Source organism: Elephas maximus, chromosome 25 (assembly GCF_024166365.1).
Source record: "Elephas maximus indicus isolate mEleMax1 chromosome 25, mEleMax1 primary haplotype, whole genome shotgun sequence".
NCBI classification, from domain to species: Eukaryota; Metazoa; Chordata; class Mammalia; order Proboscidea; family Elephantidae; genus Elephas; species Elephas maximus.
In genome coordinates this window covers 38,681,302-38,753,390 of record NC_064843.1, presented here as the reverse complement: position 1 = coordinate 38,753,390, position 72,089 = coordinate 38,681,302, and the positions used below count along the sequence as shown (strand labels likewise).

At 48.5% G+C, this 72,089-nt stretch overlaps 1 protein-coding gene across 1 annotated transcript; it reads left to right on the top strand.

Moving 5' to 3' along the window:
* Positions 1-41,992: 41,992 nt before the first annotated feature.
* SCRT2 (scratch family transcriptional repressor 2) lies at positions 41,993-55,143 on the top strand. The gene is made up of 2 exons (XM_049869738.1): positions 41,993-42,125; positions 54,353-55,143. Exons 1-2 carry the CDS (start codon positions 41,993-41,995, stop codon positions 55,141-55,143), a joined length of 924 nt encoding a protein of 307 aa, XP_049725695.1.
* Positions 55,144-72,089: the final 16,946 nt, after the last annotated feature.

Genomic DNA, 72,089 nt, shown 5'->3' with positions numbered 1-72,089 from the left:
GGAAGCCCTTCAGGCAGAAGGAAAATGATACCAGATGGAAATCTGGATCTATACAAATGAATGAAAAGCACCAGAACTGGTAACTACATGAGTAAGCATATAAATTTTTTTCTTATCACTTAAACACCTTGAAAAGATAATTTACAAGTTAAGAAAAAAATATTTTGTGGGTTTTATGACATATTTTGTGAGGTTTATGACATATAGGAGCCCTGGTGGCACAGTGGTTAAAGCACTTGGCTGCTAACCAAAAGGTTGGTGATTCAAATGCACCAGTGGCTCTGCAGGAGAAAGATGTGGCAGTCTGCTTCTGTAAAGATTTACAACCTTGGAAACCCTATGTGGCAGTTTTACTCTGTCCTGTAGGGTCGCTATGAGTTGGAATCAACTTGACAGCAGTGGGTTTGTTTTTTTAATGACATACACATAAGTAAAATGTATGACAACAAATAGCATAAAAGCCAGGAGGAAAGAAATGGAAATATACTACTGTAAGATTCTTACACTAAATGTGAAGGGATATAATATCCCTTGAAGGTAGACTGTGAGAGTTATTTATATATAGCATAAATCCTAATGCAACCACTAAAGTAACAAAACAAAGAATTATACCTAATGAACCAACAAAGGAAATAAAATGGAATAATAAAATACTAAATCCAAAAGACTGCAGAAAAAGGAAACAAAGAACAGATGGAACAAATTGAAAGCAAATAGCAAGAGGACAGACTTAAACTTAACCATATCAACAATCACACTAAATGTAAATGGTCTAAACATCCCCAATGAAAAAGCAGAGATCGTCAGATTGGAGATTATACAACAAAACTTGTGAGAGCCAGAATTCGACGGGACTGACTTGTTTTTCCAGGTCTCAAAAGTTTTCCACCTTTGACAGGGTGCAGTCTTACCACTTTTCTATCGCTCATTTTAGTGGAAAATATTTGAGTTTTCCTTCTGTGACAGGTTTCCACCTTACACAGGTTCCAGCTTTTACAGGTTTTAATATATACACAGGCAGTGCCCTGTATGTGTGACAACATACAACCCATAGTTACAAACCAACCCGCATAAAGCCTATTATATGAAAAATCTGAGATACATACAATGGTTCATAATAACAAAAGGATGCTATTTTGCTATGTGCATCAAAACATTATTATTATTACTGTATTATTATGTTAAAGATGTTTTAGTGCATCTGGCATTGTTTTTTTTACATTTTTTGTGTGCTGAAAAGTTAACTATATACTAAGACAAACATCTGACTAACTGATGTTAGATATGACTGTACCTAACTGTTCCAACTTACATACAAATTCGACTTAAAGACAAACTTAGAAACGGAACTCATTTGTAATCTGGGGACTGACTGTATATATATCCAACTACGTGCTGCCTAAAAAACAAACAAAACAAAACAAAATCTTTTTTAATTAAAAAAAAAAAAAAGTTGCCATTGAGTGGATTCTGACTCATGGCAACGCCACGTGTTTTAGAGTAGAACTGTGCTCCACAGGGTTTTCAGTGGCTGTAATCTTTTGGAGGTAGACCACCAGGCTTTTCTTCTGAGGTGCCTCTCAGTAAATTTAAAGCACCAATCTTTTGGTTCATAGCTAAGTGTTTAACCATTTGCACCACCAAGATACAAATACATTCAGAGTAAAAGGACTGAAAAAGATACACCATACTAACATTAATCAAAAGAACACTGGAATGGCCAGTTTAATATCAAAGTAGATTTCAGAGCAAAGACTATTACCAGGATAGATGAGTCCATTTCATAATAAAAGGGGTCAATTAATCAAGGGGATATAATAATTCTAAACATTTATCCTCCTAAGAGCAGAACTTCAAAGTACACAAAGCAAAAACTGATAGACCTGCAAGGAGAAATAAATTCACAATTACAGATGGAAATTTCAGAACATTTCTCTCAGTAATTGAAAGAACAAGTAGACAGAAAATCAAATGTCACCTTCTTAACTAGTCTTACCTTGGCCATCAATTTTAATTGATCTCCCCCCTCCCCCACCCACCTTGTTCCCTAGCCTTATTTCGTGCACACATCACCTTCTGACATTTTTTGTTTACATAATGCCTACAACAGTGTCTGGAACTTAGAAAACTCTCAAAAAATACTCAGTGACTAAAAACATGATTGAAGGAATGTTAGATGCTGTTACGATTACTAGCATTGAGATTCTGCACATAGCCTTTACTGTATTCAGAAGGGAAAAAAAAAAAAAGAAGGGAAGCCTCAATAAAACCAATATTGGAACTCCAGAATTCTAGCATGTAAGGGCAGAAATCATAGAACTCCAGAATGTTCATGTAAGAAAGACACATAGGATGTTAGAATTCTAGAAAATCAGAAGTTTACAGTGTTAGAATTCCAGGGTGTTTAGCGCCAGATCATCAGAATCAAGGACCAGGTCGATGAAAGAACTAAACCTGGTGTGTGTGCGTGCATGCATGTGTGCATGTGTGTGAGTGCGTGCGTGCGTGTGTGTGTTGGGGAGAAAGGTGTCAGAGCGAAGAGGCACTTTTTTTTTTACTCCACCTGCTGTGTTCTGGGTGTCCCCCAACTTTAGCACCCCTATTTTTTTTTTTTTTTTAAGGAGGTATCCACCCAACTTACCCAGCTCAGGAGTGCAAAAGGACTCAGAAACTATTTTCCAGTGTTCACAGGGATGGTGTGAATGAAGGGGGCTAGGAGGGGAAGAGAAGGGAGTGGGGAGGGGAGACGACATTTCTCCATTTTAATTTAGTTCCTGTTCACCAGGCCCCTTCTGGACTGTGGGCCCATGAGGCCTCCTGGTCATGCAAGACTGGAGGCTGTCATTACCAGAGGGGAAGCCAGCAGAGCCCCCACCACCACCACCACCATGGGGACAAGGGGGAGGGGCCACAGCAGGCTGCAGCCTGCCCATCATCCCAGGGACCCTGCCCCACTGCCACTGGGTCAGAGTGACCCTAGGTCTCTAGGTCCAGGGGTGTGGCCTTCTCTGCCTTGGCAATGTGTCCTGTATGCAAGGCTCACATACCTAATCAGTTGCCCTGCTTTGTTTTTATCTAAGCTCTTATCACGCGCTGACCTACCTCCCATCTTATGTGTTTATCTCATTCTCAATCATCTCCCAAACTAGACTGTGAGTCTGTGAGGGCGGTGACCACTTCTGTCTTGCTCGCAACTCTCCCTATCACCTAGCACAGGCCTTGGCACACAGTAAGTGTTCAATCAGTGCTGCTGTTGGACCAGCTAGATGGATCTTCTTTTCCAGTTCTGTACAGGAGGGCTCTTCACACACTGGGTCACACCCCTCTTGTCGGAACTAGGGAAAACTGTGCGCCCCCTACCCAAAACATTGCTCCCCTCACACACTGGTGCAGACACTTCCCAAGGAACACAGCTCTGAGCAGACTACAAGCTTTAAAGACCACAGCCTGGCACTACTCCCAGCCTCACTGGCCCAGGCCTGGTGATGAAGCTCAAGGCCTCTTTCCAGCACCATCTTTCACCCACTAGTTTTCAGCCCCTGCTTTGTGCCCAACCAGGGAAAATCACAGAGAAATACAAAGAGCCAAACACTTGTGAGCATTCGCTGTGTGCCCAGCGCTGCGTCCACGTGGTCTCAGCCCAGTCTCCACGAGAGCCGAGCCATGGACAGAGCAGGTATCTGAACTGCACAGCCTCACTCAGTGAGCACCCGGCAGTCACCGGGGTCCAAATGCAGAGCGCCTGTTTGAACCGCCTCTAAAATAGCTGCTAGTTTTTCCTTCCGTTTAGGACCCTGGTTCTCAACATGACCTGAATCACAGGCTGCCTTTTTGAGGCTGGGTCAGCTGCTGGCAAAACCCCAGAAAAATGCACAAAGAAGACAATTTATCAGGCAAATTCCCAGGGACTCTCCACCGTTCCTCCTCCTTCTGCCCGCTTTCCCACCTCCACCCCGCCCTCCACCACCCCAGCCATTGGAGCCCATAGACCCCCAAGCCAAGAACCAGGCTTTACATACCTAGAGTAGAAGATAGGTAGCAGGGTCCCCCTTTTCCCAGACACTGCTGGGAAGGCCCCTCAATTTCTCAAACTGCTGCTGTGCTTCCTGCCCCCCTACTTAATTACTACCGCGCTGCTTAATTGGGCGGCCCCGTGTTGTGTGTGTGTGTGTCTGGGGGCTGCGGGGGTCACCCCTCACACATGGGGCGGCCGGGTGGAGGGGGGTGCTGGCTCCCTGCCCAAGAGCGAGACCCCTCCCCCAGCCCCCGGCCGCTGGAGGATTGTGAAGCTCAAACAGATGGACCGAGCCGAAGGGGCGGGGGCGCGCTGACGGGGTGCGAGACGGCAGCGCAGCGGCCCGGCCTCCCCGCGTCCTGACAAAGACGGGGGCCGGGCGCGCGGGGTGCCTTATCAGCGCGAGCAGACCGGGCGGCCGGGGGAGCGCCCGCAGCCCGCTTCCAGGCGCACAAAGGCCGGGGTGCCGGCGGGGGCGGGGGGGGGGCGCGAAGATTAATTGCCCAATCAAGTTGTCGGCGCGGGGCGGGGGCGGGGGCCGTGGCCCCTGGGGACGCGGGGCGGCGCATAATGAAGTGTGCAAAAAGTTAATTTGCTCCGCGACTCGCTGCTCGCCGCTATCAAAGGCAGGAGGCGGGGAGGGGAGGGGTGAGGAGTGTGCCCCTCTTCCCAGCTTGCGATCCGGAGGCGAGGTGGGGGGAACAAGGGACATCTCAGTGCGGGGGCGGGGTCTCCAGAAGAGCGTGCTACCCCACTCGCTCCCGCTGTGTGTCTCCCGGCGGGTCCCGACCCATCTCTGGGCGCCGGTCTCCTGTTTCGTGCACAATATTTGACATATCTGGAGCGCTCACTCCTGCCAGGCACTGCGCCAAGTGTGTTTCCCTGGCGTTATCTCCTTTCCTCTCACAACCTGAGCAGGTAAAGCCTAGAAACATCCGGTTTTTAGACGAGGAATTGGAGCCACAGAGTGGCTCAGGACCTGCTCAGAGGTCACCCTGCCCTTAAGCGACAAGCCCTCCAGAAGTCTTTGATGGAAAATGGCACGGTGGAAAGTGTCAAAGACAAAACACACAGAACAATTAGGAAGATGGTTTTATTGAAGCTATTGCGATAGGGAGAGCAGCCCAGAAGTGGGGATCAGAGTATCTGTCTTAGGTGTTTATAGAGAGCAGTAGACAAGGTAGTTACAGGTGGGGTCATTTACAGGTGGGATTGATTTGCAAGTCAGTTAGCGAACAGGAAATGTTTGCCTCGGTGTCTAGCTAGTTTCCTAGGAAGGAAACACTTCTAATCTCAGCTAATCGACCATGAGACAAAGAATAGAAAGTTGAGCATCTTTGTCTGGCCTTGACAGCAGGTTCAGAAAAAAGAGGCAAGGTCACAGTCATGGCTGAGTTTTATGGGAGTCATAAGAAAGAGTGAACAATGAGTCTCATCTCATGGAAGGGTGGTTTATTGTGGTAAGGCATTTCCCTGAACACAAAAGGATGGAGGAGTTTGTTAACCATCACTATTTTCTGGGAGCACCCAACTCAGGTCAAGTTTAACGTCAAAATGTTGGCAGATAGCACAGGTAGAGGCCCTGGCACCTTGTAAACAGCAGCTTTGTGGAGTGGTATACAGCCACTGCCTGGTGAGGAACTCTCCCTCAATCCATATATAAATGCCCCCTTAGTAGTCCCCTGTGAGAATATGACCTGGAGCAGGGCATTTAATCTCTCCTCCTCCCACCTTATGTTGTTGTTGGGTGCCACCAGGTTGATTTTGACTTACAGCGACCCACGTAACAGAATAGACCTGCCCTATAGGGCTTTCTTGGCTGTAATCTTTACAGAAACAGGTGGACAGGTTTTCCTCCCGTGGAGCCACTGGGCAGGTTCAAACCACCAACCTTTCGGTTAGCAGCCAAGTACTTAACTGTTTGCATTGCCAGGGTTCTTTACCCACCTTATAAAGAAACTATTATTGGTGACAGCATAAATACTGTGCACGCAATAAAGCAGCTGGCACAGGGTAGGTGAACCATTAATGTTAGCTATGATTACTACTGGAGTCTCTGGGTGCTGCAAATGCTTAATGCACTTGGCTGTCACCCAAAAGGATGGAGGGTCAGTCTGCCCAAAGGCACCTCGGAAGAAAGGCCTGGCAATCTACTTCCCCCCTCCAAAAAAATCACCATTGAAAACCCTAATGGAGCACAGTTCTACTCTGATACACATGGGGTCACTCTGAGTTGGAATCAACTCCATGGCAACTATGTTTCTATTGTTATTATCATTACTGTTAGTTTCTTAAAGGCTCCTTCAGGCTCGATGCCAACACTTGCCATTCACAGAAGGGGAAATTTAAGCCCTCTGTGCCTGGTACAGAATCTAGAGAATCAGCTCATGTAAATAAGAGCCTACAGGCTGAAGAGCCCTGGCTCCCCATGTGACCTCAAGCAAACCACGCCCTAGTTTCCTCATCTGTAAAAGGGGGCTGTAGGAGCCAGGCTTCCTCCCCAGATCCTCTATGAGTAGGTGCCCTTGGCAGATCCAGGCAAACATGCTCCCTTCATTACTCTATCCCGTCCTCCCAACAGCGTTAGGATCCTCACTCACAGACAGGTAGGGGGCCTGCCCAAAGTTACACAGTCAGGAAGCAGTGGAGTCAATTCGAACTCAAGTTGTGTGGTTTCAGAGATGGTGGCCTTTCCACTGGGTATACTGCCAGCTCTCCATGCATTGATTCAGTCCTCAGATGCACCCGAACTCCTCTGTACACCAGGTACTGGGCACCCTGACAGGAAAAAGAGTGGGCCCTGCCTCCCTGAGTGGCTCACCTGGCAAGGCAGGCCAGACAATGGCACAGAGATGGCAGGGGCTGTAAGAGCTCAGGAGATGCCAAATGGAAACTTAGGTTAGGGATGGCTTCTGGGAGGCCTGGTGGTTGTGCCCCAGATGCCCACAGACTACTTCGCTGTGGCTGCCCCAGCCCCAGGCCCCATGGAACCCCAACCAAGGCCCCCTTGTCCAGAAGCAGCTTCTAGGCCAGAGCTGGCCAGGCTCATCCCACGGCTCTGTCTGACGGCTCCTTCGTCTGTCTGACCTACTGCCCAGCTGGACCAGGGGACTGGGAGGAAGCTAGGCATGCAGGTGCAAATGGGCAGGGTCACAGCCAAACCAAGATTTACAGGCCCAATCATAATAATGAAAGAAAGAAAAAAGGGACGCGTGTTCAGCAATGCCCAGGGACCAGGGCTGCTGCCCTATTACCAAAAATGTCGTTGCTCTCGACTCTGCAAATTAGCATAAAACATGCTGTTTTGCATCAATTTGCATGTTGTTTGCATGCTAATGACCTGACGCCACAATGCACCCAGTCCCCTAAGCAGCTCTGGTCCTCAATTTTCTCCCTGCCCCTGCCCCTTGTCCTACTGGGTTCTAGCCCAGGCTGGGCCACTGATTCCCTGTGGGGCTTGCACAGTCTCTGCCCCTCTCTGAGTCTCAGTTTGCCTGACTGTGAGACCAAGGGGAAAAACTGAGCAGGGATTTTCAAACCCCGCTCCAGCAGCCCCCTTGGGAGTCACAGACACAGAGACAGGGAGCAGCTGGGGCAGGCACCCGCCTTCCATCCCCTTCAAACAGCTGGCCTCTGAGTAAAATTTCTCTTGAGCAATACAGAGCTTCTCTGTTAAAAACAAAGACTGGAAAGTTTGCAAACAAATGGACTCCGTTACCTCCATGAGTCTTTCCAATGCAATGCTCTCGAAAGACTAGAATAATGATAACAATCATGATTTAGACACTTAGCACTTACCACAGGACAGGCACTCACGCCATCTTCATACAACCTTTGAAATAGGTGCTATTATTATACCCCAATTTAGTAGATGGTGAACTGAGCCATCAAAAGGTTGAGTAAGCTAAGCTCAAACAGCCGCTAAATGGTAGAGTGAAGATTCAAACCCAGGCAGTCTGGCTCCAGAACACACACTGTGGTTTTATTCAGATCAGCCCTCCCATTGTACAGATGAAGAAACTGACGCCAAAAGGGAGAGAGAATTTCTAACATAGCAGCTAAACCAGCACTTGAACTCTGCTTCCTGCCTGAGCCCCAGGCTCTCTGCCGCCCAGCGGGGAAGGATGGCCAGAGAAGGCAGGACAAAGATCCCGTGAAACTTCCTTCTTGGTCCAATAGGCAGCCAGGCCTGGGCCTGCCGGGCGAAAGAGTGCTTCTTCCTTGCACTGGCCACCACCAGGGCTGGCTTCTTCCTCCTCCGCCAGCCTAGTCCCAGCTGGTAGACTTTAGGGACGTTAGGGACCAGGCCTACATCAGGGCGGCCAGCAGGCTGGTGAGTACCAAGTGTACCCTCCAGAGCCGGCACACAATGCCCTTCCTGTGCAGGTGGAGGCACCCCCGAGGGGCCCCAGTGGGGGGTGCTTTGTCTCTGCAGAGGCAGGCAGTGCCAGGCCAGCAGGTGCTCGCCCTCCCCACGGGGTCTGGATGGGAAACCCCCAGGTGCAGGGATGACTGGCCTCCTGAGCAGTGCCCTCGTCGGGGGCTAGCCACCCTTCTCTCTAATCAACACCCCTCCCTGGCTTGTGGTCTTTCTCCAGCCCTCTCCCTCCTGCTCCAGCCACCCTGGCCTTCTCTCAGTCCCTCCCACACACGAAGCTCAGTCCGACCTCTGGGTCTTTGCACTTGCTGTCCCCTCCACCTGGAACACCCTTCTTGGCCCCCTCTCACCCTCAGGTTTCAGCTCCAGTTGCCTTCCGTCTAATTTGACTACGCCCACCCCAGCACTCTAATCTTCATTGTTTTCTTCTCCGTGCTTATCACAATCTGAACTTATTTATTTATGTCTCTTCATTTACGGCCTAAGGAGCCCTGGTGACACAGTGGCTAAGTGCTTGGCTGCTAACGGAAAGGTCAGCAGCTCAAACCCATCAGCTGCTCTGTGGGAGAAAGATGTGGCAGTCAGCTTCCATAAAGATTCGCAGCCAAGGGGGCAGTTCTACTCTGTCCTATAGGTTTGCTATGAGTCAGAATAGACTCCATATAGTAGATATGGTGGGGTTTTTTTGTTTTTTTTTTTGGTAATGAAGGGAGGGAGGGGGACAAAGGGAGACACAGGGTGAGGGTGGCATGTCCATGGTTTGAGTTTGGTGTTGGGCAGGGTATTGGGGAGGATGACGCTGAGGTGGGGAGATGAGGCTGGAGAGGTGGGCCAGGTGAGATCAGGCAGCCCCGAGGGCCAGACGAGAATTTAGTCTTCATCATGGGAACAGAGGGAGCCATGGGATAATTTTTAAGCAGGGAAGTAAAATATCTGATCCTTGTTTTAAAACTCTCACTCTGGCTGCCTTGTTGGCAGGTATGGCTGGCACTGCTGGTGGTTCCCCATGTCCATTACTCCCCTCTCCCTCTGTATTAGAATCCCCTGGTGTGGCTGGGCACCTGGACACCCAGAATAGAGACCACACTTCCCAGCCTCCCTTGCAACTTGGTGTGGCCACGTGTCTCTACATTCCGGCCAAGAGAAGGTGTGCAGAGTACCACATCCAATTACTGGAAGGCGTCCCTAAAGAGGGGAGCAGAATCCTTTGCCTCTTCCTCTTTCCCTCTGGCTAGAATGTAGACATGATGGCTGAAGGTCATGCAGCCATTTTGGACCATAAGGTGTTGAGGGTGGCAGAACAAGATAGAAGGAGCCTGGGTCCCTGGGAGCCATTATACTATCAAGGAGCCACCACACCAGCCTGGAACTGCCCACCTCCAGAATGTTTATAGGAAAGAGAAATCAGTGCTTGTCTCATTTAAGTCACTGTTCTTGTGGGTTCTCTGTCACTCACATCCAACTCCAAACCAAACAGATCCAGTTGGCACAGATGATCTTGGAGCTCTGTGGCCCGCCTTAAGGTGTATGGGGTAGGGGGCTCTCCAAGGTCTCTGATTTCCTGTCTACATTGGCCTTGAGGCTCCTGGCCCTAGCTGCCCAGCTCTGCTCATCTGAAGGCACAGCCCAAAGGAATAGGTGGGGTCCCTGGCTAGACCAACTCTGACAGGTGCAGGGCTCATGGGGCCTGTGACCAGGGCTTCTACTGCTGTCCTCACAGCTTTGAGGGGCAGGGCAAGAGAGGACGGTGGGCCATGGCAGGTTCACTGTTCATCCTCCTGGACTGCTTCCAGGCCCTTCTCACCCACACTCCACGCTGTACCCACGGGAGCTTCTCAGTGTCGTCTCCTGATCTCTCAATCCCACCGTTGGGCCCTCCGTAAGCCCCTACAGCCCTTGGGATGAAGTCCAGTCACTTCTCAGGCCCTATAGTAAGTGGCCCCTGCTTAAATTCTTCAAAGTCCACAGCTTTGACTCAGACTCATGGGCACAAATCCCAGCTCTGCCTCTTGAGCTCTGTGGCCTCAGGCAACTTGCTTAAGCATTTTGAGTCTTAATTTCTTTACCTATAAAATGGAGATGATAATAATAACTACTTCCTATTTTGGAGCCCTCGTGGTACAGTGGTTAGAGCTCGGCTGCTAAACAAAATGTCGGCAGTTTGAATTCACCAGCTGCTCCTTGGAAACCCTATAGGGCAGTTCCACTCTGTCCTACAGGGGTCGCTATGAGTCAGAATTGACTCGGAGGCCATGGGTTAGATTGTTGAAAAGATTAAATGAGTCAGCATGGGAGTTCCAGTTATTTGCCACTCCACAACAAACCCCAAAACTTAGTGTGGTTAAATAACCATTTTCTCATGCTCCAAGATTCTCTGGGTCAGGAATTTGAATAGCGCCTGGCAGGGATGGCCTCTGTTCTACAATATCCGGGACTTCAGCTGGGAAGAGCTGAAAACTGGGGGCTGGAATCACCTAGAGGTGTCTTCCCTCACATGTCTGACAGTTGATACTAGATGTTCCCGGTACCTCAGCTGACGCTGTTAACCAGAACACCTACCCACGGCCTCTCCTTGGGTCCCTGGCTTTCTCACAGCATGGCAGCTGGGTTCCAAGAGTGAGTGTTCCCTGACACCAAGCAGAGTGGCACAGCCATTTCTAAGGACTCCTCGGAAGTTATGCAGTATCCCTCCTGCCACATTTTATTTGCAGCAGCAATCACGGGGAGGGGATATAGACCCCCACCTTTTGATGGAAGGGTTGTTGAGGAATTTGCGCCATATTTTAAAACTGTTTCTGTGAACAGTGCCTGGCTTATCATACCAAAAAACTGTTGGTCAAGTCGACTTTGACTCATGGTGGCCCCATGTGTGTGTCAGGGTAGAAATGTGCTCCATGGAGTTTTCAATGGCTTTTTGGACACAGATTGCTAGGCCTTTCTTCTGAGTGCCTCTGGGTGGACTGGAACCTCTGACCTTTTGGTTAGTGGCCAATCATGTTAACCATTTGCACCACACAGGGACTCCTGGTTCATCATAAGCACTCGTTAAATATTATCTAGGAGAAGTAGCCATAGTAGTAACAGTAGCAGGGTTCAATCCTGCATGTCTGAAACAGTCATTTCCGGTAACACTAGGCATAAAGGGGTTAATGGAAGGGGCATGGGGACAGCTCTCTGGAACCTGACATCCCTACCCCCGGCCAGGACAGGCACTGAAAGGTAGGGTGATAAGAGCTAATGTGTTTTGAGTGCTTACTATATGCCAGGCACTGAGCCAAGCACTTTCCCTGCATGATCTCATAGAATTCAAGAGGCAGATCCTATGATTATGCCAATTTATTGATGAGGAGCCAGAGGCTCAGAGTAGCAAAGGGTCTTGCCCAAAGCCACAAAGCTAATAAGAGGCACAGTCAGGATTTGAACCCATGTAGTTGGTTGTCAGAGCTGGTGCCCACTTCCCCAGACTAAGCCGGGCAACAGTCCAGTCTGACAGGTGGAACAGACTGTCCTGACTGGTGACAGACAGGGAGGGCTTGTTCTGCTGGACAGAGAGCCAGGACCAGGAGGTTTGTCAGCTGCAGGCCCACACTCACAGGCTGGGGGAATGGGGCCAAGACCTCCGTCTGGAGGGGTGGGGGAAGGGAGTGAGTGGAGAGAACTCAAGGAGCAAGCCCTCCTCCAGCAAAGCACCAAGGAATGGAGGTAAAGCCCTGCTCCCCAGAGCTGAGCAAAGGCATCATGGTGGGGGCCCTGACCTCTGCTCCCTGGTGCCCCAATCAGGATGTCACTGGTCCCCCGCCTGGAACAGGGCTCAGCCAGCCACTGGAGGTCAGGGGCCACAGCTATAGGGCAAAGAACAGGGTGACGGCGGAGGGCAGAACCACTTATACAAAGCTGGGAAGGGTCACAGAAAGGAGAATCCCAACAACACTGGGTCCCTAAGGGCAACCAGCACACCTGAAGGGTAATAAAAGTGCTCTCCTTGGTACCCTTTTGTCTTGACTTTTATTCTCTTCCTTTCCCTTTCCCTTCCTCCCCCCTCCTTCCCTTCCTTCCTTCCCTCATTGAATCCAATCATCCCTTTTTCTTTTCATTTCTTCCATACTTCCTTCCCTTCTTCCTCCCTTCTTTCTTTCCTTCCTTCCTTCCCTCATTGAATCCAATCATCCCTTTTTCTTTTCATTTCTTCCATACTTCCTTCCCTTCTTCCTCCCTTCTTTCTTTCCTTCCTTCCTTCCATTCCCTCCCCATTATGGAACCTCACAGACTGTAGAAGTTGCCTTCCCCAAAGGCAGGAGGGAACCTGCTCATGACCATGGACTTCACCATAAAATGAAACCAGCACTTCAAATTCCTTCCTTGGGGTTAGAACCCCTACCGAGAATTTGCATTTCTAGCAAGTTCCCAGGCAATGCTAATGCTGCTGGTTAGGGACCAATTCTGAAAACCACTAGTACAGCAGTGGTTCTCAAAATTTATTATATATGAGAATCACCTGGGGATCCTGTTAAAATGTAGACTCTGATTCAGTATATCTGGAGTGGAAATGCAAATTCTCGGCAGGGATTCGAACCAGAACATTCATTCTGGTTCGCTCCAGTTCAAAGCCCTGAATGAAATATAATTCCTAAGTCATCATAAAATCAGTCCTAATGGTGCCATGAGCCCATGGTAACCTCCTTCGACTCTTCAGAAATCAGATATAACAGGGGTGTTCAAACTCCTCTGCCTCAAAGTACAGAGGCACCTCCCAGAGCCTATGAGTATCCTAGGTGGTCCTGGGAGGCAGCTTCATGAGCTGCTGGGTTAGGAGCTGGATCCCTTCAGACTAATTGCTTGGCCCCTCTGAGCCTCAGTGTTCTTGACTAAAAGTCCATGCAGTTGAGAGGAGGGTAAGACAGGACAACATGCAGTTGCTCTCAGTCGTGGGCGTGCTTCTGCCTGCCTGTCCCTTGCTGGCACAGGCCTCTGACCTTTCTCCCAGGCCTGTGAGGCCGAGCCAACTCCCAGCTGATGTTGGCGAGTGGCTGGGAGGGTGGACGGGCAGGCTGTCAGGGCCGGCCGTGTGCCCAGAGAACCTTCTGTGCCACTGTTCCCTGGGCCAGACAGACTCAGCCCACCGACCACTTCCCGCACCCTGGCAGGACAGGACTGCAGGCCCCTCCTCTCCCCATCCCTGCTCAGCTGACCGCGTCAGCCACCCCTCCTCCCTCCAGGTCTGGAAACAGAAGCCTCCAATATAAATGCAAATTCACTGAGGTCCCCAGTCTGGGCTGGCAGCTCCAGTCTGTGCTGTGGGCTGGGGACAGGAGCTGACACTGGCCCGGAGGAGATAAGGCGCTTCTGGGCCACCCCCGCCCCTGGCCCTGCCCACTCTTCAGCCAGTCAGCTCCACAAAGACCCCAGGGAGTCTAGCCATTCCTCTTCCTTCCTCTTCACCGCCCCCTAAGGCCTAAAAATGAGCCCGGGCTACAATCAAGGAGGGGTGTCAGTCTTCAAACAGTGCCAACGCTCCACCCACCTAGCCTCAGGGCTGGCAGGACAAAGGGGGTAAGCAGGCTAGAGAAAGCACAGGTGATCTGGTCTCATCTCTGCCACCACTCTCTGCCAGGCTCAGGACTGCCACTAGCCCATAGCATGTCTTTGTATACATTAGAAAGAGGCACCCTGTCTTCCTGGTACCCAGCCCCCAGTGGGGTGCAAAGCACCTCTCATCTGCCAGCTGGCCACCCTTGAACCCAGCACAACCTTTGCAACTGTAAGCCAAAGCCCTTTTCAGGGCCAATCTCCTCTTTGGGCCAGGGCAACCATCTAGAGAGACCTGCAAGTGCCGCACACCCCAGGAGCCCCACTGACCCTGCAGACCGAGTGTGTGGAACCCTGCGTTATGCAGGGCAGCACCTGGGAGGACCTCTTCCCGCTTGGACATTTTATCATCCTTCCATTCCTAGGTCCTGGACTCCAATATTTGTAGGAAAGGAGCAAGTCATCCCAGGCAGAAACATTCTGCGATCCACACGAGGCAGAGCAGGGGGGTAGGCTTGGGGTCACGAGCAAGGCTCTCAAATTCCAAGGCCCGGATTCAAATCCAGTACGGCACTGGCTCTAGCCCAAATGTTGCCTCTTCAAGAGGCCTTCCACGATGGCCTCATATGCAGCAGTCCCTTCCCTACCTCAGCGACAGTATCATATCGTCCTCTTCGTTTTCTTTGTGGCGTTTACCGTTATGTGACATTATCTCATTCGTTTCTGTCTTCACGTGGTTATTTTCTGCTTCCCCTCTCCCTCACTAGAATGCAAGTTTCTACAAGCCCAGACACTATGAATCAATAGCCTGTGCCCTCAACACTTCCTGGGAGACAATGACAGATCCTCTCCTGTAAGGTCAGTGTAAAGTGTTAGCCAGATAGCTAGCATACAGTAAGCACTCAATAAATGCTACCTGGTGGTCATTATGAAAGTGCTGTGAGAGTCCTGATCCCACAAATTCCAAACCAAATTCTGCATCTTCCCCACCATGCCAGTCCCACCCCCACCACTGGGGATGAGTCCTGCTCCTCCACTGACTCACCCCTTGACCCTTGGCAAATCGCTCCCCTTTCTGTGCCTCAGTTTCCCTTCATAAAATGATGGGGTGACCTCCTCATTGCCTGAAACTTCACAAAGTTGCTATGAGTGTCAAGTGACATGAGAGAAGTACACTTTTTTATATCTAAATATGATTTAAGTACGAAAAAGAACTCTGTGTGCCCCTCCTGATTGCGACCTCCAAATGTTACATCCACAACCTCTAGATGCTCCCAATGTCGGGGCCCAGAGCCCCAGGGCCCTGCTTCTCCCTGTCCCCACCCAGCCATGTCTTAGGCCTTCTTTAAAGCAAGGGGTCTCCATTCAGGCAGCATTTCTCAAAGTGTGGACATAATCACACCAACATCTTTCCTCCCTGTCTGCCTTCTGTCCTTCACAGAATTTACTTACTATTTTTCTTTAAGTTGACTTTTTTTTAATATAAAGCCAATTCATGGTAACAATTACTATAAAAAGAGGGTTGCCATGAGTCCGAGTCGACTCAAGGTCAACCGGTACTGGTTTATGTTGATGGCCACTAAAATTAATGCTTAAGTATTTACTCCTAGTAGGAGAGGAATCCTGAGCTAAGGTCCTTGGGTTCTTAAGCTGAGGAGTTCTCTGGAGGTCTTTCTTATTCCTTCAAGAGACAAGCATTTCTGGAGAACCTTCTGTGCCCAACCCAGGAGGCAGCAGCTGTAAGAGATACCATTCCACTGCCCTCAACCAGTAGAGGGTCTAATTGAGGACGCAGCTTACACCATCCAAAAATACAATTAGTTAGCAGAGAACCATCTCCCAAGCAGGCCTCACTTCTCTGCACTGGGCATGTCTTGGTCTTTTTCTCTCAACACTACCTAATAAAGGCTGCCTTCATGGGAGGGATGTGCTGGGAACAGTCTGTATTCACTAGGGTGACCGTCCCCATGCCTGCGATCTAACATGGCTGCTAAGTGTTCACATTCCAAATGCAGTCTCCAGGACCTCCCACCTAGCCTCACCTATCTACTTCTGCTGATTCCAGACTCTTAGGAACACAGTGGCATATTGCTTCTGGGAAAGGAACCAAAACCGGGACAAATTCGGTGAATTATATCAAAAACCTTAAACTGAGTGGGCAATTTCACCTCTAGGACTTTATTTAAAAGAAAATACTCATGAATGCAGACCACAACAGCTGTAAGATGTTCTTGGCAGCATTGTTGCTTACAGTGAAAAATCGAAAGCAACCTAAGTGCTCATCAGTAGGGGATTCAGTATATAAAAATGGCATCTTCCATACAGTGGAAAACCATTTACCAATGATTCTGTAGAATATTAGACAGGAAACATGTTCATGCTATATTGTTAAGGGGAAAAGTGGCTACAAAACAAAATGATCCTATTTCTTAGTCTATACATATGCATTGTAGAAAGACTGGAACGGCCTTGGGTTGGAAAGGATTCCATAAACAAGACACAAAAAGCCCAAACTATAAAGGCAAAGATTAATTTTACTCTACATTAAAATTAAGACTCTGTTCATAGAAGTTCACCATAAAGGAAGTGAAAAGATAAGCCACAAACTAGGAGATGTTTGTAACAAATTGACTTGCAAAGATTAGTATTCAGAATATATAAAGAACTCCTACAGATCAATAAAGCAAAGACAAAGAATCAAAAAGAAAAACAGCCAAAAGATTTGAACACACATAGAGAACAGAAAACATTAACAGTCAATACACATGAGAAGACATGGTCAAACTTTTAGTGATCAGAAAAATACAATTTAAAAGCTCAAGGTGATACCATTTCATGCCCACTAGATTGGCAAAAATTAAAAAGCTGGCTGAATCAAAGTGTGATCAGTTATGAACGACAAGAGCTCTTTGACACTGGTGGCAGGAATGTCGATTTGTACAACCACTTTGGAAAACAATTTGGTATTATTTGTTTAAATAATATTTTATTGTGCTTTTGGTGACAGTCTGCACAGCACATTAGGTTCCCATTTGACAATTTCTATACAAATTGTTCAGTGACATTAGTTACATTTTTTACAATGAGTCAACATACTCTTTCATTGCATTCTGGTTGTTCCATTTCCAGTGCTCTAGTTTCCCTGCCCCCTTACCGTCTCGTCTTTGCTTTAGAGTGATTTGTTGACCTTTTGGTCTCATATAGTTGGTTTTTTAGTGGAGCACCATACTCAGAGGTAATATCCTTTATTTTGTGTGCCAATCTGTTATTTCACTAAAAGGTGACCTTAGGGGATAGTTAGGGTTCAAGGTTTAAAGAGTATCTCAAGGCGATAGTCTCAGGGAGTCCTCTAGTCTCAACCAGTCCAGTAAGTCTGGACTTTTTAACAATTTGAGTTCTGCTCTGTGTTTTTCTTCCATTGTATCAGGGATCGTCTATTGTGACCCTGATCAGAACGGTCTGTAGTGGTAGATGGGCATCATCTAGTTCTCCTGGTCTCAGGGTAGATGAAGCCGTAGCTTGTGTAGGCTATTAGCCCTGTAGACTAGTTTTTTCTCTGAGACTTTCATTTCCTTCTTTCTCTTTTGCTCCTGATGAGTAGAGACCAATAGTTGTATCTCAGATGGCAGCTCACAAGCTTTTAAGACCCCAGATGCTACTTACCTCACCAGGATGCAGAACATGGACTTTGTGAACTACATTATGCCACTTGACTGGGTTGTCCCATAAGACTAAGGTCCTAAGCCTTCAAACCCAGAAAACTAATCTCACAAGGTGTTTGATTATGTCTGAGAAGTATCTGTAACTGTGTCCTCTGTGAATATATATGCGTGCACACACATATCTGTACATACACGTACATATAGATACCTCTATCTGTGCACACATATATACTCACCTGTACCTTCCCATACACATATATGCCTATACACCTACATAAGTGACTATACGCTTGTTTTTTAGTTACTGCTGGTGTTGCTGCCAAATTATATGTCATATTCTTTAGCACATTCTTTTCTCTTGTACGCTTCTTAGTGGCACCGTGTACTTTGGTCAAGCTGTGCTCATTATACCCACATTTGGTGCTATTTTTCCAGTCATCAAAATTAAAGAGTATCTACTATCCAGAGAGTGATTCCCTCTCCCCCAACCAACCCATCCGTGGTAACCACCAATGAGCATTGGTCTCTGTGTATATATCTGTTCTTGTCTTCTTATAAAAGTGAGATCATACGATATTTGTCCTTATGCAATTGACTTATCTCACTTAACATTATATCCTCCAGATTCACAATTTGATGTTATTTTGCACTTACTCTACAACCCAGCAATCCCATTCCTGGAGTCACTCTAGAGAAACTTGTATGTGTGCACCAGAAGGTGTGGGCAAGAACATTCAGACTGGCAGGACTGAGCCCTTCTCTCTCTGTCTTCCTGTCTCCACTTTGTACAATGTTTGCCCCAGGGGCAGGGGCTTTAATGCCTGTATACTTCAGGATGATGACCCAGCCCTGCTGGGCAGCCACTGGGGAAGCCATATCCACAGAGCCGGGCATCTGGGGCAACACCTGAGTAGAAGTAGTGGGATGAGCTGGAGCCTATGTGGCCCTCTCAGGGGCCAGGGAGAGGTGTTAGGAGAAGAGGTGACATAGTTGTGCCCAGGGCTAGTTAATAAATGATGGTTCATCCAAATAACAGGCTTCTCTGCTGCAGTACACTGGTGGCATAGTGGTTAAGAGCTACGGCTGCTAACCAAAGGGTCGGCAGTTCGAATCTACCAGGCACTCCTTGGAAACCATAAGGAGCAGTTCTACCCTGTCCTACAGGGTTGTTATGAGTTGGAAGCTACTTGATGGCAACGGGTTTGGTTTTGATTTTGGTTTCTGCTGCAGTACAAAAGAAAGGGCAGCTCCTTAAGAGCCAATTGAAAGCATCTCAAAGAGATACTGCCAAGGGAAAAAGCAGGTAGCGCTTGCTACCACTGTGAAAAGGCGAGGAATTTTATATATATATATACATACATACATATATCAGTCTTAGAAGAAATAAAACCAGAATGCTCCTTAGAAGTGAGGATGGCGAAACTTCGTCTTGCTTACTTTGGACATATCTAGCGATTAAGGACATCATGTTTGGTAAAGTAGAGGGTCAGCAAAAACCAGGGGAACCCTCAAAGAGACGGACTGACACAGTAGCCACAGCTACGGGCTTTGTTCCGCAGCAATAGCAACTAACACACACGCCAAAGATCACGAAGACGGCACAGGACTGGGCCACGTTCCCACTGCTATACATAAGGTCACCGTGAGTCGGAGCCGACTCCACAACAACGACGACAAGAAAGAATACATACACAAATTCAACTGCACGCGCATAAAATGCCTGTGAGCACAGGAGACTGGCCCCAGCGCGGAAGGGATAAGTGGCTGGGGATCCAGGTTGAGACAGAGATGCTCTTTACACTGCATCTCCTTTGTACCTTTTTATTTCGTACACTGCACATGCTACTAAGGAAAAAATAAGTACAATAATTTTAGAATGGAAATGAAATGCAGCCACATTACACACGATGCATGTATAGCTATCATGAGAGTTGAATTGAGCTGCTGATCACCAGTTGACATAATGCTACTTTGTAGAGACTTAATTCAACCTTATTACTTTCAATTTTGGGAAATCTGTAAATATTTTTCCAGCCAACTTTTTTTAGGTTTCAGACTTCCCCACGGACCCTTGAAGAGCCTGTGGTTTCCTGGCATGGTACCTACCGGGCCAAACGCATGGAGCAGACCCATTCCTTACCCGTGCCCAGTGGCCCACCGATTCCCCATGGTTCATTCTCAGATATGCGTTCCTTTGACTTCAAGTTTCCGTTGCGTGCTACCCCGGGGTTGCCCTTTAGCACAAGTGAGTCCATGGAGGAACTGGCATAATCCTCTCCTTCCTCAGAAGCCAAAATGGCACACAGTCTCACTTTCTGGACCTCAGTCTTCCCATGGGCTACATATATGTGTCTCTTTTTTTTCTACCTATGGTACTCTGCTCCCTCCTACAACTCACCCCCTTACTTTGGCTTCCTTATTCCTCAAACCTCCCCTGTGATAGGCAGAATTCTAAGATGGCCCCCCAAGAGTTCCTGCCCCCCCACACCAGTCTAATCCCCCAGAATGTGAAGATGATGGTGTTTACTTCCATGATTAGGTTATGTTCTATGACACAGGTGGCCTTAGACAGGAAAATTATCTGAGTATTCCTGACCTGATCACATGAATCCTTTAAAAGCAGAGAGTTTTCTCTGGCTGGCCACAGAAGAGGAAGTCAAAGAGTTGAAACACAAGAAGGATCCAACACTCCATTGCTGGCATGAAGATGGAGGGGTCATGTGTAAAGGAATGTGGGCAGCCTCTAAGAGCTGAGCGCAGACTCTAGCTGACAGCCAGGTAGGAAACGAGAACCTCAGTCCTACAACCACAAAGAACTGAATTGTGCCAACAAGAAAAATGAGCTTGGAAGTGGATTTTTCCTCAGAATTTCCAGATGAAAACTGAGCCTTGATTTCAGCCTGGTGATACCCTGAGCAGAGAACAGAGCCATGCTGTGCCAGACTTATGACCTACAGATCTGTGAGCTAAATGCGTGTTGTTTTAAGCCATTGTTTGTGGTAATTTGTTACACAGCAATAGAAACTAATACACACACCAAGCTGGCGCCACCTCTGGGTCTTTTCTTGGCTGGGTCTCTCAGCCCGGAATGCTGTCCCCACAGATATCCGCGGGGCTCACTCCGTCCCCTTACCCAGGTCTTTCTTTGCTCACAAGCCCCTCCCCAGAGAGGCCTTCTGTAGCCACACCATCTAGAATAGCACTGCCCCCTCATTTCTATTCCCCTGCCTACTTTATTTTCTATATATTGCTTATCACTACCTGACATTAGATGGTTCCATTTTCATCCAAATAACGTTTTTATTTTGAAATAATTTTAAACTCACAGAAAAGTTGCAAACATTGTACAAAGAGTTCCCATACATCCTTCACCCAGAATCCCCAAATGCTGACATTTAAACACATTTGCGTCATCGCTCTATTTGTTTATAGGGAGATTTTTTTCTGAACCATTTGAGAGTAAGTTCCCACCCTGATTCCCCATTACCTTCCCCTGCCCCCATTGAATAGTGTGTATTTCCTACAAAGACATTCTCTACATAGTCATCAAAAATAGCAAACTGACGTTGATACATTACTACCACCTAATCTTTGGACCCCATTCAAATATTGCCAGTTCCAATAGTGATGTCCTTTATAATAAGCACAAAGATCCATCCAGAAATACTTGTTGTATTTAGTTGTCTTGTCCCTTTGGTATTCTTTAATCTGGAACCATTCCTCAGTTTTTCCCTGTCTTTCATTGCCTTGACACTTACGGAGATTACAGGCCAGTTATTTTGTAGATTGCTCCTCAGTGTGGAGCAATCTGATGCTCCCTCATGATTGGATTTAGGTTTTGCATCTTTGGCAGGAACATCACAGAAGTGCTGCTGTGTCCTTCTCAGTGCCTCCTATGAGGAGGCACATGTCAGTTTGTCTCCTTACTGGTGATGTTACCTCTGAAGACTTGATTAAGTGAGTGTCTGCCATCTTTCTCCACTATGAGTCATTCTCTTTCCCTTTGTAATTAATAAGTATCTTGTGGGAAGATTTTTCCCCCCAACAATTTCTGTGTGTATAATTCAGTGACATTGATTACATTCTTCAAGTTGTGCAACCACTCTCAATATTCGTTTCCAAATTATTCCACCACCATTAATGTAAACTCAGTACCCGCTAAGCAAAACCTCCCTTTCCCCTCCCACCCCTGCTAATCACTAATAATCTTCAGTTTCTATACATTTGTTTATTTCACATAAATAAAATTATACAGTATTTGTCCTTCCGCAACTCACTTAAGTTGCTCAGCACAAGGTTTTCAAGGTTCATGCATGTTGTGGCATGCATCAGGACTTCATTTCTCTATGAGTAATACTCTATTGTATGTATATTCCGCACTTTGTTATCCATTCATCTGTTGATGGACATTTTGATTGTTTCCGCCTTTTGGCTACTGTGAAAAATGCTGCAATGAACATTGCTGTACAGGTTTCTGTTTGAGTTCCTGCTTTCACTTCTTTTGGGTATATACCTAGGATTGGGATTGCTGGGTCAAGTGGTCGTTCTGAGCTTTGGTGGCACTGTGGTTAAGCACCTCGCTGCTAACCTAAAGGTCAGTGGTACGAACCCACCAGCCGCTCCAAGTTAGAAAAACACGACAGTCTGCTTCTGTAAAGATTATAGCCTTGGCAACTTGATGGAGCAGTTCTACTCTGTACTATAGGGTTGTTATGAGTCAGCAACAGTTTGGGGTTTTTTTTGTTTGTTTGTTTGGGTTTTGGTTTATGGTAGTTCTATGTTAACCTTGTGAGGAAGCCCTAAACTGTTTTCCACTGTGGCTGTACCATTTTACCAGGAAGATATTTTAACACTATGTAAACATCCTGTCCCCAACAAACTTTCACAGGATGATTTTAGTTATAGCATCTGGTAATGACTCTTGCCTCAATCAATTATTACTGTAATATTTACATCCTTCCTTCTACATTTATGACTGGGCATTCTGCTGTAAGAACTATCTCCTCCATATCTATGTAGTATGTTTCGTGTATGTATGTATGTCAGTGTGGATTCATCAAATCCTATTTTTAGTCAATGGGATATAATCATTACTATCATTATTTACTTTGATTCTCGAATTACCAGATTTAGCCAGTGGGAGTCCCTTCAAGTTGGCTCCTGTGGTCTTTTGACATGTTCGTGTTAGATTCTTTGAGTACATCCTTACTTTATGGTGCAACTAGGTGTCCCAGGCTCACTGTGTACTGTCCCTGCCCCATCCCTCTAACCCGGTGATTTTCCCAAGGAGCCCTGGTTCCTTTCAGTGGAGGATGGTATTTAGAAACCAAGATTTGGGTGCCAGGTATGCTCATTGCTACACAGGTATTACAACTCTAAGGCTCTTTGTGATCACAGGTGGGATAGACATATATGTATATACACACACATGCACACACATGTGCATATGTACACACATTTGCATCTATGCTTATCTATCTATATATGTCAAAAAACATGAATTAATACTGATTTCTACAATTCCAATCCAACACCACAAGTTTCACTCCAGCCTTTCCCATTTCCATGTTTGTAACTTCCCTCTCTGACAGTGAGGACTATGGCTCTCGTTATCCTCAATGTATGGACTTATGTACTCAATTCCTCACCCCACTGGGCCACTGCCTCACTCAGCTGCCTTCCTTCCTTGGCCCCAAACCCTGCCAGCCACATCCAGAAGGTATCAGGGAAGGGAAGGAGGGAAGAGGAAGCTGAATTATTTTATTTGATATTTTGAACTAGTAATACATTCACTTGGTAAAAAAATAAAAACTATAGGAAAATACACAGTGAAAAAATTCTTTATTAGCCCTCTTATTCCAGCCCCACTCCCTTCTACAGGTAACAACTATTATTAGATTTTATATACACACGTTAATATCAATACTCGCCAGAGCCCTGCTGGCACAGTGGTTAAGAGCTAAGGCTGCTAACCAAAAGGTCAGCAGTTCAAATCTACCCAGTTGCTCCCTGGAAACCCTATGGTGCAGTTCTAGTCTGTTGCTGTGAGTCAGAATTGACTCTATGGCAATAGGTTTAATATAAACAGTTATTTCTCCCTCTTTTACACAAACTGTTCCTTGCCTTCTTTTCTTATTTGTCAATACATCTTGGAGACCTTTCCATATCAGTACATATAAAAAGTGGTTTTCTCTTTTTAATGACTGTATAGTATTCCATTTGGGATATCCCATAATTATTTAATCAGTTCATGTATGATGGGCATTTAGATCGTTCCTAATATTTGTCCAGGACAAACGAGACTACAATAAATAACCTTGAATGTATTCATCTCACACATATGCAAACACATCCATGGAATAAATTTTCAGAAGTAGAGTTGCGGGTGTGATCTTACATATTTATCTGTTTAACAATTAATAGTTTGTGTTCCCTATTAGAACATCAACTCCAAGAGGAAAGGAACTCTATTCTATTCACTATTTTTCCAGCATCAAGAACCAAGGGAACATGGTAGCCACTGAATACATTTTTATTCCTCAAATACATGAACGCATGAATGAATGAATGAACAAGGCTCTCTGACTCTAGACTTGAGCATTTATGAAGCACTCACTGTGTGTCAGGTGCTCTGCATCATCTTGTTATTTCTCCAACCACCCTGTTTGGACAGCCCCGTTTTACAGATGAGAGTACTGAGGCCCAGGGAAGGACCACAACTAGGCAGCCAGCCAACGGCCAATCTACAATTCCCACCCATGGGATTCAGACTCTGGAGCCACCTTCACTAACCACCTCGCCTCCTTCTTTCAATGCATCTCTACTCTCCCACACACAACTCGGCCTTCTAGCCCCACATGGAGCCCTAATCTCACCTCCCCAGCTTTCCTGGTCCCATCTACCTCTCCCCAGCTTTGCCCCCAGCCAAAGGCGCCTGCTCCCCACCCACAGCCAACACAGGCCAAAGGAGAGTAGCTGTCATTTCCATACAGCTGGCCCCAGGAGCTGGGCCCTGCCCGAGCCCCCCCATTTTCCCTGAAAATGCTGAATTGTTTGGGCTGTTTGGGGGGCACCTCTCGGCACAGGCTGGGCTGCTGGGCAGGGCCTGGCGGGGCTATTATCCTACATTATCTCACTCCCCTGCTCCTGAAAAGAACCAGTGACTGCTCACCCCCCTCGGCCCTCCCCTGCCGGCTCCTGTCTTTTACACTTAATTACCTCACTCATTACCCCGCAGCCTGCAGAGGCTGGACCACAACTGGGGCGTGAGTAATCCCCGCATCGCACACCCCGCCAGCCGGCCGGCAAGGAGCAAATTGCTCACACAGCCCATAAATAAAGGAACAGGCCCACTCAGCCCTTCTGAGCAGAAGGACCTTCCTGGTTGGTGGCTGTGATGACGGGCAAGCATTGGCCTAGCTTCTCAATTGGCCTTTGCCAGCTCCAGTAAGATGGTCTCCACTCCCCTACCCAGACGGTGACCTTGAACTTCCCCAGACCACTGAAGTCACAGCTCAGTGCCACTGAGACAGATGGGCAGCAGGGGCTCCTAGGGGGAGGGCTGCCCACACCCCTTCCTCACCACAGCCAAGCATGGCTTCCAGGGGCCTGTGTGACCTCTCCAACCATCCCCCGTCACCTCCACCCCCAGTGTCAAATGCTTTGCAAGTCTCCCAAGTCCTCTTTCTTCCCTAGCCCCTTTGCACATGCGGTTCCTGCTTCCTGGATACTTCCTAGCACTAAGGGGCCTGGTTTGTTCCTACTCATGTGAGAGGTCACCTCCTCTGGGGTTCCCTAATCCCATCAGGCTGGGATAGGGGCCTCCTGTACTTTCCCCCATCAAAGCATCAAGTCTTTATGTTGTCATTGTCTGTTTGCTTGTCTCTTTAGAGGATAAGGGGAGAAACTTGGAAAGGTGGCCGGAAAGGTGCTCCTAAGACCCGACAGGCCACAGTTCTTAATCTTTTGGGGGAGCGGTTCATAAAATCCTTTGATATATGGTGAAACCTATGGATTCCTTCTCAGAAGAATGTTTCTAAATTAATAAGGTAAAATAAGATATATAATACCACATAGCAAATCAATTATATTAAAACAGTTATCAAAATATTGAAAACAAATTTGCACTAAAGTAATACATGTTAAGGCACTCAAAATATGACTGAGGAAAATCTGCCTCCTCAAAGTAGAGTCAACCTTAATGATGTAGATGGAGTGAACCTTTTGTGGCCTTCATTTGCTGATGTGGCATGACTCAAAATGAGGAGAAACAGCTACAAATATCCATTAATAATTGGAATGTGGAATGTATCAAGTATGAATCTAGGAAAATTGGAAGTGGTCAAAAATGAAATGGAATGCATAAAGATCAATGTATTGGCCATTTTGAATTGGACAATCTTATGGTCTACTATGCCAGGAATGGCAAATTGAAGAGAAATGGCATCCCATTCACTGTCAAAAAGAACTTTTCAAGATCTATGCTGAAGTACAATGCAGTCAGTGATAGGATAATATCCACACACACACAAAAGATGACTGGTTAACACAACTGTTATTCAAATTTACATACCAACCACTAAGGCCAAAGATGAACAAATTGAAGTTTTTACCAACTTCTGCAGTCTGAAATTGATCAAACATGAAATCAGGATGCACTGATAATTACTAGCGATTGGAATGCAAAAGTTGGAAACAAAGAAGAAGGATCGGTAGTGGGAAAATATGGCCTTGGTGATAGAAATGATGCCAGAAATTGCATGATAGAATTTTACAAGACAAATGACTTATTCATTGCAAATACCTTTTTTCAACCACTTAAGTAGCAACTGTACATGTGGAGCTTGCTGATGAAATACACACGAATCAAATCAGCTACATCTGTGGAAAGAGACAATAAAGAAGCTCAATATCATCAGTCAGAACAAGGCCAGGGGCCGACTGCAGAACAGACCATCAATCGCTCATACGCAAGTTCGAACTGAAGCTGAAGAAAATTAAAACAAGTCCTCGAGAGCCAAAATACGACCTTGAGTATAAACCCCAAAAAAACTTGTTGCTGTCTCATAGCGATCCTATAGGACAAAGTAGAACTGCCGCATAGTTTTCAAGGAGCCCCTGGTGGATTCAAACTGCGGACGTTTTGGTTAGCAGCCATAGCTCTTAACCACTACGCCACCAGGGTTTCCACCTTGAGTATATTCCACCTGAATTTAGAGACCATCTCAGGAAAAGAGCTGATGCATTGAACACTAATGACTGAAGACCGAACAAGTCGTGAAATGACATCAAGAACATCATATACGGAGAAAGCAAGAGGTCATTAGAAAGACAGGAAAGAAAGAAAAGACCAAAACAGATGTCAGAAGAGACTCTGAAACTTACTGTTGAATGTAGCATAGCTAAAGTGAATGGAAGAAGTGATGAAGTAAAAGAGCTAAACAGGAGATTTCAAAGTGCAGCTTGAGAAGACAAAGTTCAGTATTCGTCTTAGTCATCTAGTGCTGCTATAACAGGAATACAAGTGGATGGCTTTAACAAAGAGAAATTTATTTTCTCACAGTCTAGCAGGCTAGAAGTCCCAATTCAGGGCATCAGCTCCAGGGGAAGGCTTTCTCTCTCCGTTGGCTCTCGGAGGTCTTTCTCATCAATCTTTCCCTGGACTAGGAGATTTCTGCACAGGAACCCCAGGTCCAAAGGATGTGCTCTGCTCACAGTGTTTCTTTCCTGGTGGTATGAGGTCCCAAGTCTGTGGATCAGGATAAAGGCCTCTCCCAATTCATGTAGCCGCAGAAACTGGCGGACCCAAGATTGGCAGGTCGGAGAGCAGGGTACCAGCTCACAGGCTGTGAAGGTCGAAGAATCCCAAGATCAGCAGGTAAGACCGCAAGGCTTCTCCTGATTCACGTAGCTGCAGAGGCTGGCAAACCCAAGATCAGCATGTTGGGGAGCAGGACTCTTGCTTGCAGGCTGCGAAGATCGATGAGTCCCAAGATCAGCAGGCAAGACAGCAGGTAAACTGCTAGCTCAAGTCCCAAGAACAGGAGGTCAGGTGACAAGAGACAGCTGCTGGATCCAGAACAAGTTAAAAGCCTTGGCAAGGTGGGCAGGCAGGAAGTAGGTGGCAGAGGGCAGAGAGATGAAGGCTGAGGGGGTAGTGAGCTGCCGCAGGCCCCACCCCTGCTGGTACCACTCAGCAGGTTTCATCATGGGGGTGATCACATATCAAAGTTCAACAGGGAAGTGATCACAACATTATACAACTGACAAAACACTAAGAACCGTGGCCCAGCCAAGTTGACACACAATCTTAACCATCACAATATTATATGAAATGTGCAAAGACCTAGAGTTAGAATACCAAAAGGGAAAAATATGCTCGGCATTTCTCAAACTGAAAGAACTAAAGAAAAAAATTCAAGCCTTGAGTTGCAATATTCAAGGATTCTATGGGCAAAATATTGAATGATGCAGGAAATATCAAAAGAAGATACAAGAAATACACAGAGTCACTGTATTAAAAAAAAAATTGGTTGATGTTCAACCGTTTCAGGAGGTAGCATATGGTCAAGAACTGATGGTATTGAAGGAAGAAGTTCAAGCTACATTGAAGGCATTGGCCAAAACCAGGGCTCCAGGGATTGATGGAATGTGAATTGAAATGTTTCGACAAACAGATGCAATGCTGGAAGTGCTCACTCCTCTAGGCCAAGAAATTTGGAAGACAGCTACCTGACCAACGGACTGGAAGAGATCTGTATTTATGCCCATTCCAAAGAGGGTGATCCAACAGAATGCAGAAATTTTCAAGCAATATCATTAATATCACATGCAAGTAAAATTTTGCTGCAAATAATTCAAAAACGGTTGCAGCAGTACATCCACAGAAACTTCCAGACATTCAAGCCAGATTCAGAAGAGGACACGGAACAAGGAATATCATTGTTGATGTGAGATGGATCTTGGCTGAAAGCGGAGACTAGCAGAAAGATGCTTACCTGTGTTTTACTGACTATCCAAAGGCATTTGACTGTATGGATCTTAACAAATTATGGATAACATTGCGAAGAATGGGAAGTCCAGAACACTTAATTGTGCTCATAAGGAACCTGTACATAGACCGAGAGGCAGTCATTCGAATAGGACAAGGGGGATACTGCGTGGTTTAAAATCAGGAAAGATGTGCATTAGGGCCGTATCCTTTCATCATAGTTATTCAATCTGTATGCTGAACAAATAATCCAGAAGCTGGACTATATGAAGAAAAACACAGCATCAGGATTGGAGGAAGACCCATTAACAACCTGAAATACGCAGATGACACAATCTTGCCTGCTGAAAGTGAAAAGGACTTGAAGCACTTACTGATGAAGATCAAAGACCACAACCTTCAGTATGAATTACACCTCAACATAAAGGAAACAGATATCTCACAAGTGGACTAACAAGCAACATCATGATAAACAGAAAAGACTGAAGTTGTCCAGGATTTCATTTCACTTGTATCCACAATCAATGCCCCTGGATCCAGCAGTCAGGAAATCAAATGACGTATTGCGCTGGGCAAATCTGCAGCAAGAGACTTCTTAAAAATGTTAAAAAGCAAAGATGTCACTTTGAAGACTAAGGTGAGCCTGACCCAAGCTATGGTATTTTCAATCACCTCATATGCATGAAAAGCTGGACAATGAATAAGGAAGACTGAAGAAGAATGAACAAATCTGTCTTGGAAGAAGTACATCCAGAATGCTCCTTGGAAGTGAGGATGGCAAGACTCTGTCTCACTTACTTTGGACATGTTATCAGGATGGACCAGCCCCTGGAGAAGGACATCAGGCTTAGTAAAGTAGAGGGTCTGCGAAAAAGAGGAAGATGCTCAACGAGATGAATTGATATAATGGCTCCAACAATGGCCTCAAACACGGCAACGGTTGTGAGGATGGCGCATGACCAAGCAGTGTTTTGTTCTGTTGTACATAGGGTAGCTATGAGTCTGAACTGGCTCGACTACACCTAACAACAAGAACATAAATAAATATATATATATATATGTAAAATATATACTATATAACAAGTTTAGCAAATATATTTGTATTTATTTACTGTTATAACTTCAAAATTATAATATTTAAGATACCTGAAAAAATCTATTGTGATAAGAAAACACTTGTAATTTCTATTGGTGACAAACTCACAAATCCTGCTAACACGACTGTGGTTTGTTTCCTGCATTCAAATAGCAGTTAGTGAAATGAAGATACAATATTTTTCCTACCCAAGTTAATGATGGCTCTCTTGAATTCTTTCTATTGACCCCAGGTCAGGAGCCCCTTAGAGAATGGCAAGTACATCACGTACTACCACTCTCCTTCTTGCATCTTGGCAGACATCATCAATCAATTACAGCAGTCTTTGCCACTAAGCCCAAACTCAGTTCCAGAATCTATCTCAACATCATGTTCCAGACAACTGCTATCAACCAGTCAGAGTGGGCTCTTGAGCTGTAATCGATTTGCCAGTCCTGGTGGGAGTCAGTCATCGAGACAATGAGAATAAGGAGAAGGGATGGTATAATGAAGCTCTGCAACAATATGTGGTTGGGGTGGGGCATAAAAACAAAACACAATTGATAGCCTGATGTATGTCATTAGGAGAAAGAGTCACCAAAAAAGCTTATGAAATGTCAGGCTTTGTCTTTATAAGCCTAATGTCTAGAATGAGGGAGGTGACTGTCCCTTTCTGCTCAGCTCTGTTCACTTATTTCTGGGAGTTCTGTGTTCAGTCCTAGGCTCTGCAGTTTCAGAAAAACATTGACAAATATGGAACATGGTTCAGAAAAGCAACCCCGACGGGCAGATGTGTGGACAACGTATCCTCTGTCACTTCATTGTTCATAAAGCGAACATGCATGGAGACTTTCCTCTGAGCTGTGCGGCGCTAGGAGATGGGAACACAAGTGTGAACAATCCCAGGCTCCTGGGTGTCTGCATATTCCTGATGGGCCATCCTGGGCCAGAGGAATGGAGTCTGGGGACAGAGCTCCAGCTCCACCTAAGGAAAATATGTCTACTGGAGCTTCAAGTATCTGTGGCAGCAAAAGTGCCCAAAGAATCTCCAAAAGGGTCTGAAACCAGGCTTGGAGGACTCATATTCAGAAAAACAAATGCCCCAAATCAGGCTGAAGCCCCATCCAGCCTGGGGAAGACTTTGCTGCTAACACCATGAGGCCCCAACTCCAGCACTCCTACTGCTGAGACTGACACAGGATGCTGACGCTAGGACCTTTGTCCCTGCTGCCTCTTGACACTCAACGTAGCAGCCGCTGCACTCTAGCCAGAATAGGGGCTAACCTGGGCCCCATGACTGCCCCCTGCTGCAGAGGAGGCTGGGAAGGCCAGTATTGACTCCACTACTGGGAGGTACGAACTCAGAAGGCAAAGGCGTTTGAAGGTGCTCAGCAGCCCGAAGGAAAGACACTGTCGACTCCGGCCACCATGTATTGAGGTTCTGGAAGCCCGGCTGTGCTTGGTGCTTTACAAGGATTATTAATCATCTCAGCTCTCCTGACTGCGTGCTGTGCCTCTCAATTCCCATCTTACAGATGAGAAAAGTGAAGCTCAGGGAATTCAGGTCATTTGCCCTGTTCTTTTAACTGCCCCGTGGAGGTGGACCAGCTGCAGTTGTTGTTGTTAGTTGCCAATGAGTTGGTTTCAACTCAGGGCAACCCCGTGTATAACAGAATAGCGCATTGCTTGGCCCTGCAGCATCTTCACAATCACTGGTATACTCAAGTCCACTGTCACAAACGTTGTGTATTTTCAGTGCCTTCCAACACTTCCAGCATGCTATTGGACAATACTCTGTTGTGATCCAAAGGATTTGCATTGGCTAATTTTTGGAAGTAGATCTCCAGGCCTTTCTTCCTAGTCTGTCTTAGTCTGGAAGTTCTGCAGAAACCCGTGCACCATGGGTGACCCTGCTGGTATGTGAAATACTGGTAGTACAGCTTCCAGCAACACAGCAACACACAAGCCACCATAGTATGACAGACAGATGGGCACGGAGCTAGGGTAGGGAGAATCATTCATTCACTCTGAAGCTGACCAAGGCAACTAAGCTCTAGGGCTACCAGCTGTAGGATCTCCCGGCTTCCAGATTGAACCTGCCACCGCAGTGCTAACCTGGATTCCCGCGTCTTGACCCAGCACTCGCTGCATTCTGGACTCTACATAAAAGTCACCGCCTCAGAGATGTCTTTCTTGATACCCCATCTAAAACAGCCCCTAACCCCTCTGTATCTTTGTTCCACATCACTTATCTTCCTAGTGCTTATTATAATGGGGGAGTTGGAATATATACCTATTACCTGTTGGCTATGCGAGGACACACCTTTGCCTTTTCTTGTCATGGATTGAATTATGTCCCCCCCAAAATTTATCAGTTGGGCTGGGCCATGATTCCTGGTATTATGTGATTTTCCTATATGTTGTAAATCCTGCCTCTATGATGTTAATAAGTGAGGATGCGCAGCAGCTGTGTTAGTGAGGCAGGACTCAACCTACAGGATTGGATTGTGTCTTGGAGCAATCTCTTGAGATATAAAAGATAGAAGCGAGCAGAGAGACAGGGGGACCTCATACCACCAAGAAAGCAGCACTAGGAGCAGAGCTACTCGACCAGGGGAAGATTGAGGACAAGGACCTTGTTCCAGAGCTGACAGAAAGAGAAAGCCTTCCCCCTGGAACTGACGCCTTGATTTTGGACTTGTAACCTACTAGACTGTAAGACAATAAATTTCTCTTCGTTAAAGCCATCCACTTGTGGTATTTCTGTTATAGCAGCAATAGATGACTAAGACAGTTGTCTCCACAGCCATGTCCCCAGCCTTTGCACCGTGCCTGGCACATAGAAGCTGCTCAGTAAAGATCTGGGAACTTACTGGCTGTAAGCTCTTGGGCAATTTCTTAACCTCTCTGTACCCAGTGCTCCCTCTATAAAATGGGCTAATCCTACTGTCTACCCACCAAAGTGGCTGTGAGGGTTCTGTAAGATTGTATGGTATCACAGTCAAGCAGACCTTTTAACGAGACCTACTGTGCGCCGGGCCTCCTTGGTGCCGCCTTTAAAGAGATCACAGTCTAGACAGAGCTCCAAAGAACTAACGTGCTGTTGCAGCACAGGAGTCAGACAGGAGAGGTTCCTGGGGGCTCCAAGGCCCAAGGGGTCAACGCGAAGAGGATGGGCTCAGAGTTAACGACAGCTGATAGTACTGAGCCCTGACTATGCACCAACAGGCGCGCTAAACATCCATCTCTCATCTGCCCTGTGAGGTGGGTACCACTGATATCAACAGCCCCCTTTAACAGGGGGTAAGGAAACTGAGGTACAAAGAGGATGGAGAAACTTGCTCAGAGTAGATAATTTGTCAGTAAGTGACCAAGGCGGGATTTGAACCCAGGCCACCCCTACTTTTAAAAATTATTATTAAAATATTTTATTGTGTTTTCAGTGGAAGTTTACACATATATTAGGTTCTCATTTAACAATTTCTACACAATTTGTTCAGTGACATTGGTTACATCTTCCAGTGTATCAACTTTCTCATTATTTCCGTTCTGGTTATTCCGTTTCCAGTAATCTAGTTTCCCTGCCTCCTTCCCTTCTTGTCTTTGCTTTTGAGTAAATGTTGACAATTTGGTCTCATATAGACGATTTTTTTTTAAAGGAGCACAGTACTCAGGAATGATGTTGTTTATTTTATGAGCCAATTTGTTATTTAGCTAAAAGATGACCTCATAGAATAGTTTTAAAAGCTTAAAGAGTCTCTCAGGACAATAGTCTCAGGGAGTCCTCCAGTCTCAGCCAGTCCAATAAGTCTGGACTTCATAAGAATTTGAGCTCTGTTCCATATTTTTCTCCCATTCTATACGGGACCATCTTTTGTGACCCAATCAGAATGGGTCTATCCCTACTTTTAACCCCTGTGCTCCCCTGCCCCTCTGCAGCTGGTATGGTCAGGAAGGTGAATGTGTGGGGCATGTGGATGCTCCAACTCCTTAGGACTCTGTCTACCCACTAAGGCTGGGGTCAGGCACAGGTCAATATTGACAGCCCCCTGCCTCCACACAGCTGGGCCACCTCCTAGTTTTCTCCGGAAGTGGATTGGTCCCAGCTGGAATATGAGCAGAAGCAGGAAGTATGAGGCAGAGCGGGGTGCTGAGAGGGGTTGATTCCTTGAGGCCAGAAGTGCTGGGAGCCCAGAAATGCCAACTTTGCAGCTTCAGCATCTGCTAGGGATGGTTCTGGGCTCAGCTGGTAGGGAAGAGAGGAAGGCAGGAGGGGTCGCTGTGGGGTGAGGAAGCCAAGCTTGATCTGACATGCAAGAGCCTAAAGACCCAGGGGAGACCCTTCTGTGTCCTGTGCCTCAGTTTCCCCAATTGTCAAATGTGGGTGGGGAAAGGATCCTGCTGATATCCCAAAGGCTGCTCAGACAGAGCCCTCATTTATCAAGGGCTGTGTCTGTGCCTCAGGCCTCATGACAGCTCTATTTAAAAACCAGTTGCCATCATATCAATTACAAATCGTGGCAACCCCATGCGTGTCAGAGTACAACTGTGCTCCATAGGGTTTTCAATGGCTAAATTTTTGGAAGTGGTCCTTTCTTCTAAAGTGCCTCTAGATGGACTCAAACCTCCAGCCTTTCCATTAGCAGCCACCCAGCGGCTTCTAGCTCTATTTATCAGGTGCTAATTGGCCTCAGCTTACAGAGGTATAATAGAGGCACAGAGAGGCAAAGTAACTTGCAAGGTCACACAGCTTGCAGAGGCAGAACAGGGGTTAAAACTTGGCTCAGGGCGATCCAGGTCCAAACACTGGACCACCTCATTGTTTGAATGTGAGGCTCTTGTGTAGGGGCCTTTCAACCACTCCAGCCCCCACCCATGTCCCAAGTTCCCTGATCCTGCAGGGAGCCTAGCGGTCAGCCAGTCCCTTCTGGAGGTTTCAGTGATCTGCTTAAGGTATGACCTGTCAGGGCAGGGGTTATCATGTTCAGGAACATATCCGACACTGAAGGAATGACACCTTAGTGGGAGAAAGTCTAGGTCTTTGACAGTCAGGGCAGGGGCTCAGTTATCCCCAAAAGCAAAGGGAAATCTTGAGGGTTGACGAGTCAACCTCGGCTCAGGCCAAAGGGAACCAAGAAGAGGATGAGGATGGTCAGACGGAGGTTTTTCGCTCATTAGCTTTTTTATTCATTCAAGAGAAGAATTTATTGAGCACCTACTATTTGCCGAGCACTGTGTAGGTAGTACAGGTGAGGCAGTGAATGGAGCAGACATGGGCTCCCACTCAAGGAGTTCTCAGTCCCTGGGGCACGGGCAGAGGGAGTCAGACAGGAATTGAATAACCACACAACACACACGCTGATAGTGGGCAGGGAGCCCAGACGAAGCCCCTGGCAGCACCCCCAAGAGACCATCCTTGGAGGGCCCTGCTCTACCCACACAGCACTTGCACCTTTGGCCTTATCAGAGAGAAGGACCCTATGGTTTAAGAGCAGGGTTTTACAACTAGACAGCCTGGTTGGAATCCTGATCCTACTGGTTCCTAGCTGGGCCACCTTGGGAAAGTCACCTTGCCTCTCTAAGCCTTGGTTCCCTCATCTGTAAAATGGGGATAGCAACTAGCCCCACCTCATGCATAGGTTGTTATGACAGTTAAATGAGGTAATCCACATAAAGGGTTGAACTTGGTGCCTAGCACATAGTAAGTGCTCAATGAATGTCAGCTATCTTTTTGTCATTTGAGACTTTGCAACATGTTCTTTCCCACGATACATCATCCCTGCCCTGGGTTAGATCGTGGGGTGATGGGGCGAGGGGCTAACTAGGCAAAGATGGAAGGAAGGGTGTTCTGGACAGTGGGAACAGTATATGCAAAAGTCTTGAGATGGGAGGCTTTGAGGGAGCAGAGAAGAGCCTTCAGGAGAGGCTACAACCCTGCCACACCCATCAGACCCCTTCCTGATGTCTGTTGAGATCCTGAAAATGGTGGTTCCCAGAAATCGCTGCCAGGGACTTCGCAGCTGGAGAGGGTCAGAGCACAGCCTCTGGGGTGGACTGCCTGGGCCAGACTCTTGGCTCACCACTTAGTGGCTGTAAAACCTTGGACTAGCTACTTAACCTGTCTGTGTTTAGTTTCCCCCTCTGTAAAATGGGGATAAAAATATTGTCTGCCTCAAAGGGCGAGTGTGAGGATTAGCTAAGCTACTATTTGTAAAGTGTGTAGATCAATGCCTGGCAAATGGCCCAGAGCTCTGTAAGTGCTTATTAAATGAATATAGTAAAGAGCAAAATGCAGTAGCCATGGGGAGCTGTCACTCGGATCTCCCCACAAGAGGAGCCCTATACTCGGACCCCTGGTCACTGACAGCCTCCAGTGGCAGCACCTGTGCATCCACTTTTCCGGGACATCTATGGCCAATGACCGAGCCCAGTGGGCATCAGGGATCACGTCTGCCTCCTTTACAGGCAATCTCTGCATCAAAGCTCCCTGGGTTGCCATGACTTCCTCAGAGCTGCACCCCTGTTTGAGACACCTCCTCCCCAGCCTCCTTCCTCCCACCTCTCCTTTCACAGGGGTCACCCCTGCACCCTAGTCTAAAGGCTGGCCTCTGTTTTCACAGGTATTACTCAATAAATCTCTTAAACTTTTACTTTCATTTTCACTTCTGCTTCCCAGAGGCCCAAAGTGACACTAGAGACAACACAGCATTTATCGAATTCCAGAGGACTTCCCCCTTGGGCAAGTCATCCCTATCACCCTCGGTGTTGAGAACTGTGAAATAATTTCAGTTGCTTTTCTCCTGCCCTCTTCCCTGTGGCTTGGAGAAGAGCCTGGAAAAAATCCACAGGAGAAGAGTGGAAACGGGCAGATTAAGTGGAGCTTCCAGAGACAGCAAGCGCCCCATCAGCAGGGAGCGGATGCATTTGTGGCCACTCTCCTCCTTGGAATTCATACAGAATTCCATTACCAGCTCCAGACAGCAGCTCAGAGATCATCCCACCCCATCCCGATTTGACAGAAGAGAAGCTGGGGCCCAGAGGGAGCAGAGCCCAGCTAGAGTCTAGCTCCTGACTCCCCAGCAATGCTCTTTGCCCCCATCATGGAGCCTACAAATCGGTAATGCCCCATCCCCTCTTTATAGCTGAGCTAAGAGAGGCTCAGGGCAGCTCTGCCAGCCACCTGGGGCCACTCAGCACTAAGACTCACGCTCAGAGCCTATTCCTGCCCTCCTCCCTGATGGGCAGGGCAGGGTTGACATCTGGAAGATACCAGAGATGACTGGACTAGGACAGGGAGGGCCAAGCCCAAAGCCCCCATCAGCTGGGCCCACCACACCAAGCCTCGGGCTCCTGGAAAGGCAGGCAGTGGGCCCTGCAGACATGGGCCCCTCCCTAGCTCCTCTATACAGTGACAATGTGGACTCAGGCCAGTCACCTCACCTCACATCTGTAGAACAGGACCAGTAATGGAGTCTTCTCCCATGAGGCCAAGGTGAGGCTAAGATGAGAAGCAAAGGTATGTAAACAACAATAGTCAACTCTCATTAAGCACTTCCTGTGTGCAGGCCCTGCTCTAGGCACTTCACAGGTACATTACCATCTAATCACCACTGCAACCCTGTGAGATGGGCCCTGTGTCTTTTAATTTTTTAAATCTTTACTGAGGAATAATTCACAAAAAAAATACAGTTTATCACTTCTAAGTAGAACACTATTATGATTTTTTTCCCCATCTCCCCTACCTCCTGGCAACCATCGAATTTTCTGTCTCAATGGATTTGCCTATTCCAGACAGTTCCTATAAGTGGAATCATATCTGTCCTTTTGTGTCTGGCTTATTTCACTTAGCATAATGTTTCCAAGGTTCATTCATGTGGTGGCATGTATCAGAACTTCCGTTTTCTGTATAGCTGAATAATATGCCAGTGGAGACAGGCCCTATTAATACCCCCATTTTACAGATGTGGAAACTCAGGCACAGAGAATCATACAGCTGAGAAATGGCAGAGCAGGGATTTGAACTGAAAACGGGGTGATGCCAGAGCTCTCGATCTAAAGCCCCAGGCAAGGCCAGTTTCTGTGAAGGGAGCCTGCTAGTAAATGTCACTGTTGATGTAATAAAAACTACTGTTGTCACTGGGGAGATTTGTCGCTGGCAACACGATCTTTCCAAAAATCAGAAAAATGAACACCCTGCCTGATGTTTTACTAAACTTTATTACTTCTTCTATTTAGAAGTGAAGAGGTAGTTAGCAGGTGCTCAAGATAAATGTCTGTCGACCTGAAACATTCTGTGGACTTTTTAGAAAATATGAAAAAAAGCAGAGGAAAGCATCCGTGGTCTCACCATCCTCCTCCCACTTTGTTACGCATGTTTATTTTTATTTGAGTTCATAGCTGTGACCATGCCTCGAGAGATTTCTGGATCCCGCATCTTTTACTTACCATAATTCCATGAGCTTTTCTCTCCTATGATGACTTTTAATGGCTGCAGAATATTCCATCAAGGGGATGTCTTCTTCACAACCTCCTCCCCTTTCCCCCAGCTTGGGGTTTTTAATTTCAGCTTCTGGTCTTGCAACAAACAGCCTTGGAAATAAAGTTCTTTCCTTATTTGATGTGACTTGGAGAAATGAATTTTTAACAGTGGACTTCTGAAACCAGTAAGCCAGTGTTGGGGGAAGCTTGAGGGACAGAAGGCCCTTCTTGGTGTCCTAGTAAGGAAACCATGCCTGCCAAGGTGTATTCCAACCATGCTTAAGGCCTCCTCCCCTGAAGGCATTTTTGAGCTTCAGCTTCTGGGCTGAAGGTTCCTTGTTATCTGCTTAAGGTGCCAACCTGAGGTCAGAGACCTAGGATTTTATCTTCAACCTGACACCAGTGGGCTGTGAGACCTTGGGTATGTCACTTCCCTTTTGTTGGGCCTCTGTCTGTCAATTAAGGGGTGGATTATCTCTAGACCCTGCCCAGCAAGAAGACCTGATGATGGAGGGTCTAGTCCCTGCTCAGTTCCTAAGTCACTGTAGACCCTTGGTGCCTTGTTAAGCTCTCTAGGCTCAGTTTTGCCATCTCTCGTGCAGGAGATTAGGGCAGTGGAACCATCAGGCAGGCAGTGGTGAGCTCACTGGCACCCACCTGCCTTATTTACCCCATTGGACTGGACGCTCCAAGAGGACAGATATCCCAGTACCCAGCACAAACTGAAGCACGACTGTACCACGATCAACTCTCAATAGCTGAGCAAATAAACAACTTCCTCTACATGAGTAGCAAAAAATTCTTCTCCAACCAATAGGCCCACCTTTCAAGGCTGAATCTCACCGCCATTATCATTCGTCCATTCACTCACTTATTCATTCATTTAAGATTTATTGTGTATCCTCTGGGTCTGGCCCTGCCAACGTACTGATCTCATCTCCTTCCACCCCTTGCTGTTCCTCTACTGGGCTGAGCTCATTCCTGCCTTGGAGCCTTTGACTTACAGAAGCCTCTGCCTAGAGACTCTTCCCTTGTCTCCTACTATGGCTGGCTCCTTCTCATCACTCAAGTCTCAGCTGAAATGTCACTTCCTCCAAGAGACCCTTGCTGGCCACCCCTTCTAAAGACACACTAACTCTCCTTCACCTTGCCCTGTATGTTCCTCATAGCACTGAACAACCATTGGAAAGGATATTGTTTATTTACCTGTTTCCTTGTTCAGCACCCATCCATTCTCCCTTGAATGTCAGCCCCCAGAGGGAAGGGACCAGGGCTGCTAGATCACCGTTGATTCAAGTCCCACAAATGAATGAATACTGGCCACAGCAGGCACAACTGTAAATATAAAGCCTACATGTATTGAGCACCTACTGTATGCCAGCTCTTTATATACCCTGAGGTAGCAACAATTATTACTCTCACTTTATAAGTGGGGGAACTGAAACACAAAGCAGTTCAGTAACTTCACCAAGGCCACATGGCTAGTACGCACGCAGGGGAACTGGGATTCCCTAGTGCACTGTGTTAAGAGTGTGCTGAGCCATACATGGATCCCTGGTAGCGCAGTGGTTAAGAGATAGGACTGCTAACCAAAAGCGCAGTTCTACTCTGTCCTATAGGGTCATTATGAGTTGGAATCGACTTGATGAGAATTTTTTGCAGGGCGGCGGGGGGGTTTCAGCCACACATGGGACAGAGTCCCTGTCCTCAGGGGTTAAAAGGTGAGCTGGGTAGTCCACAATCTAGGAAGTCAGGGAAGTTAGGGGACACTTCCTGGAGGAAGTAATACCTCAGCTAAGTCCTGGGGATAAATGGGGGTTTGGTAAGGTGACGTATAGGGAGTGACATACTGGGCAGAGGAAGCAACATATGTAGAAGCCAAGAGGCAAGTGAGAGAACAGCAAGCCTGAAGACCTAGAAGTAGACTTGTGTGGCTAGAGTAGAGAATACAGGGGTGTGCCATAAGTCAAAGGGTGTGGTGGCCTCAATCCTCCATGACTAAGGTTTAAAAAAAGTCCTAGAAGGCAAAACGTCAGGCAACAAAGCTGGTAAGATGAGCAGAGAACCTCAGGTCATGTAGGGCCTTGGCGAGATAAGGGGCCCAATTTTTGTTCTGCGGTTCCTAATCCACATCCCAAAGACCGTGCTATCTCATGAGCTGGTGTCCAGAAGCCACTGGGAGCTCTGGAAATTGCTGATGATGTGCTGTGACCTGGGACACCTCCATGGGCCTTAGCCACCCCAGGGTATTGGGTGACCAGTCCCAAAGTGACATCCCTGCTCCATCAGATTTGTATCCCATAAACAGAATGTCATTGACCAATGAGAGCTTGCATTCCTTGAGTCAGATTCTGGGAATCTCATGGCCAACTCTTGTGTGTACTGGCCATTGCACACTTGCTGGGCCAGCTGGTCACCATGGGCTTGACCATGCAGCCTCTGGGTTGGGGGCTGAGTTCTGCTGCTCCTCAGTCATGCCAAGATATAGGAGGGCTAACCCGGGTTTTGGCCGGATGTGGGGGGTGGGGGCTGCTCAGATCCTCCCAGAGACAAAGGAGCTGACCTGCAAAGAGTTCCAGCGGGAGCCCCGCTCCCCCTCCCTTCCCCCCTCTCCCTTCCCAGTCCACGTGTCTCTATTGTCTGCTCCCCGCTTCAGGGAAAGACACAGCCTCGGATGTGTCAAAACCACCACCCCCCTGCAGCAGGGAAATTAATTACTGGGCGATTTTCATTTCCTCTTGCAGCGCCCGCCTGAGCTAGGCACCGGAACAGGACCGGCTGAGCGGGGCTGGGCATCGGCATGGGGGACTGGCTTCCCCGCCCCCCCGCCCTCTGCCAGTTCTGGGAGAAGAAAGTTGAACCCCAAACTCAACAGGGGGCTCCAGCAGGAACCTAACCGAGAGAGGGGGGGCTTCCTCTAGCTAAAGCTGAGTGTCCACACTGGCCACTTCAGAACTGGGGAGAGGGAGAGGACTGGGGGTCAGAGGGCCACGCTGGGGAGCTCACACTCTTTTCTTTACATCCTCTTCCCCGTGTCCCCATGTGCTTGGACCCCATCTGCTCCAGGCTCTCTCTCACCTCTCCTCGCACCTTCTCCCTCTATCGTGCACTTTTCTTTCCCTTTTTTTGCATGGTGGGAGGACTTCCTTTTTGTGTCTCTGCATCTCTCTTTTCCTCTGGTGTGTGTGTCTGCGCGCATATTGCTACTTCTCTCCATCTCTGTCTTTCTTCTGTTTCTCTCTTCCTGTATCTTTTTGTCCTTATCTTGGGCTCTCTGCTGCTATTCCTACCTCTTGCAGTGTGTGTGTCTCTCTTTTTCTGAATGTCTCTGTCTTTCTCCGTGTCTCTCTCCTCTCTCTCTTTCTCCCTCCCCCCCTCCCCTTTCACCGTCTTTTTCTGTATCTCTGCGCCTTTCTTGCCCTCACTTTCTCCCCTCCTGCCTGCCCGCCGCTCCCTGCGCCTCGCCTGCCCCCACCGCCGCCGGTTCAGGGGAACGTGTGCGGAGCGATTGTCCTGGGGGACATTTGATGGATTAGAGCGCTGAACAGTTCCATTGCTAGGGGACCACCTGATCTCCTCCAGCCTGCGTCCCATATAAAGCCGGCAGCCGGAGTGCTGAGCACAGCTCCAGCGATCGCTTGTCTGCGCGCCGCCGCCGCCAAGCCCGAGCGGCAGCCAGAGCCCGAGCCCGAGCCGGGGCCGCCACCACCACTGGTGCCGGCTCCGCGCGGCCGCCCGTCCTCCCGCTGGGAGCTGTCCAGTGCTGAAACCCCGCGCGGCCAGCCAATCGCGCCCGGCTGGCCGCCTCCACCCCCTCCCCCCCAGGGCCCCACGCAAGTGCCCCGCGGAGCCCCCCGCCAGTCGCACCATGCCGCGCTCCTTCCTGGTAAAGAAGATCAAAGGGGACAGCTTCCAGTGCAGCGGGGTGCCGGCCCCCACCTACCACCCCTTGGAGAACGCCTACGTGCTGCCTGGCGCCCGAGGGCCGTCCGGGGACAACGGTGAGTGGGGCCGGGCGGGGAGAAAGGGGAGAGCAGCTGGGGCCCTCCCCAACTTGGGCCACGAGGAGGGGCGCGCGCGGCAGGGAACCCCGGGAGGAGATTTCCCTGGCCGTGTGCGCCTCCTGGGCTTCCGGAGGCCGGCGGGTGGGGCAGGGGCTAGGTCCCTACAAAGGGGAAGTCACAGGGTCGACCATCCCGCAGCCACACGCCAGCCGTACTTTGAAAGTTGTGGCCCTAGAAATGGGTTGGGTTGAGAAGGTGGTAAGAGAACAGAGAACGAAGGGTGCCCATAAAGGGCTAATGCACAAGGCAGTCTGGGGATCCCGTCTCCCTAGAGGAGTGAGGGAGCTGACTGCCTGAGTGTGCCTAGGGTGGGGAATGTAAGCCAGTCCAGACCACCAGTCCCTGCCAAGAGGGGGGGTTGGTTCCCTGAGGGTAGCTGGAGGCACCCTTACTCCCTTCAAATCTGCTCCCCCTGGTGATGCCAGAGTAGTGTTCTCAGGCCCTTGTAACAACTCTTTTGTTACCCTCAGCCACATGTCTGCCCAAGGCTGAGCCTGTCCTGGGGTCTGGGAGAAAGAGGGAATTTCTGGAAGGGGTTCTCCAAAGTGGCCCTCTTTCACTATGCCCCTCCAGAGCCTGCCCCACTGCTCCTTCTACCCCCCCTCCCATACACACACACACACACACACACACACACACTTCATCTCTTCTCAGAGCAAGTTCCTGGAGGGACAAGGGCTTGGGGGACAAGAGAGGTCATTCAGGCCCAGAAGGGGGTGATCTCTGGGGGCTGGGGAGATGAAGCAGAGACTGCTTTTGTGGACATCGCCCCAATCAAGGGGATCACAAAAGGTTTCTCCTCTGGTGACCCCCACCAAGGCAGGGATCTGGGGAGGTGGCGTCCCTTTGGCAGTGAGAGATATGGCATCAGATGTGGCATCCGCTTTGGGGTGTGTGTGTGTGCGTGAGATAGAGAGAGAAGGACGAGAAGAAAGGGCTGAGGATGAGAAGAGAGCTGAAATGGCAAAGGCAGGAGACCAGGAGGGTGGGGGCTTCCACCTCAGGGATTTCCAAGCACTTCACCCACATGCCGTCACTCTGCCAAGCCAGGTAGTGAAAGGGTGCTGGGCAAAGGGCTCTTTGACCTCATCAAGGTCAAAGAAGTTAGGAGTGATCAGGGCGACAGCGCCAGCCCCTCAGCCCCTGGCCTCTCTCAGATCCCCAACAGACCCCCTTTTCCTCTGTCCACATGTCACCTACTCTGCTGTCCTCTTGTTTCTTCAGCCTCTTGGGGTCAATGACAGAAGCCCATGGTTATGGCTGGGCTTGTCTGAGTGCTGGCAGGACAGAGGGTAGCCCTGGGGCCATGCCAGGGCTGGGGAATGTGTGTGCTAGGAGCTGGGCAGAAACGGAAATGTCTGCAAGGCTGTGAGGTGGACCCCTGGGGGGACTAACACCAAGATCTGGGCTCCCACTCTGAGTCTCCTTGGTCATGTCCCCAGGTCAGCTAAGGAAAACCAGAGAACCCCAGAGTATTTTCCATTCAAAGCCCAAACTGGAGAATGTCCCTCAAGAGGGAGGTGGGAGAGTGCCTTGCCTTGAATTCAGTCCAAAAAAGCTATGCATGGAGTCCTGAGCAAATGATGGGAAGCAAGGTCTTGGCAAAGCCTCCAGCAGGGGTGTTCCTGTAAAAGTTTGACCCCCTAGACCCATCCCTGTCATTGGGGCTTTCTCCAAAGGACTTCAGACCAACTCCCTGGCCTCCAGGGAACCCTGAGGCTGTCATAGTAGTGAGATGCCTGGCCTGGAACTCAGGGACCTGGGCTCTAGATCTATGACTAGCTGTGTGACCTTGGGCAAGTGCCTTCTCTTCTCTGTTCCCCAGTCTCCCCAGCAGTGAAAAGAGTTTGGATGCCAAGAACCAAGCTAACTCTGACAAGCTCAGCTTCTATGAAAGTCAAGTGTAGGATGGGAGACACTGGAGATGCCTAGACAAGGGTTTAATAGAATACTAGGAGGCCATTGTCAGGGTTTTTTCTTTTTAGGAGGCCATTGTCAGGGTTTCAGTAGGGCTCCATTTAATATCTGACACCTGGCTCAGGGTGGCAGAGCTTCTGGGACCTGGAGTTTTTCTTGGCTTCAGTCCCTGCAGGCTGCCTCATGGCGAGGACAGGCACCCTGGCCTGGCGGCCTTGGCAGTGTCTGCAGTGGACATCATCAGTTCAGAAGACCAGGGGGTGACCCTTCAAGCCTGGGTATGGCTGGACAATTCAGGGTCTGCCTGGTCCTGCCTGCTTTCAGGGGCCCCTTCCAATCCTGGGGTGTGGCCAGACTGGACACTGAGGGCTCCCCCACCCCATGGGCGGGTAGGGGTACCTAGGGTCCTCAGAGCTGGCCAGCTCCTGGTGGCCCGTTGTCTCCACTCTGCCGGAAATAACCTTGCTGAGCGTTTGAGGGAAGTGTGAAAAATTGCTGAGCCGACGTTTTTCTCTCCCAGCGTGTGTAAGTGTGCTGGGTAAACAAGGAGAAAGAGAGGAGGGGAGGTGAGGAGAGGGAGGGCGGGGGAGGAGGAAGGGAGGAGAAGGCAGGGAGGGATAGGGGAGGGCCTGGGACTGGAGATAGTTCCAGTTATTAGACGGATCTTCTTACAAGCCATTCCTGCAGCTCCGGCTGCAGGGCCAGGATGAGATTGGTGGGAGGGGAATGGGGAGGGGCATGGAAACCTGTGAATATGGGGTTCAGGGGAACCTCAGATTCCCAGCTGATGTAGGATCTCAAATCAAAGAGGTGTACCCCCAGCTCCACGAATGCCTGAGAGTGCTGGAGAATTCCTGGAGGACTCCTCCTACAAACACACACACACATATACAATGCTCTTCTTTGCCTCCCTACTCCCCTATTCCCTTCCCTCTCAGCCTCCGCAGGGCTGGGCAGAGGGTGCAGCAGGTGTGTCTGGGCTCCAGGCTGCCCCCAAACCTACAGAACCCCTAACCAGGGGAGGGGGAGCCCTCAAGGTGGAGAAATCTCCAGGTCTCTCTGCAAAGCTCCCTGAAAAAGGGGACCAGATCTAATTTCATCATCCCCTCCAAAAAAATGCTTTTCTCCCCTTCTGCTCCTTTGCTCCGCTGCTGTTTCTTGCCTCACTGGAGCTTCCCTTCCCCTCATCTTTCTGGGTGATACTGGGCACAGATCCAATCTCTCTGAGGTGTCAGCTCACGTCCTTAGACCCTCTCAAAACCTCATCCTCCATCTCCACTGAGCCAACCCCTAACTGAAACAGACCAAGCCCCCATCACGAGAGGCTGGCACTCAGTCACCCCAGAAAAGGCTGCTGCCCATTCACCTGCACGTCAGTGGTCTCTGTAGGCCCCTGCCAAGGATGGCTTCACTGCCCCTGGAGTGCCCACTTCCCCTCACACCCTAGCTCTGAACTCTAGCCAGGAGCCAGGTCCCTCTTCCTCTGCACCCCCACCTCAGCCTGCCCCCATATCCCCTCAGAGTGCATCTGACTGGGCTGATGAGGGATCAATGCCAATCCAATAACACAGTTGTCTGCCCTCCGCAGCTACATTAAGCCTCCCCCAGTAGGCTGAGGAAGCTCTCCTGCATCTATCCATAGGCTCATCTAGTTGACCACATTACACCAGCACCCGCCTCCTTTCAGTCCATCTGATGGCGCCGGGCAGTCGCTCCAGGCCTGGGAGCATGGCTGAATGTCCCCAGCTGCTGCACATCTACCCCAAGCCTCAGAAAGTCCGTCTGGCGAGCAGGAATGCAAAAGGGCTGCCCCAGTCCCTTGGCAGAGGGAGCCCGGAGAAGGCTAGGGAGGTGCCCAAGGACACACAGCAGGCCCATCTGGGTCTTCTATAACCACCACCTCTCCTGGCATCTTCGCCTTGGTGCAGGGCCGAGGTCCATGCTGAAGACATGTAAGATTTCCAGGTTCAAAGTCTAGGTCCAGGTTGAGGTCCAGGTCCAACATCTATGTTCTATGCCAGGTGTAGGACCAAGTGCAAAGTCTAAGTCCCAGGTCAAAGTCCAAGGTTATAAGTCCAGGCCAAAAGTCCAGGACAAATATATGTCGAAGTCCAAGTTTCAATGTCCAGGAGGAGGTCAAGGTTCAGGATCTAAGTCTAGGTCCAAGGTCCAGGTCAACAATCTAGGTCCAGGATCAAGATCCAGGTCCAATTTCTAGTCCAAGGTCATGTCCAGGTTCATTCTCAAGGCTGGCAGGGTTCAAGCCTTACATCCACCATGAGCTTGATGTGCGTGTCCTTGGGCTAGTCCGAGGGCCCATCCTGGTCTGTTTTCCCTCTGTAGGTTGCAGCTAGTCCTCCTCTGCTCTCTGACCACACTGTGTATGGGGGAGGGGAGCAACCTAAGAGTCTTTGGGATGTATAAATTGCTGTGCTGGCTTAAGGGACTTGGTGTACTCTCCTGTAGTCTTCCACTACCCCAGCCTCAGTTTTTCTCTCGAAACTGCAGTTGAACTTGATCTCTTTTAGCTATAACCTTCCAAGAACCCAGAAATCTGATTTTCCTAAGAATTAATGGGGCTCACTTAGTAGGAGTGTGGAGTAATGGGGTTAATATGGGGTATAGAATCTGGGGACATGATTCCCCCAAGGCCTGGAGTCACAGGGGAACATGAAGGACCAAGCTGAGCTTCCATGCTTTGGACAGTCTCAGTTTGTGATCCCTGAGGGCGGGCAATAGAGTACACCAAGTCCCTTAAGCCAGCACAGCAATTTATACATCCCAAAGACTCTTAGGTTGCTCCCCTCCCCCATACACACACAGTGTGGTCAGAGAGCAGAGGAGGACTAGCTGCAACCTACAGAGGGAAAACAGACCAGGATGGGCCCTCGACCTGCTGGAGGTCGTAAATGTGGACCCTGCCACAACTCCCTGGTGGCTGCTTCATCCATGTGTTCTAGGGGTCATGTAGACTGGAGGCTCTCTGGGAGAGGTGGGAGAATAGCAAGACACTGCTGACAGAGATAAGACCCCAGACCTCTTGGCCTCCTTCCCAGTGCCGGTCTCTCCCAGAGTGAAGTGTCTATTACCAGTCTTTGAGTAGGGAGGGGGCTGGAACGAGCCTTCTGCTTGCACCACTATGGGGCAGAGAGGGAGGGCAGAGACGCAGGGCATTGCACAACACTCCCTGTCTCCAGAAGGAGGCTCAGGAAGGGCCCACCTGAAATGCTCTGAGGGAGCAAGAGGCTGCCCCACCAACCAGTGCTGGGGTCTTCAAGACCCTCAGCCCACCCACTCCCATCTCCACAATCCCTTGAAAAATCTTTCCTACTGATTTCCGCAGAGCCTTGGGTCTCCCTGAGGATGATGGGATTTGGGTCAGATTCAGGAAGGACCATAATATAAGGAATTCCAGGAGCTGGGGGTAGTCAGGAGGGGCCCTGGAATCTTCTAGAAGCTCCCTGGGCCTGTGTAGTGGGCATCAGCCCCCACCTTGTAGCCCTGGTCTCACTGAGCCAGTCTTCATTCCGCCCCTGCTCATCTGGATTCAGGGACTGCCTCCACCCCCAGAGGGCAGGTGTACCAGCTGCCAGGCCCTTGGAGAAGGTGGGTGTCATTTCTGGTCCAGTGCCCAGGGAACCGCTAACAAAGATGCTATAATAAGGGGAGGGGGAGGTACCCAGCCCCTTTGCCCAGCTCTGTGAGCAGACAGGAGAAACTATTTTTATCCCGCTTTGCTGCTGACAGACCTGGCTTTCTGCTCAGCTGGCTGGAGCTGATTCTCGAGGCCCGAGGCCCTGGCACAGCAAGAAGCAGCTCTAAATATACCCATGCAGCAGCCCCTGCAGCCCCCACCACCCAGCAGAGCTGGGCCTCCTCGGGAAACTGGGCCGCCTGGGAAGCTGGCCCACCACCAGGCCTATTCCCTCTCCCATCTGAGAAGAGGGAGCTGGGATTGTGGCTGGACATTCCCTGGAGGAAGTTTGGGACCTTGGAGTCTGCGAGAGACTGGGGGAAGGGGCCTGGACTGGGAGGCAGGAGGCTGGCCTAGCTCTGACATTAACTTGCTCTGTGACCTGAGGTAGTCAAGGCCCCTCTCTGGGCCTCAGCTTCTGCAAAATTAGGGCCCAGGAGGAAATGACCATGCTGAACACAAGTTGATGTATGTCAAGCACTTAGCTGGGTGCCTTGTTCCATCAATGTTAAACATTACTTAACGAAAAATTGGTAAGGGGCTGGAGCATCTTCTAGAACATCAGCTTCTCCCCATCCCCGACACCCCGCCATCCCATAAGACACAGGTCAACTGGGAGGTGTTATTTGAGGAAACCCATCCCACTACCCTCCACCCTAAGTGGAAACCTCCCTCCACCGCACTGGTCTCCAAGCCCACTCTGGTGTTTTGGGAAGAGTACAGGCTGTGGAGCATTTCAAGACGGACTCCTCCCTGAGTGACCTTGACCAATCTCTCCCTGTCTGGGCCTCTGGGCTTAGTGCAGTGGCTGGCATACAGCAGGGGCATGGTGTTACTTGGAAGTATTATTATTATTATTATCACCTGTCAGAGATTCTCCCCAACCCTCACCCTGGGGCATCACATAGTTAGATGAGACAAGGTCTGCAAAAGGCCCAGGACCTTAATTCCCATAAAATTTCCTTCTCCTTTTAGTCTGGGATTTTTTTCCTCTGGATTCTGGACCTTCAGTGTAAAATATCAACACTCTTGGTTGGACAGGGAAAAACAAGTCATTCCCAGGTAACATGTACACAACATCGCCACATCTCCAAAGTGTTTCAGATGGGGGGATTTGGGGCCAGAGAGGCTCCAGGATCTGCCCACGGTCACACAGCTAGGAGTGAGGATGAGGTCCAGTATGAGCACCAGGTCTTCTGTCTCTGGGTCCCTGCCTCTCCCTACTCTACTGGGACCCAAACGAGGAAGTCCTATCGGGCCCTGTCAGCTGGGGGGACAGGTAGCTCTGCCTTCTGCAGTCACCACTGGGCCAGAAGAAGGTGCCCAAAGCCCACCTGGATTCCACACACAGGGTTAAAGCATACTTTATCGTGCTGTAAAGGGTTTTCCGAAGAGCCCTGGTGGCACGGTGGTTAAGTGCTCAGCTGCTAACCGAAAGGTTGGCAGTTGGAACCCACCAGCTGCTCTGCAGGAAAAAGATATGGCAACCTGCTTCTGTAAAGATTACAGCCTTGTAGATCCTATGGGACTGTTCTACTCTGTTCTGTAGGGCTTCTATGAGTCATAATTGACTCGATGGCAATTTTTTTTTTTTTTTTAAGGGTTCTCCTAGGTGGTGCAAGTATTTTGCAATTGGCTGCAAACCAAAATGTTGGTGGTTCAAACCCACCCAGCAGTTCTGTGGAAAAAAGGCCTGGCAAACTGCTTCTTTAAAGATTACAGCCAAGAAAACCCTACAGAGCAGTTCTGATCTATAAGACATGGGGACATCAAGAGTCAGGGGCCAACTTCAGCAGCTAACAAAAACAAAGGGCTCTTCAGGATTAAAGTCCAGAAAGGTGAGGTGGCTTGCCCAAGGTCACTCAATAGCCTGAGACACTCATATGTATATTCATCTACTCAGAAGGATATCACTAGGGATCGTAGCCCTAATAATAACGGCAATAATAATAACTTGAGAGGTTACTGTGTGTGCCAGGCGTTATACTAAGCACTTCGTATGTATTAACTCATTCAACCTTATTATGAGCTCCTTTATAGGATGTGGCACGAAGAGGTTAAGTAACAATCGTGGTCACATAGCTAAAGAGAAGTCTGTGGGTCTGGGGAGAATGGGATGGAGGTAAGGGAGAGGGGTGGGAGAGAGGGAGGACAAAGAGCATCATGGAGGAACCTACTCAGCCACAATGCAAAAAGCCAACCTTCCTCCTGTACAGACTAAGCTCAGAGAGATTAAGCAACCTGCTCAAGGTCACACAGCAAGTTAGAACCACCTCCTCCTAACATGACCATGCAGATTCTCATAGGACACCCAACCCATGCCAAACTCCACCACCACTGGGCATCCGGTCTGGTCCCACAATTCTGGTCCAGAGGGCCATGCTACATCTGCCCCAAGGTGGATGAGCCACGTTTGTTTGAGGCACCCCTATTTCTATACAAAGAGCCCCAGGCTACAGAAGCACAGTGCTACAGTGCTGCAGGCTACCACCAGAGGGCAGCAGGGGGCAGAGCACCCAGTGTGAGTGAAAACTGGGCTACTTCATTGAGCTCCTACTATTACCAGGGGCTTTCTCATCAGGACAAGAGGTAGAAATTACACACCCTCGGTAAGGAAAGAGGAACCCTGGTGGCTCAGTGGTTAAAGCAGCACAGCTGCTAACCAAAAGGTCAGGGGTTTGAATCCACCACTTCCATAAAGATGGAAAAACCAAAAACCAAACCTGCTAGTGACCCTACAGGACAGGGTAGAACTACCCCACAGGGTTTCCAAGGAGTAGGCAGTGGATTTGAACCGCTGACCTTTTCGTTAGCAGCCGAGCTCTTAACCACTGCGCCACCAGGGCTCCTTGCCTTGGAAACCCTATGGGACGGTTCTACTCTGTCTTATAGGGTTGCTATGAGCTGCAATTGACTTGACCACCGCAGGGGTTTTTTGGGGGGGTGGGGGATTAAGGAAACAAGAGGCCCAGAGAGAGCAGTAAGAGGTGATGAGGAGGACTCTAGGCATGCAGAAACAGGAACCCATCTGAAGAACTTGTCATTAACAATAATGGCCAACGTATATTGTGAGTTTATAACGTGCCAGGCACTGGACTGGGATTCTAGCTCTCACATACTAGCACGTGCCCTGGGCATGTTCCTTAACGTCCTTGTGCCTCAGTTTTCCCATCTTCAAAATGGTACCAGTCTTTGTGTTGTCAGCGGAGTGCATTCATATGTATAAAGCTCTTAAAACAGTGCCCAGCCCGCAAGGACTCTAGAAGCATGGGTCAACACTTGCTTACGCCATGCTTGTTTACTCATGGACTCACTACAGCGGTATGAATTAGGTGACTTCATAATCCCCTATTTTACAGCCAGGGAAATGGAGGCCCAGAGAGGTCAAGTAGTTTGCCCGAGGTTACACAGTCTGGAATGGTAAAGCCAGAACTATGCTCTTAACCAATACGCATTCCTCCTGTAATAGCAGAGCACGCAAAGCACTGGTCGCATGATCAGTGACCCTCACAAATGGATCCTACGCTCTCACCATTTTCAGAGAAAGGACCCAAAAAGCAGAAAGATGCACCATTTGCCCAAGAGCACCCAGCTAGAGTCTGTGGCGGACCCTTCTGGGCAGTGGAGTGAGGCTGGCCTGGCAAATTTTCATCACTCATTCCACAAATACTTGAGTGCCCACTAACCACCAGGCACTGTGCTGGAAGCCAGGAATAGGAGGTGAACAACCCAACCACAGCCCCGTCCCAAGGGGAAAGGCGCAAAGCAGTAGAGTGGGTTCAATCCTGGCTCCACCTCTTGAGCAAGTCCCATCACCACTCTGGGCCTCAGTTTCCTTATCTGTAAAATGGAGCTAATGAGCATATTTTTGTGATGATGAAATGAGGTGATGGGGTGAAGCACTTAGCACAGTGCCTGGCACATAGTTCGGTGCTCAATAAATATTATTATTATCGACATCAGTGATTACAATGTGAGGCAATAAAGAGTGCCCAGCATGTACTTAACTTAGTATGAAACATCCCCTGAATGTTTGGGAGCCTGGCCCCTAAGGTGGGGGGTAAGGGAAACCTCCAGACAATGAGGGACGGGAGGGGAAGGATGAAGTGCTAAGAGGCTGGGCACTTCGACTTACAAAACTCCCACCACCGCTGCCCCTCTGCATCCGTCCACAGAGCCCCTCCCCACAGTCACCCACCCCTACAATCCCCACTCACTTCTGTGGGGGCAGCTGAAGGGACAGAGGGAAAAATAAGGGCACACGCTGGCCTTCAGGGTTGGAGGACAGTCCACACAGACGTAACCCTGTGACATTGTTGTTGTTGTTCAGTTGCCATCAAGTCAACCCCGACTCACGGTGCGCAGTAGAGCTGTGCCCTGTAGGGTGGGTATTCATGGCTGCGGCCTTTCAGAAGCAGACCACCAGGCCTTTCTTCTGAGGCACCTCAGGGTGGGTTCAAAACACCAACCTTTCAGTTAGTAGCCATGTGCTTAGCCACTTGCACCACCCAAGGACTCCACAGTACACGGCAGGGCACCCAACTGCCATATGAGAGGCAAAGGCCCAGAGGCTGGGGAAGCTAAGAGAACAAAAGCAGACCAAAGCGCCTGGACTTCAGTCTGAAAGCCAGAATCCTGTTCCCAGCTTACAAAGCCCTCTCCCGTCTGACTGGGGGAGGGGAGCTGGGGGGCACAGGTCTCAGGGGTCAGAAAACCAAAAAAGCAAACTCACTGCCACCAAGTCGACTGCAACTCATTGCAACCCTACAGGACATGATAGAACTGCCCCACAGGATTTTCAAGGCTGAAATCTTTACAGAAGCAAACTGCCACATCTTTTTCCCGTGGAGCTGCTGGTGGGTTTGAACCACCTCCGACCTTTCAGTTAGCAGCCAAGCGCTTAACCATTGTGCCCAGGGGTCAGAAGGAGAGGGTCAAATCCCCTAATTTGCCACTCCCCAGCTGCGAAACTTTGGAAAGGCGCCTAACCTCCATTGTTCTCCAGAATCAAAGGACAATGGAAACACTTCATAATTAGGTGCCAGGTTGATGGATTTGTGCAAAGTCTGCCAGAAAGTCTCTGGGGAGCCCAGCCCCCAGGGCCCCCAGGATAGGTACTAGGACCAGGCTGCGCTGTGGGAGGCAAAGACAAACTGGGATGAACTTTGTCCTCAGGAAGCTCCTGGGAGAGCCCCAGTCCACCCACCCACCCATCACTGAAACCCAAGATGGACTGGATTTCGGGTGGAACTCCTGCCAGGAGGGAGGACAAGGCAAATTCTCCCTAGGGGACTCAAGGAGGCTTCTAGAGGAGCAGGAAGCAAAGCAGGTTTGGAGCAACTACTAGGAAGTTCCCTTTCCTGAGTACCTACTAGGTATCACACACTTGACCCTTTTTAAATCCTCCAGCAACCCTGGGAGGTGAGACTGAGTGGACTGTAACTGGTTTATACTACACCTCTTTATCACCAGCCTCCACTGAGCCAAGCTGGTACTGGGCACACAGATCCAGCCTGAAGTGGGGGAGGCAAACAATTAAATAATCTTTAGTGAAGTGACTTTTTCAAGCAAGTAAAAGCATAATTATAATAGCTACCATTTATACAGCAATTACGGTGCACCCGCACCTTCTCTTTCTCAATTTCCTTACATATAAAATGGGAACTATTATAGTACCTAGTTCGTAGGGTCGCTATGACGATTAAATCAGTTAACATGTGTTAAGCACTGAGGCAGTGCCTGGCACCAAGTAAGCGCTCAATACATATTTATTATCATCACCTCCCTCAGTCTTCTCAATGACTCTGGGGGAAGGGGTCCAATTATAAGCTCCATTTTGTAGACTGGGAAACTGAGGTTCAGAGAAGTTATAGAATTCAAAATGCAAAAGTCTTGAGATAAAAGAGACTGTGGGCTTTGGCTTCAGGCTGCCAAGGTTTGAATCCTGGCTCCACCACTTAAAAGCTGTGTGAGCTTAAACTGATTATTTAAATCTTAAATCTCTTTACACCTCAGTTTCCCCATCTGTAAAGTAGGAATAATAATGATAAGACCTCTTTCACTGCACGGTGGTGAGGCTCGAAGAAGACCTAACTCAGACCAAACCCAGTGCGGTCGAGTCGATTCCGACTCATAGGGACCCTATAGGAGGGAGCAGAACTGCCCCACAGAGTTTCCAAGGAGCGCCTGGCGGATCTGAACTGCCGACCCTTTGGTTAGCAGCCATAACACTTAACCGCTACGCCACCAGGGTTTCCTTGAAGAAGACAGCGAACGTAAAAGCAGAACCGTGCCTGGTACCGCGCAAGCGCTCCATGGTGGGGGGTGGGGGTGGGGGCGGGGGGAGGTTGCTGCTGTTGCCCAGGAATAGGAATTGAACTCTGGAAGCCTGACAGCTGAGCTGCATGTTAATGGCCAATGAATTACAATCAGCCATCTTTTTCCAAGAGCAGCCAGTGGGGACGCAGAGCTAGAGGGCGCATCGAGTGACTGTCCCAAGGTGGAAACCCTCCCTGACGCCTAACCACCCCACCCCGCTTCTCGCCTCCTCCAGGTTACGCCCCGCTCTGCCTGCCCCCAGGCACCCACGATGCGGACCAGAAGCCGGGCCTGGAGCTGGCGCCTGCCGAGCCCGCATACCCGCCGGCGGCGCCGGAGGAGTACAGCGACCCCGAGAGCCCTCAGTCAAGCCTCTCGGCACGCTACTTCCGTGGGGAGGCAGCCGTGACCGACAGCTACTCCATGGACGCCTTCTTCATCTCCGACGGGCGCTCACGGCGGCGACGGAGTGGGGGCACTGGGGACGCCGTGGGTGCGGGAGACGCCGGCACTGCCGGGGGGCGCGCGGGGCGCACGGGGTCGCCGGCGGGCAGCGCGCATCGGCACGCGTGCGCCGAGTGCGGCAAGACGTACGCCACGTCGTCGAACCTGAGCCGCCACAAGCAGACGCACCGCAGCCTGGACAGTCAGCTGGCGCGAAAGTGCCCGACGTGCGGCAAGGCGTACGTGTCCATGCCCGCCCTGGCCATGCACGTGCTCACGCACAACCTGCGCCACAAGTGCGGCGTGTGCGGCAAGGCTTTCTCGCGGCCCTGGCTACTGCAGGGCCACATGCGGTCGCACACGGGCGAGAAGCCGTTCGGTTGCGCGCACTGCGGCAAGGCCTTCGCCGACCGCTCCAACCTGCGCGCGCACATGCAGACGCACTCGGCTTTCAAGCACTACCGCTGCCGCCAGTGCGACAAGAGCTTCGCGCTCAAGTCCTACCTCCACAAGCACTGCGAAGCCGCCTGCGTCAAGGGGGCCGAACCACCCCCGCCACCCCCCGCCGGCCCCACCAGTTGAGCCTCCCACTGAGTCCCCAGGCCCGGAACTCTCCAGGCACCCCGGGGCCCCCACCCGCAGCGCCCTCTTTGACCCCCAGCTGTGCTCTGCCCACGCTCCTTGTGGGGACCCCTATCCTACCCCGTAACTTTTCTCTCCAGCCCCCAAACCCACAACTCACTTCCCTCACCGTCTCCCCACAGCGCACGCCGACCCACAACGTCTTTTCAGGCCACCAAGACTCGGACCTTGACCCCCTGTCTGCGCCCTCAGGGCTCCAAACTCAGGCAACAGGTCCGCATCTCTCCAGGGCCCCAGACCCGGAATTTTTTTCTTCCCAGGCTCTCCATCTCTTCCCTTCTAACTTCCAGACCTTCCCTCTCATTTCTCTAATGGAGCCCCCAACCTAAGGTCCAAACCCACCTTTAACTCTCACCCCACCTCAGTTTCCCCATCCGCACCATGATCCAGGCCCTGCAGCTCCCAAGCCACAATCCAACCCTAGTCCATCCCTCTCGCCTCTCAGCTGCGTCTCCCCCTATGTGTCCATCTCGGGGTCTAGTCTTCACTCCTCTGGGAGTCCCCATCCTGTCCCTGATCTCCATCCATACAGAGACCTTAGGTCCAGCAGTTCACCGCCCTTCTCCCTCATACACACACACACTTCCCATTCTCTTAGATCCACAGAGGCCTCCTCACCCACTCCCGCCCCCTACTCTCTCCAGACCTCCCCTTCCTCTAGCAGCCCTCAGCCCCTTGAGTTTACCAGACCTGGGGCAGATTTGAGGGGCATTTCAGGGCCCTGCCCTCTGAGGCAGCCCCTCCTTGGGCCTCCAGCCTCAATCTGCCCTCCTCCCATATTTTCTGAGCACTTTCCTCTCTGCCCCCCAGGACTACAGGTACCTCTCCTTATTTCTTAGGGGGAGGTTTGGGGCGCCTCACAAGTGCGGCCCCCCCATCCGGCTGGGTCTCTCCAGTTGTCTGTGTATTTATTTATTTATCTATTTATTATTTTATTTATCTCTTGGCCTCACCCAGGGATGGTCTGGCTTCCCCAGCTGGACTGGGAGGTCAGGGAGCTAGGCGTGGGGAAGGACAGCAAAGGCCATAGAGGGGTGTCGCCCCCACCCCATCCTCGATGCCGGGAGTGAGGGAGAAGCCCCACCCGCACCAGAGCCTGAACCCTCTGGGAAGGGGGGCATGAGAATAGGAAAGGTCACCTGCCGACCCTCAGCTGGGAAGGGGGCTCAGGAGGTCCAGACACAGGGCAGGTCCCTACCCTCCTGCGCCTTCCACCCCTACCCCAGGGAGCCCGGAGAAAGGAGCCTCCCGGATGTTTCCTATTTATTCCTCTTCTTGAGGTACCCCAGGTTCCAGGGACCGACTGAGCCCCGGACCCCTCTGGGGCCTTTGGCCCGCTCCCCGGGAGGAGCGCTCCCTCCCAGCCACGTCTATGCAACTCTCCCGAGCAAAGGGGCCGGGGCTGCCAGCCGCCACCCAGTTGGCCGCCACTACCTCCCCCGCCGCGCTTCTGCATGCGCGGGCGAGGACCGAAGCACACACCTCCGAGCGCACGGGCCCTGACCCCCTCTGCTTTAAGCACACGCCTCTGCCCCAGCGCTCTGCGCCCAGCTGGGAGGCAGGAGTCTTGGACTCTCCGACCCTCCTTCCCCTGCCCCGCCACTAAGGAGGGTGGAGGGGCCCTGAAGCAGGGATACTTCTCAAGGGCTTCCGAGGGACTGGATGTTCCTTCGCCCAGACCCAGGCCGGCCAGGGAAGGGAGGCTGCAGGGATGTTGGGAGGGAGACGGGTCGCAGAAGCAATTACGGAGGGTGTCGACTCTGTAAATAGGAACTTCCGACAGCAATAATTTTCCATGCATGCTAAGCCTTTTGGCCATATTTTGTATGAGCGCTTGGCGCTCCCCCTCCCCACTCGCCCCCAACTCGCGCCCCAGACCCCCATCCCTTCCCCGTCTCGAGCAGTATTACTTGTAACGCAATTCAGGGATATTAAAGGGACTTTGGCCACTCACCAGCGCCTCCAGACCTTGTGATGTTAAGGGGAGATTGGGCAGGGGAGGGAAGAAGAGAAAGGGTATCTTAGAGGCAACTCGATTTTTCCACTCCAATTTCTCTCCCATTAGCCTGATCAGCCTGTAGCTGCCACCAGGGGTCATAAAGCCCCAGGGGTCCCTTGGCAGCCACAAGGTCCCAGGCACCCTCTTTCCTAAATATCCCTCAAATACGGAGGTCAAAAGCTCAAAAGGGTTCAACAACCAGATTAACAACATAAGTGAATGAAGCAGGTTGTCTCAAAGCATTAGGGAGTGGTGGAGCCTGTGGCTAATTAGCAAGATTGTGTCTCAGTTTAAGGTATTGCAATTCAAATGAACTACACCTACAAAACGAATACAACTGTGGGTAATTTACCTCTAGAGAGCCAGTTTACAACTCCTACATTCTTCTCCGCTTCACCCCCAGTGGCTCTGTCCAGGGTTCTGGACAGTCTAACATGATCATGCATTCAAGGTCCTGCATGCAAAAAGTTTGACCCGGGCTCAACAGGCAAAGTTGTTCAAAAACACTGAGCTGTTTCTAGAGCTAGTGAGCTCCTTGTCACCAAAAGTGTTGGACAACCAATCCATCCTCCTTGCCATCTGTCTTGGTGATCTTTCAAAGTACAAATCTGCCCTTGCCTTGCTCAAAACTTCACTGAGGACCACCGACACCATGCCACTTACTCCCAATACCCAATGCAGACACACAGAGAAGTGGGACCTGCAAGCTTTGAGGGTTGGATGCCATGCTGGGGGGTGGGGCTGCAGGCTGGAACCCCATTTCCCCTGGAGCCACCTTACTGGTTTTCTCCTTCTGTAGGCAGTGAACCCCGTTTTTAGACCCTTACCCTGGTGCCTGTCCACCTTTCCCTTCACATGCCTTTGGGCAAGAGACTTCATCCTGAGCAGTTGCTAGGTGTCTCCAGCAGTGTCAGCACTTTAAGAACCCCCCAGAGTCTCCCGTGGCATTTCCAGAGGTCTAGACACGTTGCCCTCTGTGACTACAAACTGCTCCTGATTGGCTGCTGCACCAGTTTCTTGTTTCAGACCCAGGAAACAGAAACCACTCTAAAGCAGGTTTGGGATTTTATAAACATCTAATTCTCTATTGAATCCCTTTGAAGCAGAAAGGGATTTAATACAGGGAATTAGGTGCTGACAAAATGGGTGGAAGGGCTGCAGGCGGAACGGCTGGACCGCCAGAACACCACAGAACTGGTCCACGAGGCGAGCTGCTGCTGCTTCCTGCACGAGTGGACAGTGGAGGAATCAGGAGGCTGCACTGGAGCCTACTGAGTTCCAGAACACAGAACTATAGCTGCAACCCAGGGATCAGAGACCCCTGCCATGGCTGCTATAACTGTCTCCTCTCACCCACTGATCTGATAGCTTGATCCTGGAACACTGCTACAGAAAAAACTTAGTACCTCCGCAACTATCTTGCCAGTAGCAAGTCAAAGCAGTAGGAAGATGGCCCCTGCCAGCGAAATTCCACAGAAGTGCATCTAATTGGTAGAACCTAAGTCACTGTCAGTACCCTTGCTGCAAGAAAGTCTGGGAAATGTAGTTTTTAACTCTCCAACCATGCAATATGGAAGGCACCCTAGGAGGAGCTGGGAATGGATGCTGTGTGCCTATGAACCATATCCACCCCAGTTTTAGTGGTCCACCATCGCTTCCCTCCCTCCTTGATTGGCAACCATGTAGTTTGGGGAGTGATCATCCATTTAAGGAGTGATCTTGACTGGTCTAAGAGCAATCCCATCTCCCATGGGTTCGGAAATGGGCCAATTCTGGCCAATGAGACTCAAGAAGTTTGCTGGAAGATTCTGGGAAACTTTACCTCCTCCTCTCTCTTAAGAGAAATGAATCCAAGACTCTCTTCCCCCTGGACATGAACAAGGTTAAGTGTTATCTTGTAGCCATGAAGGGAACCAGCCTCAGTGTGAAGCCCACACCACAGATGGCAGAGCAGAGATATGGAAGGCTGTAGACTTGAAAGCAATGGGTTTAGGTTTTTTTTGTCATCCTTGATGACATCAGGGAGATGCTTAATCAACCACCCTGAAACCCACTCAGTGTGCTGCCTCTCTGGACTTCCTGGTACGTGATATGAGTGTCTTTATTGTTTAAGTCTGTTGAATCTGATTTTCTGTTACCTGCAGCCCAGAGCACTTCAACTGGTATTATCGGTTCAGCCTGCTTTTCACAATTATCTCATAGGTCTTTAAGACCACCTACTAATTCTCTGATATTTCTCTGGTCACCTCACTCTCCAACTCTTCACAATGACAATTCTAAACCTCCATTCTCCCCAAATCCCAAACCCTCCACCCCCTCCCACTCTCAGCAGGTGATCTCAAAAAACGGCTTCACCAAGAAAACAGAAGGCATTAGATGGAGAACAACCCCATTTTCCTAAATGCCATACACAAAAGTCAACCTATATATCCACCCACCCTGCACTCCTCTGATCCTGCTCTCTCTTTCTCTTATCCAAGGCAAGAGGAATTTAATGCAGAGTACTAGGTACTGGAAGAGATAAGAGAGTGAGCTCTAGGGTATGCTTTAAAAACCCACCAAAAAACAGTGGGTTTTTAAAGCATACCCTAGAGCTCGCTCTCTATCTCCTCCAGTATACCTACTAATTCCCGTTTTTGAAAAAAAAACTTCTTTTACCAAAGAGGACATTCAAATGGCCACCAAACGCAAGAAAAGATGTTCAACGTCATTAGCCATCAGAGAGATGCAAATCAAAACCACAATGAGATACCATTTCATTCCCACTAGGATGGCTAAGATTAAAAAACAAAAACAAAAAAATGACAAATGTTGGCAAGGATGTGTGGAAATTGGCACACTCACCCTCGCTGGTGGAAACGCAAGCTGATACAGCCGTTGTGGAAAAGTGTGGTTGTTGCTCAAAAAAACTAGAAACAGAACTACCATACGACCCAGCAATTCCACTCCTAGGTACATAACCAAATGACTTAAACAGAGACTTGTACACCAATGTTTCATTGCAGCACTATCCACAATAGCCAAAAGGTGGAAACAACCGAAATGCTCATCAACAGATGAATGAATAAACAAAATGTGGTACATACATACAATGGAATACTACTTGGCCAGTAGGAGAAATGAAGTCTTGATACATGCTACAATATGGATGGAGATTGAAGACATTATGCTGAGCGAAATGAGTCAATCACAAAAGGACAAATACTGTATGACCTCACTTATATAAAAAGACAAGAAAAGACACATATATAGAGAACAAAGTTTATTAGTGGTTACCATTGGTGGGAGGAAGGAAGAAAAGGGGATTAATGGTGATGGAAATTATCATGTTGATTAAGAGTAGGGTTGCACAGCTGATTATTGTAATTGTGGTCAATAAGTTGTACATCTGTAAAAATCTGAATTGGCAAAAGTTGTGTGACAGATATATTTATAAAAATGACAAAAAAAAAAAAAAAGAATAGCTGCTAAGGCTGATTATGTACATCCAAACAGTTCATGGGATTTAGTTCCTTGGTTTGGAGGTTTAGGGTCATGGTTTCATGGGACATCCCAGTTAATTAGCCTAATACACGTTCAGAGCCTCTGTTCTACCTCCTGGTTTGATGTGAAGTACCTGTGGACTTAAAAGCTTGCAAGCAGCCATCCAATTGGTCGCTAGTCACCTGGAGCAACAGAGGAAGAAGGAGAGTCAGGAATACGAGGTTATGGAAAGTATGGCTGATTGCCTCCATGAATAACCGCCCCCTTTGCCATGAGACTAGAAGAACTGGATGGTGCCCGGCTACCATTACTAAACATTTTGATCAAAGATTCCATAGAAGAATCCTGACCAAAAGGGGGAAAATGCAGAACAGAATTTCCAATTATCATGGACTCCAGACCTCATAGAGCCATGAAGGTTGGATGAACCCCTTAAACTATTGCTCTGAGATAACCTTTAAACCTTAAACCAAAAATATCCCCTGAAGTCTTAAAATCAAGCTACAGTTTAGCTTAAATAGTAAAAAATGCCTGCCTTGAGCACTATGCTCTTTTAAGAACTACCTGTAAGAGGTCCAAATGACAACAGCAACTTGAAAGATCAGATAGGAACCTTAGGTAGAAGCGAACTTAGGTTAATGGGGGAAGAACAACTCAGAAAAGGAAGGTGTCTTAGGCTGGGTTCTCTAGAGAAATAAAACCAGTAAAGCGTGTAAGTATAAACAGAGATTTGTATCAAGGAAATGGCTCACGAAGTTGTAGAGGCTGGGACATCCCAAGTCTGTGGGTCACGCTGGAGGCCTCTCCCGATTCATGCAGCTGCAGGAGCTAGCACGAACTCAAGACCAGCAAGTCAGACACCAGGGCTCTGGCTCACAGGCTGTGAAGACCAACGAATCCCAAGATCAGCACGCAAGCTGCTACCTCAAGTCCCAAGAACTGGAGGTCAGACAAACAGGAGCCAGCTCCAGGATCCAGAGTGAGCAAAAGCCCACAAGACTTGCCAGAAAGTCCATTTATATTGGATGCAGGCCATACCCCCAAGGAAACTCCCTTTCAACTGACTGGCTACTCCCAGCAGATCCCATCATGGAAGTGATCACGTTATATCAAATCTCATCTGAAGGAGATCACATCATCATAGGATTGCCAAGCTACATTATAACTGTCAAGCCGCTGAGAATCATGGCCCAGCCAAGTTGACATACAACCTTAACGATCACAGAGGGTAAGAATGGTAATACAACTTGAAGAATGTAATCAATGTCACTAAATGGTACATGTAGAAACTGTTGAATTGATGTTTTTGCTGTGTATATTCTCAACAACACCAAAATAAACAAAAATTATACATTAAAAAATATCCTTCTCGACCCCACATCCCCTTTCTGGTACACTTGCAGTATCCATTTCCTTCTTTTCCGCTTATTCCTCAGTCATGTCAAACCAACTTCTGCAGCCAACATGCCACCAAAAGGGTTCTCACTAAAGTTTCCAAGGGCCCTGTCATGGATTGAATTATGTCCCCCCAAAAATCTGTGTATCAACTTGGTTAAGCCATGTGTCGTCATCCTCCATTTTGTGATTGTAATCTTATGTTAAGAGGATTAGGGTGGGATTGTAACACCACTCTTACTCAGGTCCCCTCCTGATCCAAGGTAAAGGCAGTTTCCCTGGGGTGTGGCCCGCACCACCTTTTATCTCGCAAGAAGAAACAAGCGGAGAGTTGGGGACCTCAAACCACCAAGAAAGCAGCACGAGGAGCAGAGTGCGTCCTTCGGACACAGGGTCTATGCACCTGAGAAGCTCCTTGACCATGGGAAGATTGAGGACAAGGACTTTCCACCAGAGCCAATAAAGACAGAATGCCTTCCCCTGGAGCCGATGCCCTGAATTTGGACTTGTAACCTACTAGACTGTGAGAGAACAAATTTCTCTTTGTTAAAGCATCCACTTGTGGTATTTCTGTTAGAGCAGTACTAGATGACCAAGATAGAATTTGGTGCCCAGAGAGTGGGGTATTGCTCTAACAGATACCCAAAATGTGAAAGCCCTTTTTAAACTGAATGGGTCGAGTTGCGACAGCAGCAGAGGACCAGCACTGCAGAGAACCTGCAGTGGCAGAGAAGTGGCAACAGCAGAGAAGCAGCAGCAGCAGAACCAAGAGACCAGCGCGAGATGGTGCTGGAGCCGACCCACAGGGCGAGAGAGCTGAGTGCCTGTGTGCAGGAGGCTTCCTGGCAGAGTGGGGTGCCTTCAGGCACTTATTGGTAGAGCTAGGCTTGCCGACCCACAGAGCAAGAGAGAGCTGAGCGCCTGTGCGCAGGCTTCCTACCAGAGTGGGGTGCCTCCAGGCACTTATCAGTGGAGCTACTGAGCTTTGGAACACTTGCCCCAGCAGGACAGATGCGGGAGTGAAGCCCGAGGAGCCAAGAGGCCAAGAAACCGGGAAACAGAAGCTGAAGAGACAGAGAACACAGAAGCTGAGTTGCCTCAGTCTCAAAAGGTATGGCCATGACCTCAAGGGTTTCAAAGAGTGGAGCCGTAGCCTCTGGTCTTTCTAAGGATAGAGTCGCCACTCAGATGGACTAGGAGAATGGTGCACCTAGGGCTGAGGGAGCAAAGTTGCTGTCCCAGTGGGCCTGGAAGGCAGAGCTGAAGCCCAGGGCCGAGAGGCCGCTACTCCGAATCTGGAGTGTGGCCAATACTTAGAGTCTGGAGGGCAGGGCCATTGTATAAATTGTCTCAGAGAACAGAGGATTATTTTCAAAGCTTTGAGGGCTAAGGTAATGTGTTCTGCTGACTTGCTTGGTGCCTGTTATACCTTCTTTCCCTCCAGTGTCTGCCATTTTTAACGGAAATGTCTAGCTTGTACCTGTTCTGCCATTGTACCTTTGGAAGCAGACAAACGCACACATTGAAAAAGAAGAATGGGCTAAAATCAAAACTGCAGCCCAACAACTTGAAAGAATAGAAAGACAACTGCAAAAGAAGCCCACGACCAGACTTAATGGTCTGACTGAGACTAGAAGGACCGCTGAGGTCACAGTCCCCAGACCTTCTGTTAGCCCAAGACAGAAACCATTCCCAAAGCCAACTCTTCAGACAGGGATTGGACTGGACCATAGGACAGAAAATGATACTGGTGAGGAGTGAGCTTCTTAGATCAAGTAGACACATGAGACTAGGTGGGCAGCTCCTGTCTGGAGGGGACATGAGAAGACAGAGGGGGACAGAAGCTGGCTGAATGGACACAGAAATACAAGGTGGAGAGAAGGAGTATGCTTTCATTAGGGGGAGAGCAACTAGGAGTATATAGCAATGTGTATATAAATTTTTGTATGAGAGACTGACTTGATTTGTAAACTTTCACTTAAAGCACAATAAAAATTTTAAAAAAGGAAAAAAATCAAAATTAAAAAAGAAAGAAGACCACAACCACCAGAAGAAAGGAAATAATAAAGATTAGAGAATAAATAAATGAAATAGAGAACAGAAAGAAAACAGAAGAATCAGCAGGGCCAAAAGTTGGTTCTTTGAAAAGACAAACAAAATAGACAAACTGACAAAAGAAAAACAGGAGAGAAAGCAAGAAACTCATATAAGAAATGGAATGGGAGCCATTACAACACACCTGTCTTAGGCTGGGTTCTCTAGAGAAGCAAAACCAGTAAAGCATATAAATATCAACAGAGAGAGATTTACATCAAGGAAATAGCTCATGCGGTTGTAGAGGCTGGAACGTCCCACGTCCGTGGATCAGGATAGAGGCCTCTCCCAATTCACGGAGCCACAGAAGCTGGTGAACTCAAGATTGCCAGGTTGGAGAGTAGGGCTCCCGCTCACAGGCTGTGAAGGTCTAGGAATCCCAAGGTTGGCAGGCAAGACTGCAAGGTATCTCCTGATTCATATAGCTGCAGAGGCTGGCAAACCCAAGACTGGCAAGTCTGGGAGCAGGACTCTTGCTCGCAGGCTGTGAAGATCGATGAATTCCAAGATTGACAGGTAAGCTCCTAGCTTAAGTCCCAAGAACCGGAGGTCAGACAAGAGGCAGCTGCTGGATCCAGAACAAGCCAAAGACCTTGGCAAGGCAAGCAGGAAGGAAATAGGTGGCTGAGGGTGGAGAGACAAAGGCTGAGGGGGCAGTGACCTGCCACAGGCCCTGCCCCCACCAGTACCACTCAGCAGATTCCATCATGGGGCTGATCACATATTAAATTTCAACAGGGAAATGATCACATTATACAATTGCCAAAACACTAAGAATTATGGCCTAGTCAAGTTGACACACAATCTTAACCATCACACAGATATACTCTTCTTTACCTCCATTATGTAAATATCAATCCAATATCCTCTTTGTAATCAGGATCAATCACACCAGCCAATATGGTAACTCCCTTTTTTGCCTGTTGGTCCAGAGGCATAAGAAGCCCAAATGGCCAGGCGGCATTCTTAGCTTCCAGTTCAGTGGAATCAGTGAGGTGTCTCTAGGTGGGAGCATCTTTTGGAACTAAGACATCTCGTCCCACAGAGCATAAGGTCGCAGAGTCAGGAAGCAAAAATTTTGCAAATGAGCCACTAGGTAATAGTGAGTGGTGCAACCGCCTTTTGCACCCCTTGATTCCTGGACCCATGAATCCTGGCTATGGAAGAAACAGCACCATATATTGGACGCTGGTTTAGAGCATATACAGCCTCCTGGAGAACATTTCCCCAACTCTGCCAGGTATTGCCACCTAGTTGGCACCATAACTGTGTCTTTAGAAGGCCATTCCATCATTTTATCAAGCCAGCTGCTTCAGAATGATGGGGAACATGGTAAGATCAATGAATTCCATGAGCATGGACCCACTGCCCCACTTCTTTTGTTGTGAAGTGCGTCCCTTGATCCAAGGCAATGCTGTGTGGGATAACATGACAGTGGCTAAGACATTCTGTAAGTCCACAGATGATAGTTTTGGCAGAAGCGCTGTGTGCAGCAAAGGCAAATCCAGAGTAAGTGTCTATTCCAGTAAGAACAAAATGCTCCCCTTTCCATGATGGAAGTGGTCCAGTGTAAACAACTTGCCACCAGGTCGCTGACTGATCACCTTAAGGGATGGTACCATATTGAGAACTCAGCATTGGTCTCTACTGCTGGTAGACTGGGCACCCAGCAGTGGCTGTAGCAAAGTTGGCCTTGGTGAGTGGAAGTCCAGGTTGCTTAGCTCATGCATAACCTCCATCCCTGCCTCCATGGCCACTTTGTTCATGAAGTCATTGAACAATGACGGGAGTGGCGGGGGAAGGAGGATGACTGGTTTCCACAGAATGCGTCATCCCATCCACTTGATTGTTAAAATCTTCCTCTGTTGGGGTCACCCTTTGGTGAGCATTCACATGGGACACAAATACCTTCACATCTTTGGCCCATTCAGAGAATGTCTTAGTTATCTAGTGTTGCTATAACAGAAATACCACAAGTGGATGGCTTTAACAAAGATAAATTTATTTCCTCATAGTAAAGTAGGCTAAAAGTCCAAATTCGGGGCATCAGCTCTAGGGGGAAGGCTTTCTCTCTCTGTCGGCCTTCTCATCAGTCTTACCCTGGACTAGGAGTTTCTCTGCACAGGAATCCTGGATCCAAAGGGTGTGCTCTGCTCCCAGCACTGCTTTCTTGGTGATATGAGGTCCCCCACTCTCTGCCTGCTTCCCTTTTTTTTTTAATCTCTTGTAAAATAAAAGGTGGTGCAAGCCAAATCCCAGGGATACGCCCTTTACATTGGATCAGGGATGTGACCTTAGTAAAAAAAAAAAAAAAAAAAAATTTTTTTGGACCTTAGTAAGGGTGTTACAATTCCACCCTAATCCTCCTGAACATAAAATTACTATCACAAAATGGAGAACAACTAGACATTACTGGGAATCATGGCCCAGCCAAATTAATACACACATTTTTGGGGTGACATAATTCAATCCATGACAGAGAGGTTTATCCACATACCTCTTCCCCATACCTCCTTGTCTCCAATTTTCCAATCATGTTCCTTCCAAGTCCCTGACCATCCAGCCATTCCATTGGCCACAGCCCATGACTCAGTATAGAATCACACACATGGCCATTTCTCCTTCCAACAAAGTAAACAACCAGGAGCACTGCTTGAAGTTCTGCCCATTGGGAGGATTTCCCTTCATCAATCTCCTTCACAGAGGTCCCAGAAAGGGCCTATAGTGCTGCCACTGTCCACTTTCGAGTGGTGCCTGCATATATCACTGAACCACCTGTAAACCAGGCACGAGTTTTCTCTTCTTCAGTCAAATGATGATAAAGAACTCCTCATGAAGCTATAGGTACAGACTGGGAGATGGAAGGTAATGTGACAGGGCTGGGGACCATGGGCATTTCGGCCACTTTCTCATGCAACTTACTTGTGCCTTCAGGTCCTGCTCAGGCCAGATCTTGTATATACCACTTCAATTTAATGACAGAGTGATGCTGTGCACATCCAACTGTATGGCTCTGTGGGTCAGACAATGCCCAGTTCATGATGGGCTGCATGTTGACTTGGTGGCTCATGGTCAAGTGTTCAGTCTCTACTAAGGCCCAATATCAAGCCAAAAGCTGTTTCTCAAAAGGAAAGCAGTTATCTGCAGAGGATGGCAAGGCTTTTCTCTAAAATCCTAAGGGTTTGCATTCTGATTCACCAATAGAGGCCTGCTAAAGACTCCAAACAGCATCTCTATCTTCCACGGACACTTCAGGCACCATTAGATCAGCTGGATCATATGGCCCAAGCGGCACAGTGGCTTGCACAACAGCCTGAACCTGTTGCAGAGCCTTCTCTTGTTCTGGGCCCCACTCAAAACTAGCAGCTTCTCGAGTAACTTGAAAAACAGGCCAGAGTAGCTCACCAAATGAGGAATATGTTGCCGCTCAAATCATAAGAGGCCCACTAGGTGTTGTGCCTCCTTTTTAGTTGTGGGAGGGGCCAGATGCAATAACTTATCCTTCACTTTAGAAGGAATATCTTGACATGCCCCACACCACTGGACCCCTAGAAATTTCACTGAGGTGGGAGGAGCCTGAATTTTTGTGGGATTAATTTCCCACCCCCTAGCATACAAATGTTTGACCAATAAGTCCAGAGTCATTGACACTTCTTCCTTACTAGATCCAACCAGCATAATGTCATCAATGCAATGGACCAGTGTGATATCTTGCGGAAGGGAAATGCCATCAAAGTCCCAGGGGAGTAAATTGTAACACAGGGCTGGAGAGCTGATGCAGCCCTGAGGTAGGCAACTGAAGGTGCACTGCTTGCCTTGCCAGCTGAAGGCAAATTGTTTCTGGTGGTCCTTCAAAACAGGTATGGAGAAAAAGGCATTATCCAGATGAATACGTGCATACCAGGAACCAGGAAATGTGTTAATTTGCTTAAGTAATGAAATCACATCTAGAACAGCAGCTGCAATTGGAGCCACCACCTGGTTAAGTTTTCAATAATCCTCTGTAATTCTCCAAGATTCATCTGCTTTTTGCACAGGCCAAATAGGCAAGTTGAATGGGGATGTGGTGTGAATCACCACCCCTGCATCCTTCAGGTCCTGGGTGGTGGCAGTACTCTCTGCAGTCCCTCCAGGAATGTGGTATTGCTTTTGGTACACTATTTTCCTAGGTAGGGACAGTTCTAATGGCTTCCACTTGGCTTTTCCTACAATAATAGCCCTTACTCCATTTTTCAGGGACCCAATGTGGGGGTTCTGCCAGTTACTAAGTACATCTATTTCAATTATGCATTCTGGAACTGGGGAAATCACTACAGGATGGGTTCGGGGAGTCACCGGATGTGCTGTGAGGCGGGTATGAGCTAAGACTCCGTTAATAACCTGACCTCCATATGCCCCCACTTTGGTGGCCACAGTGACGTTTTGGCTCTCCTGGAATTAGTGTCAGTTCAGAACCAGTATCCCGTAACCCCCGAAAAGTCCAATTATTTCCTTTTCCCCAATGAACAATCACTCTCATAAAAGGCCATAGATCCCTTTGGGGAAGGCTGGGAGAAAGATTGACAGTATAAGTTTTGGCAGTATATTGGAGTCCTTCCTCAAGGGGACCTGGCCTCCCCTTTATTCAAGGGGTTGTGGGTGTTTAAACTCAGTCAAATCTGGGAATTGATTGAGGGACTGTGACTCTCTATTCTGACGATTCAAGTTAGACTGCTGTTCACTTGACCTACAATTCATCCACTTGTACAGATCAAGTAAATATTTAGTAGATTCCCTATCTATTTCATTCGTAGGGACACCATGACTAAGTAGCCAATGTTATAAATCCATACAAGTCAGACTATTCTGATTGCTGCTTTGGCTCCGCTGTCCATTACGGTAACCATGCCCACCTTATCTTTGATTGAGTGCCACCAGTTGGCCCCTACTACCACAGGGTCCAATCAGCCCCACTGTAGTTAGATGTCTTGATTCAGTTAGGGCAGTTCCCACTGTCAAATCTGACTTACATAAAATAGCAATCATAGCAGTCTTCAAGGACGCTGGGGCTCCCTTCACAAATTTGTTCCTCATCATTGTGGTAAAAGGTGTGTCCTCTGGGCACTCCATGTGTGCGTCAGTTGGCCTAACCTGATAAATCCTCTCTAATATGCCAATTTCCCTAAGCATTTGGATACCTTCTTCTGCAGTATTTCAAGGCAGGTCTGGTATTGCAACTTGATTTAGTGTAGGCCATTGTGTAGTCTATGCTTCAGCAACCCAACCAAATAAACTAGTATATCTTTTCCTAACTTCTTGAGCTGAAACACTGAATGAAGAATCTGTGCTCAGTGGGCCCATATAAATAAACTCAGATTGACCCATCTTCATATTCCTTGCACTATCATCCCACATCCTTAATAGCCATTCCCACACATATTCCCAAGTTTCTGTTTATACGTATTAGAAAAATCAACCAGTTCTTTTAGAGTGTAATATACCTCCTCCTGAGTCACGCTTTGTACTTCACCTTTTGTGGCTCTCTGGGACTTAAGTCTAGTTATAGGTCTAGAAGCCAAAACCACTGGTGGGGATATGTTTTGAGAACATTCAGCATTGTCTTTTAAAGCATCTGACTCAGGCAATGCCCCAGGCAATGACTCAGACAAAAGTTCTTTAGACATAACTGGGTTAATCTCATTAGACAGGGGTGGAGGGGCTAATGGTTTTACTGGAGAGGGTGGCTTAGCAGACGAAGATGGAGTAATGTCTTCAGACAAGAGCGAGAGGGCTGGTTCTGCTGGCAGGAGTGATTTAATGGAATTTAGGGGTTCAGGGTCCCCATCCCAAATTTCAGGATCCCATTTCTTCCCAATCAGTGCCCTCGCTTTAACTTCAGACACCACTCGAGGTTGGGAATTAAGTTGGCATTGTAATTCAGCCACTTTTAGGATAAAACTCTGGGTTTCGTTTTCGGGACTATCAGCTCTGTTACTCCAAGAAATAAGGCATCCTTTCAAGGCACAAGTGGAAACTGTGAGGTTGTTTATGTGACATTTGAGCTTTGACTCTGAAGCCCTGAGTTCATCTTTCTTTCACCACTTTGTCTAGCAAAAGTAGAACCAACCAACCAGCTTACTTATACTTCTCATTATGACAAAATTGTGGAAAATTATCACACATGCAATCACCCAGAGCCTCAACCTTCACCAATACCTGATCTATTGGTGGTAATATTTTGCGTATTTGTATTGCTACATTCTGCCATGGATTAGCAATGTCTTCTTTACTACTGGAAGCAGAGTCATCAACATCTTTAAGACTAACAAGACTTAAGAACCAATCTGGAAAACCCACCCTTACAATTTTGTTTCTCTGAAACTACTCTCAAATGTCATAGGCTGGTTCTGTAGAGAAGCAAAACCAGTAAAATGTATAAATATCTATATAGAGAGATACATATCAAGGAAATAGCTCATGTGGTTGTAGAGGCTGGAATGTCCCAAATCTGTGGGTCAGGCTGGAGGTTTCTCCTGATTCATGGACCCACAGGGGCTGGTGAACCCAGGTCAGACAGCAGGGCTCTTACTTACAGGCTGTGAAGACCAATGAATCCCACAACCAGCAGGTAAGCTGCTAGCTCAAGTACCAAGAACCGGAGGTCAGACAGATAGGAGCTAGCTACAGGATCCAGAGCAAGCAAAGGCCCATGAGCATTGTCAGAGAGTCCACTTATATTCAATGCAGGCCACACCCCCAAGGAAACACCCTTTCAACTGATTGGCCGCTCACAGCAGATCCCATCATGGAGGTGATCATATTATATCAAATCTCATCATGGAAGTGATCACATCATCATACGGCTGCCAGGCTACATGATAACTGTCAAACCACTGAGAATCATGGCCCAGCCAAGTTAATACACAACCTTAACAATCACAAGAACCAAATGAAATAAAAAGGATCATAACAAAATACTACAAAAAACTGTACTCCAACAAATTGGAGAACCTAAAGGAAATGGACAAATTTCTAGAAACATACCACCTACTTAAACTAACACAAGCTGAGATAGAAAATCTGAATAGACCCACAAGAGAAGAGATTGTAGAGGTAATTTAAAAAATCTCCCAACCAAAAAAACAAAGCTCTGGCCCAGGCAGCTTCACTGGAGAATTCTACCAAACATTCAGAGAAGAGCTCACACCAGTACTACTCAAACTATTCCAGGGCATAGAAAAGGAAGGAATACTCTCAAATTCGTTCTATAAAGCCAGCACAACCCTGATACCAAAGCCAGGCAAAGGCACCACAAAAAAAAGAAAATTACAGACCAATATCTCTCATGAATATAGATGCAAAAATTCTCAACAAAATTCTAGCCAATAGAATCCAGAATCGTATAAAAAAATAATACACCACAATCAAGTGGGATTCATAACAAGTATGCAAGGATGGTTCAACATTAGAAAATTAATCAACGTAATTTCCCACATAAATAAGAGAATCACATGATCATCTCAATCAACCCAGAAAAGTCCAACACCCATTCATGATAAAAGCTCTCAATAAAACAGAAATAGAAAGGAAATTCCTCAACATAATAAAGGGCATCTATACAAAAACCAAGAGTCAACATCATTTTCAACGGATAGAGGCTGAAAGCATTCCCCCCCACCCCCCGAGAACAGGAACAAGACAAGGATGCCCTTTATCAGCACTCCTATTTAACACTGTGCTGGAAGTCTCAGCTAGAGCAATAAGGCAAGAAAAAGAATTAAAGGGCATCGAAACTGGAAAGCAAGAAGTAAAACAATCTCTATTCACAGATGATATGATCCTATACATAGAGAATCCCAAAGATTCCATAAGAAAACTACCAGAACTAATAGAAAGATTCAGCAGAGTACCAAGATACGAGATCAACATACAAAAA

Bases quoted from the DNA above. Each gene is read 5' to 3' on its own strand.
- SCRT2 (XM_049869738.1), top strand. From the start codon at position 41,993: ATGCCGCGCTCCTTCCTGGTAAAGAAGATCAAAGGGGACAGCTTCCAG. The intron at 42,126-54,352 runs GTGAGTGGGGCC...CGCCTCCTCCAG, and splicing joins AGGGCCGTCCGGGGACAACG to GTTACGCCCCGCTCTGCCTG.